Below are 71,153 nucleotides of genomic sequence, written 5' to 3'. Positions count from 1 at the left end.
CTGAGGCCTAAGGCATGGAACGACTTGCCCAAGGCCACCCAGCCAATGAGCAGCTGACCCCAGGCCAGAACTCTGATCTTCTGAAGAAAATAAAACGGGATTCATCCTACATCCCAGTAAGAAGAGGGTGAAGAGACTGGGGAAGAGCACCAGAAAGATGCCATTTCACATCTAATCACTTCTTGTCACGTTGTAACCATTTTCCTCGTATGGAGCCCCACACTGATGGATCAGAAATAACATTTTCAAAGTTATATCTTCAAGGAAATGGCTATTAATGTTCTTCCTCTCCTTTATAGAGTGCTGAGGAATACATATTACTTTTCTCTCTACTTATATTGCCTATTTGCAAATTGTATTCACTACCCAGTGCTCTAATTTGTCCTACCCCTGAAGAGATTATGATGAATAAATGTGTTCCTGGAAATAAAATAAAATACAAAATTTGTCACTGAGATTTATTTTTATAATTATTTACAGGGATTATTTTAGAATATATGGGGGGGCAATAATAATAATGCACACAAGAGGGTTCTGGCATGATTTACCAACATTAGTTCAGAGTCTCTTCCCACTTCTCCAAAAGGAGGCCCAGCTCTCTCTGCAGCTCTGAGCCAGGGGCAAGGCAAGTATCAACTGCACCTTTACCACCAGTACCAGAAAGCTGAGGGTCAGATGAAGTTCTAGGCACGTCTTGAAGTAGTCAGTGCCCTGGCCTACGAGTCCTGGGTTCAAGATCTAGCTTTGCTATTATTAGCCAGGTGCCCGTGGCTGAATCCTTTCACTCCTGAGGTCCTCAGTTTCCTTACATGAAAACTAAATGATCTAAGGAGCAATATACTAGTAAGATAAAAACACAAATAAGTATGTACATCTCCCCAAAATAAGGAGGGAGAATGTGCTCATTAATAAATACTTCTGGACACTACTAGGTGGCAGGCACAGACAATAAGGAACAAGACAGTTACAATCCTTATTCCCCTGGGGCTTATATTCTGGTGGGAGGACACAGGTAACAAGTAAATAAATAATTTCAAGTACATGAAATGCATAATTTCAGGTAGCACTGACACACGCTATGAAGATAAAAGCAGACAATGTGAGGTAGGGGGGTGCTAATTTGGATACAATGTCAAGGTCTCTGCTAGCTGTTCAGAGCATTTCACCTGTGAAATCCTTGATGAGCAGAGCATGAGCCAGACTTTAGCCCCTCTCACAATGCTTCCTGATACACAAACTGCACAGCCTCAGACAGCTACGGAGTGTTCTGGAAAGGCTTCTCTAAGAGGAGCAACAATTGGGCTGAAATCTGAATAATAACCTGGTGCCAACCATGAGAAGACTTGGGAGAAGGATCTTCCAAGCAGATAGAACAGCAAAAGCAAAAGCTCTGAGTGTTGTCTGAGTCTCATGTTGTTGTGTTGCCCCTTTGCTCATGCTTGAATGGTGAACTTGAGCTCAAGTGCTTCTCAGGGCACAGTGTCACTCCAGCCAGAAAGATGAGTATCCCTGGTATAACCACACCAGGCTTTGGACTGCCGCTCAGCTCCAGAGCACAGGTGGGCTGGAGCCTTGAGACGCTGCAGCTTCAAGCAGAGGCATTCACGGGCACACAGAGGTTCTTCAGCCTGATAAAGCATCTATGGTTTTCTTGGAGAAGAAAACCGGGAAGGATCACTGACCTTTGTACATGACCTGGCACAGATTCACAGACTCACAAAAGCACATCAATATATGTATAAGTGTATAGACACACAAAACACAGGCCAATGTTGGATTCATGAGTTCCATCTCATTGCTACAGTCTGAACTCTGACCCCCAATCTGGGACACACTCTGGTCTCCCATCTATTGCACTAGCTACCAGTGGCCAGTAGAGAATGCAGAAATTTTAGACTGTCAGTACTTAGGACCCGGAGGGTTTATAGCTTATGCTAAGGTACTGGAAATTCAGTCATTCGATTCATTTATTCAAAAAATATTTATTGAGTGCCTGCTGTATACTTGACACTAATCTAAATTCTGGAGACAGAGCAGTAGAGAAAAGAAAGTTTCTATTCTTGTGGTGCTTACTTTCAGTGTGGGGAGAGATAATAAGCAAGTAAATACCAAATATGTTAGGTGGTGATAAGTGCTGTGGAGAACAATAGAGCACAGAAAGGCGATAAGAAGTCCCAGGGGGTAGATGGAGTGATCAGGGAAGGCCCCACTAAAAAAGTGATATTTAAGCCAAGTCCTGCAGGAAGCAAGGGAGAGGCAGATGCACATCTAGGGGGAAAATGAACGTTCAAGATAGCCAGAACAGCAAGTGCAAAGGCCCTGAGGCAAGAGAGTGCCTGGCAGGTTTGGGAAACAGCAAGGATGTCAGAGTGGCTAGAGTGGAGTGAACAGGAGGGAGAATAATGTAAGTGAAATCAGGGTACGTGTGAGGAGGAGAAGCAGATCATCTAAGGCCTGATAGACTAAGACTAGGACTTGGGCTTGTATTCCCACATGAGATGGGGAGCTTTGAGCAAAAGACCCATATTTTGTAAAGACTGCTCTGGCCACTGTATTGAGAACGGACCATGGAGAAGGAAGGGCAGAAACGGGGAAAGCAGGCAGCAGACTATCATAGGACTCCTGGAGACAGTGAAGAGTGCCTACATATATTCTGAAGATGACATCAACAGAATTTCCTGTTGGATTGGACATAGAGAGCATGGGAAACACAGGAGACAAGAATAACTCCAACTCTTTGACCTGAGCAAATAGAAAAATGAAGTTGTCGTACTGAAATGGATAAGCAAGTTAGGGGATGGGGGGTGAGGGAGGGGGGTACCGGGGATCACTTTTGGACCTAAGAAGTTTGGGATGACTTTGAGATATACAAGCAGAAAGGTCAAGGAGGCAGTCCGTATATGAATGTAGACTTAAGGAAGCAAATATGAACTAGAGCTGGAAATTTGAGGGTCCTCAGTTTTTAGATGGCACTTAAAGCCACAAGACAGGATCTGAAGATTGGGTCCTAAGCACTGACAGAGAGAGGTCAAGGAGAAGGGGAGGAACAACAGAGACTGAGAATGAGCAGCTGCAGAGGTAAGGAAGAACCAAAAGCAAGTTAGACTCTGGAAGCCAAGAAAAAAGATGATTTAAAAAAAAAAAAAGATGGGGTTCTAACATAATGATCAATTCAGCCAAGGACCACCAGGGATCCTGAAAGCATTGGGTGAACAAGAAATTCCCATGGAAATGCACAGATTATCTATAAATTACAAAGGGGAAAATCTACCTTTAGAGTGGAGCAATCTGGTGATCACAACCCTACCCAAGAGCCCAAACAGCATCTCCAAGGGTAAGACAACCTGATGATATGGGCCTCTGATGTGATGCAATGGGAAGTACACACCACGTACATGCTATTCTTGCCAAAATGTTTAACCAGAATCTCCTCATGAGGAAAGAGACAAATCTAGAAAGTGAAACATTCTTCAAGACAGCTGAGCTACACTGTCCAAAATGTCAATGTCACAGGGAGAAAAAAAAAAAAAACAGGAAGGAATGTGTAGATAAAAATGGACTGAAGAAACATGACAACCAAGAGCAATGCTTGATCTTTCATTGGACACTGAAACTAGGGAAAAGAAAAACAGCTAAAAGACATTTTAGGAACAATCAGAAATGTTTACATTTGAACCATCTGATGATGTTACTGATGATATTAAATGAATATTACTTTTCGTAGGTGCACTAATTGTATTGTGGTTTCATAAGAGAATGTTCTTTTCCTTAGGAGATGCAAGCTGAAGAAATTGGGGTAAACATCAAGTTGCTTTCAAATGGTTCAGAAAAAAATAATGTGTGTGTGTAAGAGAGAGCATGCCAAAGTGGTAAGATGTTAAGAGCTGATAAGTCTAAGTGAAAGGAAAGAGCATTCATTATCTTGTTCTTTAATTTTTTTCATAAGTTTGAAAAATGTTACAAATAAAATATTAATGAATAAGAGGAAAAAAGAGTGATCAATTTGTCCAGTGCTATTCAAGGTCAAGTAAATTGAGGACAAAGAATTAACCATTGGATTTAACAGCAGGGAAGTCACTGGTGACATTGAAGACAGGAAGAGAGCAAAAGAGGCAGGCCAGGACAAGACCATAAAGACCTACATAGGCTTCACTTCAAGCACAATGGGAGTAAAGTGGTTACATTCGTATTTTAGGGCAAGAGGACTGACAACTGAAGGAAGATCCATCAGAAGAGGAGAGTAGGGTCAGGAAAATGTCCTCACATACTCTGAGAGCACACCTGACCGCCTTCATGGCCTGAAGGGAGAGACTACAAAGAGATTGCAGCCCAACTGCCAGGACTTGATGTCTGTTTGTAAGACAAGGATGGAGGAGCCAAGATGGTACCACTCACCAAAATACCACATTGCAGGGAGGGAGACCTGATGCCGTTAAAAAGTCCACATGCACTGTGCCCTCCTTTAGAAGAAGCAGCAGATAGGACACTCTAGGACCAACAGTAGCATGTGACAATGTAAATGCAGCACATTTGAAGACCTGCTGAGTCATTCTATCACTTCACTCAGGGTATCTGACATCTGAGCCAAGTTCAGTGTGCTGGGAGCCATGACTTTGGGGTGTGACAGTGATCTGGTGATGCCTTTGTTCATAAAGTCTCATTCTGGGTATCCCTCTCCCCATAAGCCCTTCCAACTCTTGCTTGCCCTTGTTGACAAGCTTTCTCCAATGCTCCAGCCCTCAGTGACTGCTCCAGGGTCTGAAACATCATTGTAAAGACTGGTACAAGTGCCTGGCAAGGATTCCTGCAATATGGTGTTGTTATATACATTTATATCTGTCCTAAATAGGTGGACAACTCCTTGAATGTAGAGAACCCAGTTCACATCTCAGAATATTCTCAGCTTTGCCCAGAATAGGTGATCTATAAACTGAAGAAGAGGTGGAGAGAGGGAGGAGGAAGATGAAGGCCACAGCTTAACACTCCCCCTAAATGCCCACCATGCTAACTCCAAGCCATGGGATCACTTCTCACTTCTATAGGTTTCAGTGGAGTTACTTAGAGGCCATTGCTTTCAAGCCCCCAAATTCCTGGGTTAGAACCCCTGGTAAGAAGCCTCCCTGAAACAGCCTACAGTGCTCTCTCCTGAAGCTGTTTGCAGTAAGTGACTCACCCAATTAAGAGCATCTACATAACAAAGACTCACCGGGCTGCAGAGGTCACAGAGACTGTGAAGTGTGTCTTTAGTGTGTGCAGCAGAGAAGGTTCACTAATTACCAGTCATTTCCACCCCTCAAGAGCCTGTCAGCCTTTGAGATGCAGGGGATAAAAGAATCCCCAAATTCCCACCCCACACCAATCATTTCTCCCTCCCCAACCCTCCCCTGCATTTCAAACCTGTGACTAATAAGTGCCAGGGATGGGCCTCTGCCCACCTGGCTCAGAGGAGGAAGGAGAAAAAAGAAGTTGCTTTGATTGGGAGCATTTTTCAGTAAAAGAGAACTGGGAGGAGCAAGGAAGCAAGGAGAGTTCTGGAGGCACTGCATCGTTGTCTCCATTAAACAAGCAAACAAACAAAAGTGTTGTCTTTTCCCTATTGATAAAGGCAACAAATGTTTGCCGTAGAAACTATAGGTGAGCAAGAAGAAAGTTAAAATCACTCACAATCTCATTCCTCAAGTGGCCAGTGGTTGGTTACATAGACATCCTTGTAGCCTGCATTCTAGGTGACATGCATTAACTGTGGGTGTGGTGCATGTCCCTATTCTTTCATAACCAGTTTTATGCATTTAATGATATTTCTCCAATATCTCTCCCCATGGACACATGGAAAGAATGTTAGAGCTGGCAGGGATGCTGAACTGGGCTGACAGAAAAGGTGAGTTTGGACATGAGAGCATGAAAGGGAGGCATTGCCAGAATTTCTGAAACCAGAAGGAGGCCATTTTGAGGCAGGAAAGAGCACTGACCTTTGGAACTTGGGCAAATGACTTCCTCTCTACGAACCTCAGTTTCCTCATCTGTAAAATGGGAACAACATTACATGCCTTCTAGGACTGTTGGGAGGATTAAAAGAAATCATGGAAAGGACTATACATCCTTGGAGGCACTGGATGTTTTATTACTCATTTTAATAAGTTCATTCATGCCTACTTTAGCTTAGCCCTCCGCTAGTCTGAGTTAGGAATATAAAGAAAGCATCTGGTTAGGCCTGGAGGATCTTAAAATCTAACTGGGAACTTGAACACACACACACAAAGTTAAACAATATGAATTTAAATATGAATTTAAATAGCTAATGAAAGATATCATCAATTAGTAAATAATTGTCAGATGAGTGGCACCAACAACACCCCAGGGGTTCAGAGGTAAGAAAGAACACAGGGGGATCATCATCATCATCACTCTGAGCACTTTCTATGTGCCAGGCACATGCATTGTCTCATTTAATTTACCCATTGACCTGAGAGAGAAGTACCATTACTATATCCATTTTGCACAGGAGGAAACTGAGACTTCAGACGGGTTAAGAACCTCGCCCCAAGTCACACATCTAGGAAATGTGGCAGTACTGCTCTTTGGAACCAAGCAGTTGGACCCCAGAGCTCACCACATGCTGATAGCACTGTGATCTACTCAAATGGAGATAAGGGAGGGGAAGCTGAGGCCTGAGCTGATGGTAGAAGAGGGAGGATGTTGCCCCTTCAGCTTTTGTGGTTGGAAGCAGGCCCTGCACTACAACAAAGAGGAAGGAGATTCAGATGATAGGCAGGCAGAGGAGGTAAAACAAAACAAACAAACAAACAAACAAAAGCATTACATGCCCACGATACAATAGTTTACAGTGACACTGAGGGTTAAAGGTATGACTGGCTACTTGACTATTCTAAAATACTATCCTTCAAAAATGTTTGAAGGCGAGTCTCTAATAGCTTTCTCTACCTTTTTTGAACCCCTCTGGTACTATCCCAATAATGATAACACCAGTGGAAATAAGATTTGCCAAAGGGGACAGGTAAAAGATATGCTTGACTGCAAATATAAAACTCCTCAATGTCACTGACATGAACAAATAGGAATTTAATTTTTCTACTATCACAAAAATTTTGGGGGTGGATCATTACTGGAGATGGCTCAGTGTCCCAGTGATGTCAAGATTAAGTGTCTCTCTGCCAGTCTCCTGGACTTTTCCTTATGATCACAAGGTGGCTGCCACAGCTGTAGATATTATATCCAAGTTCATAGAAGGAATAAAAGAGAAAGAGGGGAAGGGAAAGTGTCAAAACATCTGCATCACCTCCTTTGATCAGGAAAACAAGAGTGTTTCCCAATGCTTCCCCTCCATACTTCTACTGGTGTCTCATTTGCAAAACTGGGTCACTTGACCATCCCTAGCTCTGAGAATTAGGAGAAATGAAAATAGGATTGTCATGATTGGTGTAGACACTGGGCCCAGCACATTGCTACAGTGGTAAGCTTAGGAAAAAGGAGGAAGGTGGATATTGAGCCACAAATCTAAATTCTGGTATCAGACTTGGGGATTGCAGGATTGGAAGTTAGATGCGCAAGCATGGGGGACAAGGGACTTCCAGGGAGAGGTGACACAAGGAATGGGACAATACAGGGCATGTGGTGAGAACAAAGAAATTAGATCTGGCTGGGGTATAGGTAGCTGCACTTTTGTAATCTATCCTATGGAAATAAAATCACTGACCACAAGAATAGAGACTCAAGAAATTTTGTTAGTGAAAAAAAAAAAACAAAACCCTGATAACAACCTTCATGACCATCAACAGGGGAATGGTTGAATAAGTGGGTATCTTCATTCTAAGGAATACTATGCAGCTAAATATAAATTACCTCTATACCTATAGACCCATTTGTTATCAAGAAAGAATGAGGAACAGATAGCTCTAATATATTCATTGTTTGTATAAACAAGCAATAACATAATAGTCCCATATATGTGGGCATAGTTTATCTGAGCATGGTGAGTGTGGAGAAAGGGATAGAAGTTACATCCCAGCTGTACATCCTGGATATCTCAGGAAACTGGGTGGGAAATGGGGAGGAGATGGGTGAGATCATAAAGTTTGTCTTTATATATCTTTGAGTGCTTTGCTGGTTGAAGTGAACATGTTTCGTTCATAATTTTGTAACGCACCTTAAAACTTTTTAGAAGTAGTTTAGAACCAGATTATGAAGAGTCAAGAGTTTCATGTGGATGATGCAGAGCCACTGAAGGTTTCATAAAGATGGAGGCAAGGGAATGATGTGATCAAGAAAAGGAACCTAGCAAGAGTATGTATAATGGATTAGAGGCAAGAGAGGCTGAGAACAAACAATTAGAAGGTTCTTGTAGCAGCAGCTCAGTCAAGAGCTAATAGGGTACTGAACTATGATAGCTATAATATGAGAAGTGAGAAAGATAAAAAAGAGCCCTAGCTGCAGCCTTGGGACATACATGCCTGAATAGTGGGAGGGGTGGTCATGGGTTGGGGGGGGGGCAGTGTTTTCCTTTCACCTGTGTCAGCTAGCACATATTGCACTTTGAAAATCTGAATAAATGGCTGGAAAACCGTAGATATTTCTCTTCTCCAACCCCCTCGAGCATTCACTTAGTTGATATTTACAACATATAGGTTCAAAATAACATTTTCACGAGAACTTTTCTATCCCCCTTATTAAATTGAAAACATCTTAGGATTTGAGACCATAGAGAATACTTACTGGTGGCCCTGCAAAGTGCAACGAACCCCAAAAGTTATTATTCATCCATTTAGCACAGTTGATGGTACATACAAATGCTCTTTTCTTTATTCATTCCTTGAAGAAATAGGCCCTGTCCATGCCCCCTTAGAGTTACCATCCAGTGAAGGGGACAGCCTCTCAATAGGAAATCCCCAGTGTGGTAAGTGCTCTGAGAGAGAGTGACAGGAGCCCTAACTCAGTACCAAGTGGGAGGGTGCAGGGAAGTGGTGTGTAAGCTGAGACATGAAAAAAAAGGTAGTAAGCCAGGTGAAGAGAAGGACAGAGGACTTTCCAGATAGAAGGAAAGGCATTAGCAAAGTCCTGAGGGAGGGAGTAACAGGGCACATTTGAGTAACCAGAAGGTAGCCATTGATTCCAGCAGCTCAGGTTGAAGGGAAGTAGGAGACACACAAAGGCAGAAAGGCAAGCTGAAGCAAATCAAGTCTCAGAGACCTGCCAGCCACGGGCTCAACTTGATCCTAAGAACAATGAGAACGCAGGCTTTTGAGCAGAAGAGAAACATGGAGTGATATATATATATATATATATATATTTTTTTTTTTTAAAGATCATTCCCCAAGTAGCAAGAGGATTTGCATTATAGAAACAGATATTACTTCCCCCAAATCCTCAGTTAATTTCACCTTAATTACAATTCTAGGAAAGTTCCTCAAACATTGGTTATAGTCAGAAATTTTTTCCAGAGTTATAAAAATCATGGAAATTTGAAAAGAAGTGGTTTTGGCAGGGACTACAGGAAAACAAGGGGGTATGCTCACTGGTCCCATTTCCCCATCAGGCTGGGAGCTGCTGGGGGCTGAGTTGAACCCATCACATTTATACTTTTCGCCACCTCTGTGCAGGTCCAGTTCAGCAAGGCCTCAGCTGCTCAGTAATTGAAATCTCTCCTGGCAGCCGCCAGGGTAAGGAAAGGTGCGTAGGGGAGCGAGGATCTTAAAATCTAATTGGGAACTCCCCTCCATAGGTTAGTAAAAGCCCAGCAAGATTCCCCCAGAGGGATAGATTGGAGACGCTGAAGATCTAAAGAAAAGAAGGGATAAGGATATGGATGAAATGGGAGTGAGACAAGACCCATCTCTTCTCTACGTACCTCAATCTCTTTATCTATAAAACAGGGCATTCATGGTACTCACCTCAGAGACTTAAAGTGAGGATATAATTCATACACAGTTTTAGATAGTATCTGGCATAAAGCAAACACTCAGAAAGTGTTAACCTTTGTTCTTGTACTTCCTGAAAGAACATGATCACGGATATGCATTCCCTACTGCCTCAGGAGGACGACTGGCCGGTTCCAGAAAATGTTTGAGAGCCCCTGGGCCAGGCAGGTCTCGGGAGTACCAAGAGATCAAAGTTTGACAAAGTCTTAACGTGCGAGTTTGGGCCGAGATTGTTAGTGTGCATGTGTTTGTGTGCCTGTGACTTAAAAGACATAAGACAGGACACCCAGGTGTGGAAGAGGAGCCGCCATTGCCCTCCCGCGAGGGCGCCGGCCTGAGATCAAGCTGCCCGGCCAGCGGGGGCGGAGCCTGACGAGCTGGGGGCGGGCCGGCGCCGCGGAGGGGCGGGGCCGGCGCCCCAGCCCGCGGCCCCGCCCCCAGCGGAAGTGCCGCCCGGCCCACCGCTCCCTCGTGATGCCGGTTCCACTGGCCGGTTCTACCCCTCGCGATTCCGCTCCTAGAGGGAGTTCAGTCAGGGCCCCAACGCCTGGTCCGAGGAGGAGGACCCGGGTCTGCGTATCTGGCTGTCTCGGGCAGTGCTCTGTCCCTCCCACTCCCCGGTCCTCCTTTTCATTCCTCTGTTACCAGCGTGGCGGCAGGCGCCGCGGGGAACCGCACAGGTAAAGACTCGGTTACTGAGGACGCAGGTGTGGGTGCCTCCCAGGCTGGACGGGCAAGGGAGAGGCTTACGGCACGTGCCCAGCGTTTTTCCAAAGCGACTGTATTCACAGTGGGGTTCGGGGTGGGCGGACGCGGACCCCAAGAGCGCTGTATTGCATTGGGGAAGCAGAGGGGGCGGGACTGAAGCCCCCAGAGCTTGAGAGCCGGATCATTTGTGTCCCCGCGTCTTGCGCAGGCTCTGTTGTGCCTGGGAGGTGGTGAGCTGGTTGGGTCCCGGCTGCTGCTCCAGAGGGTTATCCCCCACCCACTCCCCGCGGTGACTGGGCTCTGACAGTAGCTCCTCTCGGGCGCGCACAGTCTGAGGTTTGCAGAATGAAAATCAATAAAATCAATGCAAATGCAAAGAACACGAAACATGTTGGATTGTTATTATTTGCGTTTGTTAAATTCTTTTATTAAAAAAAACCATTTTCTTCTTGGAAAAGGTGGCTTTGGCTCGGATTAGGGCCTCGGAGAGGGACGCAAAAGGCCCCCCGGGTCTCCCCGCAGGGGGCGGAGGCCTGTCCCTCGGTCCAAGCCGCTCAAACTTCCCGGAGCGGCAGTGATCGGTCCAGAGGGGAGCCCCCGGTGCGCTCGGCTTCCGGATAAGGCTTTACCCCGCGCCTCATTGTCCGCACTTTAGGGAGATGCACGCCCCCCCTCCCTCCGCATTTCCCCGGTTCACCACCCCCACGCCACGGGGGCCGTGCCTCCTCCCCTCCCCCCTGAGCTCTCCCTGGCGCTTTAAATAATGATATTTGCATGCAGGGAGCGATTCATAAATATGTCAGGGCCGGTGAAATATAGGCAACATTTCAAACTTTCTATTTAAAAAACATGAATTATGGCCGCGGAAAATGTGTTCCCATTTAAAGGCGATACGAAGTATTTGGTGTCTCGTCCCCGGGCCCATCCATCACGCAGACAATAAAGAGAGTTTTTCGCCCTGACACCCGCGATTTATGGGCGCCCTTCTCTGCCCTCATCACTCACCCGCCGCGGCCGGCCCGGCGACAGGCCCTGCGGAGCGACCGGCAGCCGCCCCTCACCCCCGCGCCGGCCCGCGCGCGCACTTTGCGCCCTCGCCAGCCCCCCAAGACTGCCGCTCCCAGGGGGGCAGTGCCCACTCCAGGGAGTTGGGAGGTCGGCGGTGATGGTCTAGGCAGCCGAGCAGGAGCTGAAACCACACTCGTCCTCTCATCTCGGTGCAAGCCTCCCTTAGGGCTGGGGCTGAGCGCGCCAAGGAGCGGCCTTGCGGGCCAGCTCAGCGTCCGGACCTCGCCAGCCAACCACCGCGCCGCGCTTGTGAGTTTCCAGCGCGGACTGCCGGAGGTTATTTACGCGCGGGTTCGACGGGAGGGGAGGGGACTGGGCTGGGGGTTCCCCAAGCCGATTTCTAGGCATTCCGCCCTGGGGAAGGCGAGCTGGTCCCCAGCTTTCTTGAGCCCTGCTCGCGGACGCTTCTGGGCAAAGCTCTTTCTGCAACTTTTACAAAGCTTCCTTCTTCCTGGTGCTATCCCCACAAACACATCCTGGGCGTCCGCTACACATTGGAAACTATTTTTACGGACTGGGACCGAGGAGTTGGCGAGAAATAAGGAAGGGGAGGCGCCTTCCCTAGCGTTTCGCCTAGGGCCAGGCTCGGCCTCCGCAAGCCTTCTTCGCCCACCGCCCCCACCTTGCGCACGCACACACCCGCGCGCCATCCTAAGTCGCCACCGAATCATTGTGGCAAAGTTGCGTCGAAGAAAGTTCGGGCTTCATTTGCCGCGGAATTTGCTTTCAGTTTTCGCGGCGGGCGGACTCAGCCGGGCAGGTTCCCGAAGCACCGCGGGGGGGACGGCGGGGGGGGCGGGGGGAGGGGGTGCTCGGCACTGCGGGGCAGCAAGGGGCCGCTCCCGGCCTGAGGGCGCTGATAGTCTAGCCTCCTTCGGAGGCCGGACCTACAGCCGCACGATCACCAGGAGCCACCTCGCGTCCCGTGCTGGGCCGATGCGTCTGCGTACACTCGAACCGGGAGCCGTTTCCTGCCGGATGCCTGCGAGCTGAATTTATTCGGATACAGGCAGCGAAAACCGCAGAGAAATCCCGTCGATTCTAAAAATGACAAGGTTGAATTTATTAGATCAAGATTCATGTCTAAGTGCAGGGAGATGAACATTATACAAACAGCTCCACGTCCAGTGTAAACGGAAGATCGCTTCCGGTTTCAAGGGCATGTAACATAACATTTGAATATTTAGATCTATAGAGGGATATAAAATGTTATTAAATTATTGTGTGTACATAGTTAAGTTGGAAAAATTCTAGAGCAAGTGCTTTTTTTTTTTTTTTTTATACAGCTCCTGCTTGAGTGCAATTCGGGCTGAGATAGCCTTATGTCCAAATAACCACCCAGCGAATATTTCCTATAACCAGAGTGAGTTTTGCTACGTTGAAGGATGCACTATGTGTACCTCTTTAGATATCTGCGGCGTGGCAGAGGTGAAATAAATACATTTAAGAAGAGCAGTCACAGATAATTGAACTGCATCGCTACAATATTTCCGGGTATGGAAATAAATATTACTATCAGGTCGGCTGTGGAAGGTGTGCACAAATAGGGGGGCTTTCGAGAACCCGGGGTGGGAGCCACGGGTCCTGCAGCTCTGGACACCGAACACGCTGAGACAGGCTCTATTCGATACCCTCGACCTCGGACCACGCCGTGACAGCTGGGAGAGGCTCGGCCCAGACGGCCAACACTGCCTTCCCTCGGGGTTCTCCCGGATACACGCTCGGAGAGGGAGACTTCATCGGGCGCTGAACCCGGCATTTGGGGTAATATAGGACCTGGGGTCATGCCGGCAGACCTTTCCCCCTTAGCTACTTCAACGACCCCACAATCCTAGCTCCACCGGGCTCGGGCAGTGGCCATTTGGGCCTATCAATCTGGACCAAGAGTGCGGAAAAGGACGGGTCGCGCTTGGTTCCCAGTGTCTCAAAGCGCAAAGCTAGAGGACACCGGAGGAGGCCACGATTTCGAGTCCGTGCGGAATCTGCCCCCCCCCCCCCCCGCCCCGGCCCGGTTTGAAGCCATAGAAGTGATTATCTGACTGCATTTACTTATTAAGTGTTAGGCAGCCCCCCAAATCCTCAGTGTTGAAGCCCAGATGCCCCGAGGGTCTCCTCCACGTATTTGCAAAGCTCAGGCAACACCGAGAGCGAGGTCCGCGACGTTGCAGTTGTGAAACTCCAAGGCCAAATACTTATTCCAGAATAGGGCGCTTGCAACCGTCCAACCATCACACTGCCCTGGTCCTTTCTTCTCACCCCTCCAAACGCACCCAACCCTGGCACAGTCGCAGAGCTTCTGAGAGCCCCTGCTTGGGAGAAATTAGGCAGGAATTTGTCAGGAGTTCCTGGGAATTGCACACACTCCTGAGGCAGCCCTGCCGCAGAGAAATAACCCGGGCCCTGAGAATGCCCTGCTTCAGAGAGTGTGACTGGGCCGAAGTGGTATATACGGTATACCGAGAGGACAGAGAGAGAGAATACGAAATATTCCCCGTCGAATAGGAAAAGGGGGAAAGAAAGAGGAGGAAAAAAGAATAAAATGGTTAGGGAGTCTAGAAAGAAGCGGGTGAGGAAACAAAAAAGAGAAGCGGGGGGAGAGAAAAAGCCAGGAGAGGCGAGCCGAAAAGAGTACAGGCCATGGCGAGGCCCTGGGACCAGGCCAGACCGTGGCTCTGGCAGGCCCGGTGCCACCGCAGGCCAGAGAAGAGGTGAGGGCCGCCCGAGACCGTCCCCCACCAACCCTGCGAATCTGGGCCCCGCTCCCAGTCCGGAGGGGCGGGCCTGCGTCCAGCGGCCTCCGCTCCTACTCTCCCCCCACCCGGGGGACCACAAGGCGGGACCGTGGTGGGGAGGCCCCCAGGGGCGCGCGCCAGTCCCGGACTGTTTGGGCGCTCTGGGCCAGGCTTTCCAGCTCGCCGGGCCTGACCTGTCAGGCGGATTATCTTCGAGGGAGATTAATAGGGGAGGCGGGCTGCAATAATAATCGTTTTGTTTGATGTGACAACTCTGATAGGCGTTGATTTACTTACAAACTGATAGGCTTTTAATTGAGCGCCTCCGCCGAGCCCGAGATGAAAGGGAAGCGACGGTGAAAGGCGGCCCGCCTGCCCTCCGGCCTCAATACTGATTAGCCATCTCGACAGTGAATAGTTCAAGGCATTTTCAAACTTTTTTCCTCAGCTCTCTCGCCTTCCTTCTCCTCCCACCCCCTCCTCAAATATCTGCCATGCCCACTCCTTTTTTAGAGAAAACAAATCATTTACACTGTGTGCAAATAAAATCCGCGGGACATCCACGCCAACCGCCGCTGGGGTTGGAGGCTTTAGGCCTAGTGCTGAGTAATTAATAATTCCCCCACCCCCAAGGCCTGCAAGGCCTTCAGGGATTTGGCCTCCCCGGAGAGGGGCGCAGGCTCGGATGCTGCGCCTCCCGAAAGCCCGGGACGCGCAGGCCCCCAGGCGCCCCCGTGCGCTCGGACCTTCGGAATTGGGGTTTGCGAAGAGCGAACGCATGCGGACCACGACCCGCGCGCGCGCGCCGCAAGGCGCAGGCCTGCGAGCGTGTGCCGCCACACCGAGGCACGCCCATTCTGGGGCACGCGGGGCCCACACTCTGATTCCCCCAGGCTTTAGGTGCTGGGGTTGCCGCCCCTGAGCTGCCCGGTGTAAAGAGAAAGCTGCTGGAATTCCAGGAGAGAGAACTGAGTCTGTCGGGGGGCGGGGGGCCGAGAGAAGACACCCGCTGTCCCCTCCAGCTCTGGCCCCCGCCCGCAGCACTCAGTGTCCAGGCCTCGCGAGGAGGCTGTGGCGACGGGCGACCCACGGCTGGGCTCGCGGAGCTGGGAGCTCCACAGATGATTCCGGCCGGCACCTCGACAGCCGAGCACTCAATGACACAGACGCTAACACACCCGCAGGATACAAGCGGCCTCCCCCACATGCTGCCCTGCAGAGACAGCTTAGGACTGTCCTGCCCTCAGAAACGGGCATCTGGGACTCGCTCCCCAAAGATTCACACAACCTTCACAACCTCGCGTGTGGCCTCACCACCGTGTCACGGACTCACCTTCCTCACCTCCGCACAGGCAGACACCAAATCCCCTTGAACGCAGGTGTGTTCTTACACCTATACGCACGCACACACGCACACCGACAAACAGCAGCCCAAAATACACACTTCGCTCTTCTCCAAATTATCTTTGGTCAAGTTAAATCTCATCAAGTTTACCAACCTAAAGAATCAAGGGATACGATTAAAACGCAGGAAAAGAATGCCTACGAGAAAATTCTAAAACTCACCCCCAGAAAGTTCTCGGTACCTGTGTGGAGTGGAAGAGAGACCAAAAAAAGGGGGCGGGGGAGGGAAGGGAGTGGTGAGAGAGGAGAGCGCGAGCCTGCGGAGGGCAGGTCCCAGACTCGCCCCCGCGGTAGGGGCTCAGCACCGAAGGAAACCGGGTCGCCAGAGCCAGCCCCTGGCCCCCGCGCGGGTACAGACTGGCTCCTGGCTCCCCGCGCTCCCTGCCCTACCATTTATCAAAGGACTTGACAACAAAAGAAGAGCCCGGGCGGAAAAGTGGGGGAGGGGAGATTCAAAGTCGTCCAAGTCCTTCTGAGGAAGGGGTTGTGTCCTCCTCTTGCCCCCTTCCAGTTTCTGCGAGTTTCTGGAGGCGACCTCCGAACTCGCTCCGGACGCTACCAAAGCCCTGACAACTCACACAGCTGCACGGACGTCCGTACACACTTGTGCACCCAGCTCCAGGTACACAGAGGCAGGCACAGCGCCTCCCCTCTGCCTTCCAAACCGCCCGAGTGACGGTGCAAATCGAGGGGAACACGGCAGTCCCGCTCCGCTTCCCTGGAAGACCCAAGTTCCTACCGGCAGCCGCCCCCTCCCGCTCTCGCTCCTTCCCTCTGCTTTCCCAACGCAGGTCAGTCCTGGCATGGCGTTCCTATAAATTCGAGCGAGGAGCCCAGAGTAACCCCGGCTACCAAGCCTGTGGGGATACTGCAGGGTGGGAGAGGTTTGGAGAGGGGACCTGAGTCAGCCTGAGACATCTCCACCGCACACCCATGGCCAGGCCTCTTCGCAGCCTCTCAGCCCTAGCCACGATCCGAAGGGAGGTCAGAGACTTAAGTCGGGGAGGAGGTACCCCAGCATTGACCTCCAGGACTCAAAATTACGTTGCGGTGTGGTTCTTAGAAAGAAGTATAAGTTTGGGGTCGGGGCACTACGAAGGGTGGGGTCCGCGGAAGGCTGGCAGCCTGACATCCTTATGCTCCCAAGGGACTATCCTAGGGACAAAAATATCTCCCATCTTAGACATCGCCGTCGCCCGTCTCGGGTACCCAGGGCAGGTCCTCCCGCCGCGGCCCCAACAGACCGAAGTCCCAGAGGTGGAAAGGTGTATCTTTCTTCCACACCGAGAAGGGCGAGGCGCACACCTCAGGCCTGTGCAGCCCTCTCAGCGCCCTGGGCACACCTGCGCACTTTACTCTCACTATTCATTTTCCTGACACAGAGAGCCTCTTTTCCTCTCTTTCATTCTTTTTCTTAGAGCTACCCCCACACCATCCCAGGAGACTGCTCCTCTTTCCCCCTCCGCTGGTTCCCCCTTGGTCTCTTCCTTACTCTCCATCTCTCTCTCCCTCTCTCTTTTTCCCTTCAAGTCGCACCCGCCTTGTAATCAGCAACAAAAGCTGACATAAATCACGGGCGGATTGACAAGAGCTGACAAATAACTGATTGATTGCGGTCGAGGAACATTGACAATTGATGGAGGGGTGGAGATGCCCAAAGAACTGAAGAGAGGGGGAGAGAGGGGAAGAGAGGGTAGCAGGGGAGAGTAAGAATGGGGGGGGGGGGAAGAAGCCTGAGTGTGAAACAGAGGAAACATGTGACCCCCGCTCCAGCCCCAATCTGCGCGTCCCCGGGAGTCACGTGGCTGGGAAGGGCTGGGAGCCCCGCGCACAGCCGGGAGTAGAGCCGCCGCCGCCTCCGCGGCCCACCTAGCTTCTGGTTTCTCTGCTGCCGAATCTCGGGGAATCAAAGCGGGCGGGCGGACTTCCCCCGTCACCCGCTCCGCAGCTTTCCTTACCCTGGCGGCCGCGCCGCGAGAGATTTCAATTACAGAGAGAGACAGAATATTTGGTGTTTGGGTCCCCTGTGCAGCCCCTGGAGTTGAAAGTCCGGCCGTTGTCCAGACTCCCGCCGTTGCTCCTTCTGGTCACCCCCTCAATCTGTTCCTCATACGCACCCTCCTGCAAAAAAAGGTTTCAGTTTATTTTCGAGCTAGGGAAAGGAAGGACGACGAGGAAGAAAAAAGAGGGAGGCGGCAGATAGCAAACGCAGAATAAATGTCCAGCTCGTCCTCGGAGCGAAATCGAGGGAGGGGACACGCGGGAGGGGGGCGGTGAAGAAGGAGCTGCCCATTAAAACCAGCGCTGAGAGTCCTGGCGGCGGCGGCGGCGGCGGCGGCGCGGGACGCGTCACATCCCCTTGACCCTCCAATCACCTCGGGCTCCCATTTGATTGGAAGGCGGCAAAGGCTTTAATCTCCCCCTCGGTGCAGCTGCTTTTGAAGTGAGTTTCCTCGCCAGAGCCCCGGCTGGACAGGCAGCGGCTCACATCGCCAAGCGCAGCGCCAGCGCCGGGTCTCGAGTGCGCAGCGTAGGGGCACAGCCCGAGGAGGACACGGCGAGCCACCCGGCACTCCCACAGTCCGGCAGGCTCCTCCCGCTCGGCCACGGCACCGCTGCGGGCCACCCAGGATTATTCGCTTCTGGCTCCAGGCGCCGAGAAGGCGCGCTGGGTGCCCGTGGCCGCCGCGCCAGCTGCTCCTCCTCCTACTGCTTCTGCTCCCCGGGCGAGCGCGCAGCCCGGAGCCCGCCCCGCGCCTCCCGGAGCCCTCCCCCCGCTGCTCCCATGCGTGCGGGTGGGTCATGAGCACAGCGCCCTCGCTTTCTGCCCTAAGAAGCAGTAAGCACAGCGGCGGCGGCGGCGGCGGCGGCAGCAGTGCGGACCCTGCCTGGACCAGCGCGCTCTCTGGAAATAGCTCCGGCCCCGGCCAAGGCTCGTCCCCGGCCGGCAGCACCAAGCCTTTTGTGCACGCTGTGCCCCCCTCTGACCCTCTCCGCCAGGCTAACCGCCTGCCCATCAAGGTGCTGAAGATGCTGACGGCACGGACTGGCCACATTTTGCACCCCGAGTACCTGCAGCCCCTGCCTTCCACTCCCGTCAGCCCCATCGAGGTAAGGACCCTCTTCCGGGATCGCGCTGGGACCACTACCCTGGCTGCCGCTCCACGGGATTTCTTTCTCTCGGGATCTGGGGGTGGAAGTGGGGGGGGTCAGAGTGATTCAGCTCCGGTATGGGGGAGAGCATAGTGCTCTCGAATCGCAAAACTAGGGCGGAAAGGGGGGAGGAGGTATTTGGGGTGTGAATGCTAGGAGACAAAGCAGCCAAAACTTATATCTCCCTTTGGTATTAAAGCCCCAACCCCGACTCAGGCCCCCTCACTTTTGGCCCGGAAGACGGGCGTAAGTCCGAAATGCGGTTGCGAAGTCGCAGTCTTAAGATTCCCCAGAAGCTGGTATTTGTACACAGCCTCTAAGGCGCCAACTGCCCAAGCCCTTACTCTGAAGAATTGGGAATGTGGGGGGGGGGGGGGGGGGGAGGGGTATTTTTGGGGGTATAAGAGCCAGAAACCAAAACATTAGGTTTTTTTAAATATACAGTTGGCGCTTAGAAACGGCAGGAAATATCCTGGTTTGGTGGGGTGGGGGGGAGGCTGCCGCCTTTCTCAAGGGCGAGTGTGTGTGTGTGTGTGTGTCTGTCTGTCTGTCTGTCTGTCCGTTTGGGGGGAGGTGAAGTGGTGCTGCCTAGAACTGCGCCTAGAGCTGGGAGGATCTTCACTGGCGGTTGCGGAAGGGCGTTTGAACCCTAGAAGCCAGGATTCTAAAGGGTTTCCCCTTCTTTCTCTTTGTGCCACCCCTCAACCCCACGTCTGACCCCGCAGCTTGATGCCAAGAAGAGCCCGCTGGCGCTGTTGGCGCAAACATGCTCACAGATCGGGAAGCCCGACCCCTCGCCCTCTTCCAAGCTCTCCTCTGTCGCTTCCAATGGGGGCGGCGCGGGCGGTGCCGGCAGCGGCGCCGGGGGCGACAAGGACGCAAAGTCGGGCCCCCTCAAGCTGAGCGACATCGGCGTGGAGGACAAGTCGAGTTTCAAGCCGTACTCCAAACCCGGCTCGGATAAGAAGGAGCCGGGAGGCGGCGGCGGCGGAGGCGGTGGTGGCGGGGGCGGCGGCGGGGGGGTTTCAGCAGAGAAGTCCGGATTCCGGGTACCGAGCGCCACCTGCCAGCCATTCACGCCCAGGACAGGCAGCCCAAGCTCCAGCGCCTCGGCCTGCTCGCCAGGAGGCATGCTGCCTTCGGCCGGGGGCGGCCCGGAGGGCAAGGACGACAAGAAGGACCCCGACGTGGGCGGCGGCGGTGGCAGCAGCAAGGGTTCCGGGGGCACCTCGGCCGAAGGGGGACCCACGGGGTTGGCGCACGGCCGGATTAGCTGCGGCGGAGGGATTAATGTGGACGTTAACCAGCACCCAGATGGGGGCCCCGGGGGCAAGGCTCTAGGCTCAGACTGCGGCGGCTCATCCGGCTCCAGCTCCAGTTCAGGCCCCAGCGCGCCCACCTCCTCCTCGGTACTGGGCTCTGGGCTGGTGGCTCCGGTATCACCCTACAAGCCGGGCCAGACAGTGTTCCCTCTGCCTCCTGCGGGCATGACCTATCCAGGCAGCCTGGCTGGGGCCTACGCTGGCTACCCGCCCCAATTCCTGCCACACGGCGTGGCACTTGACCCCACCAAGCCAGGCAGCCTGGTGGGGGCGCAACTGGCGGCGGCCGCGGCGGGCTCTCTGGGCTGCAGTAAGCCGGCCGGCTCCAGCCCCTTGGCCGGGGCGTCGCCGCCATCCGTGATGACAGCCAGTTTGTGCCGGGACCCGTACTGCCTCAGCTACCATTGCGCCAGCCACCTGGCAGGGGCGGCGGCAGCCAGCGCTTCGTGCGCTCACGATCCGGCCGCGGCGGCCGCGGCGCTCAAGTCAGGATACCCGCTGGTGTACCCCACGCACCCGCTGCACGGCGTGCACTCATCGCTAACAGCTGCCGCCGCTGCCGGAGCCACACCGCCCTCCCTGGCCGGCCACCCCCTCTACCCCTACGGCTTCATGCTCCCTAACGACCCGCTCCCCCACATCTGCAACTGGGTGTCGGCCAACGGGCCCTGCGACAAGCGCTTCGCCACGTCCGAAGAGCTGCTGAGCCACTTGCGGACCCATACGGCCTTCCCCGGGACAGACAAACTGCTGTCGGGCTACCCTAGCTCATCGTCTCTGGCCAGCGCTGCCGCGGCCGCCATGGCTTGCCACATGCACATCCCCACGTCGGGCGCTCCGGGCAGTCCCGGGACGCTGGCGCTGCGCAGCCCCCACCATGCGCTGGGACTCAGCAGCCGCTACCACCCCTACTCCAAGAGCCCGCTCCCCACACCCGGCGCTCCTGTGCCGGTGCCCGCCGCCACCGGACCCTACTACTCCCCCTACGCCCTCTACGGACAGAGACTGACCACGGCCTCGGCGCTGGGGTATCAGTGAGGGCGGTGGGGAGGGTTAGCGAGGGAGAGAAAGGAGCAGGGGGGGAGGGAGGAGCCGAGGGAAGGGTGGGAACAGGGGAGAGGCTACTGTCAGCCGCGCGTGGGGATGACCCGGGCCAGGAAAGGAAGAATATATATACCGTATCTATCTACCCAAAACAGCGACCGAGACCCGGTGGGAAATTCCCCTTTCCCCCCACCTCTCACCTCCCCACCCACCCAAACTTTATAAAAGTTGAAAAAATATCATTTGACTTTTTATAGAAAAAGAAGGAAAAATTAATTGAGAAAGTGTTCATCTGAGGACTGCATCGGTGGACACTGGTATTTATTTATGTTAGCTCCAAGCGGACCCGTGGTTCAAAAGTGCATTATTTAGTTTGAGCTCCGTAGGTAAAAAGGAGGAGGGGTAAAAAAAAAAAAAAAAAAAATTAAATCTTGAGGGTAAAAATGTGGAAAACAAACCCTCCCGTCCCTTGTAGATTATAAATAAATACAAAACCGCCACAGAACTAGAGGTCTTCTCTTTAATGTTACTTTAAAATTGCTATTATTGTATTGTACGTTCTTATTTAATGTCTGATTGAAACACAAATTTACATGCATGTTTGTTACAAAAAATGAAAAAACAAAACAAGTCACAATTTGTCAGCTCTGATTTCAAATTGCAATTATTTTTAAGGTGTATACCATCGAAAGAGAATGGGTATTTTTTTGTATGTATTCTGGAAGAAAACAAAAAAAAAGGAAAAAACAATTCTATTCCAAAACCTCATTTGCCTTATTTTGTTCTTTAAAAGGAACACAACTATTTTTAATTTTTAAGTCCACCCGCTGAGAAGGGGACAAGTAAGGTTTACGTCATGTACTAAAATAATAGACAATGTATCGCTTTAAAGATTAAAATTCCGTATATTTGATGTATTAAAAGGTTTTACTTCTTCTTCTTATCTTTTTTATTTTTTGGTTAAAGAGAAAGGAAGAGCACGGCAGTTTCGGCCGCAGTGGGTTCCTTGGGCCTCACGGCTACTCCTACTTACCAGGACCGTGGCTGCATTTCCTATTGTTTTTGTTGTGATTTTCAGGAAGAAGCAAAGGGCTGGCCAGTCGTGGGGTTGGCCTTGGGGAAAATATTTTTAAACAGGGGATTTCACAATTTGTGGACAGTGTCCTGAGCACTCACTCATTTAGTTTTTAATTTTTCTCCCACACACGGTTTGTTAAAAGTGAAAGAAAAAAATGATTTTTAAAAATCATTATTTCCCTCTCAAATTTTTGAGAATTTGGCTTTTGTTTTGTACAGAGAACGGCGAAGTCCCAGACTCTCCCCGTGGCCTTAGCCCCAGGGAGGTGCCACTGCCCGCTGTCCCTGTCTTTGCTTCCCAAGCATCTCCTGTCCCCGGCGGGCAGCCGGGATAGATCCGGGGACGGTGAGCGCTTGGGAACCTGTTTCCCAGGCCTGGGCCGAGTGCGCTGGAACCTTCTTGCCCCTCGGGGGAAAAGTAAGTTCGCTCTCCTTTTCTCCCTCTGGCTGCCCGATCCCACCCCTCACCACTCCACGCCTGGGCTCCTTCCTCTCTCCGGAGTCCCGGCTCGCGGCTGGCCCGCGCCGCGGCTGCTTTTCCGCGTCCAGGTTTCTCTGCAGCCCGAGCTCCAACCGAGTCTGCGCCGCAGGAGAGCGCGCCGGGGCACCAGACCTGCAAGCCCCTTCAGATTCGGCCCCGAGAGGGTCCCGGAGCCCATGCTCGGTCTCGCCGGGGCAACCAGGTGGGCGCTGAGCGCTTGTCCTGGGCTGCAAGCTCCGATCCAACAGGCGCCGCGGGACCCTCCGTCCGGACGCGCATCCCCGCAGTGCGCACGGCTCCCTTCTCCCCAACTTGAGCGGCGGGACTGAGCTGCAAGAAGCTCCGAAGGAACCACGCAAAGAGCCCTAATCTTTTTGGGGGGGAGGGGGCCGAGGCCCCCTCGTCCACCCCCACCCCCACCCCCCCAACACACAGATACTTCTGCTCGGGCCCTGGGCGCCCGCTCTGGTCTTCTGGCTCTTTGCGCGCTCGCCCTCCCGGGTCCACGGGAGCTCTGGGCCCACGGCGCCACTTGCCTGGGATCCCGGGACCGCGGGGTCGCGGCGCTGTGCGCGCACCCCGAACTCCCCTCTCCCTGGGGTCAGGCGGTTCTGGGTTCGCCAAACCGCCGGCCTCCCTCGGCTTCAAGCTCCCCCTGCTGCCTCGGGAGGCTCACGGCCGCGCAGAGGCCGCCCTCAGCCTCGGGCCTCGGTCGGTCAACCGCGCCGTTCCCGCCGCCATTCGCTGGGGGGCTGGCGACTTTGAGATTTTCCACTCTCCTCCCAGCGTCAGCCTCACGGCTGCTGGGCCTTTTCCCGGGTGGCACGCAACGGAGCCCCGGCGACCAACGGGACGCTGCGGGAGCTCTCAGGCCTCCCCCCTGGAGACAACTTTGTGGAGACTCAGGCTCGGTCGCCTCCGACCCTCAGGCCTGCACTCCCCGACTCCGGGAACGGGAGTTGGCGCCGGAGGAGGACCCCAGCGGGCTGTGTCCTGGGACGCCGCAGCGCCGCTCTCCCTCTGTTGCGGCTAAAAAGAGAAGCTGGGCTGGGCCTGGCTGGGCCTGGCTCCTCGAGAACCCCGGCCGACGGGGGCTTGTCATCCCCAGGCTCTGGGGCAGACCCCCGCCACAGGGCACCCCCGCAAGTGGGAGGGGCGGACGTTCCAGGAGGTGGTGCGGCCCGAGTCCCCACCGCTCCAGGGCCCACGGCTTGGGATGTGAGAGCCAGGCCCGTGCTCACCCTCTCACCTGCACTAGCCACACGCCCCTGGCCACTCCGAGCCGCACGCTTCTCCCTCTTAGCCTCGTGGCTTCGGACAGGGGTCCTTGCGCCACCACGTCTCGCCCGCCAGGACCCGCCTGGGCGGGGAAGGACCTAGAAGTTACCCCGCCCTGGAATTTCAGGTCTGAGACCCGCAGGGAGACAAATTGGGCAAGTTCGTGCCTTCACGCCCACTTTTGGTATTTTATTAACAAAAATCAAAACCAAACGCCTTGAAATTTTAATGAGACCTCCTTCCCGGAGAAGGTGCTCAGAGGCGGCAAAATGCCGGAGCTGGGCGCCTGGAGGTTAGAGGGAGAAAGGGTTCCCCGACGTGTTGGATGAAACAGTCAGCCGGGCGCGGAGTTAGTGAAGAGAGGGTGCCAGTCTGTGCTACGCATCCAGGCCCGGGTGCGAGTCCGCCTCACGGAACAAATGGCCAACCCTACGGCGCGCTCCGCCGCTGTCTCCGGCTTTCTCCGGATCCGCGGCAGGATCCCGGAGCCCCGGCCGGCTGCCGGGGAAGCCGGAGCAAAGAGCGGCGTGTCCGCCAGGCGGCGCTGCGGTGCCCAGCAGACCGCGAAGGAGAAAGGGAACCCAGGCCCTGGCGCAGGCCGCGGACTGGGTGGTCATCCCGCCACCCCGCGCCTCCACTTTCGCAGGCGGAGCGATGTCTGGGAGTCCCCTCTTTGTACTTCCTCGCTCAGCTCCTGCTGTGAACCATGTCCTCTGCGGCTCTCCACCTGCTCTAGCTTCTGCTGTTGTGTTCCTCTTGCTCTGTTTCTCTGTCCCAGAGGAGTTGGCCCAGTTGTCATGGGCTCCTCCCCAACTACAGGCTCCCACCGCCACCCCCAAGGCTGACAGGTCACCTTGTCTGTCATCCTAAAGTGGTCCCCTAGGGCCTACCCCTTGTCAAGGGCTGTCCATCTCTTTACTCGACCCTGACAGACATGGAGAAACTGAGGCTAAGTCCTGGAAGTCAGTGGCAAGACCTGCAGAGAAAGTGCAAGACTCCCTCCATTCAGCTCCTGACCTCATCTGTACCTCTGGTGGTGACACAGTGATCCTGGTGTCTTTGTGCCGGGTGGTCTGTAAGCAGTACGGACAGGCAGATGAAAAAAGCCCCTCTAGTTGATGAACTCTCTGTGCTTGGGAAAACCTGTACAAGGTGCCGAGGTGAGACTTGTCCCTGGGAGACCATCCATGTCCTCTTCTGCACGTATGGGCTTAGGGTTCCTAACCCACGAAGGCTAGAGGCCTGGCCCTGTTCAGAGTGACTATAAAGTTCAGGCTGACCTGCTCTCCCTCGGGATGTTACAAAGCATGACGATGACTGGGAACCAGAGAGTCTGATTTAGCTGGGAGACAGTGTGGTGGACATATTTGTTGTTTGTGGGTTTGGTTTTTTTTTTAAGTTCTCAGTGTTGTTATTATTGTTACTATTATTTTACTTTTTACTATGGATTTGCATACGAACACAGAGGTAGAAAGAATGGTATAATAGACCCCATAATCCCATCACCCAGCCTGAGTTATGAATTTATGGCCAATCTTGTTTCCCCTCTGCCCTCTCCAACTCACCTCCCCCCACCAAACTCCGTTATTCTGAAGTGAACACATATATCATATCATTTCACCTCTTCAGGTATTTGTCACTTCCAGCTGGGGGTTGAACCTGTGCCAAGGCAGGCTCCTAATCCAGGGCTCATCCTGCTGCCCTGTCTCAGCTGAGGCTCAGCGAGATTTAAGGACATTGCTCAAGTTCAAGCAATGGATCCCCCATTTCTATGAAGCCCAGAGCCCAAGTACTTCACCCTACCCTGTGCTGGGGATTCCCCAAAGTCCTAAGGACACTGAGCCCTTTCTGCCTTGTGTGACCTCAGGTTTTGCCCTGGGGCTGTCTGGCCTGCAAAAAAGACTCTCCAACCCCTGGCAAGGCAGCAATGCCTTGTGGGAAACCTACAGCACAAGGGGCCCTCTGAGAGTGAGAACAACTGAAAGCCACATGATACAGTATAAAGAGCACAGATTTGGGGTCAGGCTGATCTAAATCAAACTTTCAACTCCACCGCTGGCTCAACTCTGTGACTCGGTTTCTCTGGACCTCAGTTTTCTCATCTGTAAAATGGGGACATTAATACTAACCCAATGGGGTTGTCATGAGGCTCAAATAAAATAATGTGAAAATGCTTAACCTACTTTCTGGCCCATACTGACTCTTAGTAAAGGCAGATTTCTTTCCTTCTTCCCAAAGTTTTGTTTTATTATGACCAGCCCTCTTGCTCAAGAACTAACTGGGGCTTCCTGTGGCCCACCAACTCAAATTCTCATTCCATCACTTGGCCATCAGAGTGCCTGTCATCATGGTTCATCTTCTAATCTGGCCCCTCTTTGCCTGTCCCAATTCGTGTCTCAACACTCCTCACAATTCAGACCCTCTGCCAGCCAGCTAGTCCCCAACACCTTGGTCTGTTGTGCTCATCATACACTCCTTCCTTGAAATGCCTTCCAAGCTCCCCTTCCTTCAAGACTAATCTCTTTCAAAGGAAAAAAAAAAAAGTACTCATCTCTTCCAGGAAGCCCTCCAGGTTTCCCCCCCACCACACAATGATCCTTCCTTCCAGCTGCAGTCCCTCCACACTTACTGCAAAGGCAGAAGGTAGAAGTATAAAGGCCACTGGACTAGGGATGAGGATACTTGGGTTTGAATGGTGCCTCTTCATAGTTGTGTGACCATGGACAAGCCACTTATAACCTCTGTGAGACTTGTCTCCAAAACTGATATCAGACTGTGCGTACCTTGGGTGAGCAGCACACTTACCAACAATAGTAATGTTAATAAGGAGCGTGTATGGCTCACTTACTTTCCAGGCACTCATCTAGTCCTATTACCATTACTAGTCTCATTTTACAAGTAGAAAGCTGAAGGGAGCTGAAGCCTAGAGAGAAGTAACTCTGTGCTCCAGAGCTTAAATCCTTAATCAATGCACTATACTGTGCTACCCTATGCCTGGAATCTTTGTCCTCTGTATTCTTTTCCTAATTACCAGCAACTCCAAACTCCTGCTTTAAATCTCAGGCCTGTGTCACCTCCTGGAAGCCCACAGATCCTTCCCATTGGAATCAGTGTCCTTCTCTTTGCTCCTGTAGCACCTCTCCATCCCCCCATCATTTCTCTTTACATTTTCCTGACAGCCTGGACTCTGAGGCACTGGGGAGGAGGGGCTGTCTTCTGTACCTATTTCTAGTCCTGGCAACTAGCATGGTACTTAGAACACAGTAGATGTTCAATAATTGTTAGAGGGAAGGAGAGAAAGGGAAGGAAAGAAGAGTGCAAGGGAGAGAGGGGAAGACAGGGGAAAACAAAATAACAAAAGACAGAAGGGGAGAAAGATGCAAAAGAATTGGGCCACCTTGGGTGACGTGGTTCTTTCAAAAAGAGTAGGAGGAAAAGTAACAGTGGCCTTAGAAGAACCATGAATGTCTTTGTCCACAGCACAGAACTCAGGGCTGAGTAAGCTTCTATGAATCAGTTACACCCTTAAATAGTGGCTTGAAGAAGATAAATGTTCTCCCCTTCTGGAGGTGGGCAGTCCGGGCTAAGAATGGCCCTCTGTCATCAGGGACCCAGATGGGTCTGTCTTGGGCTGTGCCACCCCAACCTAGAAGCTTTCATCCTCACATCATCTCTGAGTTCAAGATGGCTGCTTGAGCTCAGCTCCCATTACCTCATCCCGAGCAACAGGAAGGAGGAGTGAAACAAGGAAGGTAAAAGGGTCCCCTCTGCTTTAATGAGTCTTCTACTTTATTGGGTAGAACTTAGTCACATGGCATGCTTAGCTGCAGGGGAGGCTGGGAATTGTAATGTTTAGCTGGGCATGCTGCTGCCTCAAATAAATTCAGGGTTCTATTACTTAGGGGAGTTGGAGGGGTGGGAGCTGGGATAGAACATTAGCAGACTCCCCTGCAATCCACAAGGGGTCAACCAGAACCAGGGCCCTAAGAGAGCTCTTCTGTCGGTGGCCTTTCAGGGGGTCACTGGATGGTGACTTCTACCTCTAAGCCACGGATTCTTGTTGATAGAGTGGGCAGGTGTGGTACTTCATAAGCCCTCAGAAGTTGTAGTTCAAGGTTGGTGGGTTTTGTTCCTTTTAGGTACTCCTGGAGTTGTATGCTGCATTGATTTAGGGTGAAATCTGTCAAGAGTAATTTTGTAATTATAAAAAACTTTGCTTAGAGACCTCTTCACTTTGGCCCTGAACTCCATGCACAACAAGAAGCCAGGAAGAGGAAGGGATGGTCTTTTTAATTTAACACAAAAACAAAGACAAAAAACAAGTGGGTGGAAAAGAAGCATTGTAAACTTACCCGCCACCCCCTTCCATGTTATTTTTTTTTTTTTAAGATTATTTATTTATTTTTTTGACACAGAGAGAGACAGAGACAGAGAGAGCACAAGCAGGGGGAGCAGCAGAGGGAAAGAGAGAAGCAGGCTCTCCACTGAGCAGGGAGCCCGACGCGGGGCTCGATCCCAGGATCCTGAGATCATGACCTGAGCTGAAGGCAGACGCCTAACCGGCTGAGCCACCCAGGCGCCCCCCCTTCCATGTTATTAATAAAAAACTGAATACAGCCTCCAACTCAAAACAGAGGCAGACCGATGCTAAATCAACTTTGCGCTAACCATATCTTAAATAATTATAGTGTAACTCCAGAAACCTAAAAGAAACAAAACACAATCAAGAAGAACACAAATGGCATCAGCGAATCAGAGCAAAAGTTGAGGGATTTTGAATCATGCCTCCTGCAAAGCAGTAACTCCCAGGGCATGCCTCTGCTGGATCCAGGAGGGCATGGGCTGCAGTGGGGACGCTGGAGAAGGGAGGAGGACACTCTTGGAACTGGAAGGGTAAGGAGAAATCAGGAACGGATGCATGAATGTGAGCTTTTACGTTGCCCTGTTGCTGGAAGCTTTCTCAGCCTTAGGTCTCCCCGAAGGAGTTCTCGCCAACCTCTTTGCGGATCTCTCTGTGACTCTGCCATTTTCCTTCCACACACTCTATGAACATCTCCTCTCCCCCACAACCTCCAGGGGCAGTTCCTGTGGTGTGGGAATTCTACACCCTCCACATCACTAGTTCTTAAGCCTTTTGTGGGTTGAGGGAAGGATGCAGAAACCACAGCCTTTTTTTTTTTTTTTTTTTTTTGAGAAGCCGATAAAAGCTACGGCCCCTCCTTATAGAAATAAGCACACATACTCAACATTCGGAAAATAATTTCAGGCACTTCATGGACCTGTGGATTTAAAATCCTCCATCTTGAAGGAAATCCAAGATTAAATATAAAAAGACCATGCCTTTGGGAAATGCCATGAGGGATTCTGCGTTTTCAGTTCTAAACTATTCTGACTAACACAACACTCCAACGACTCTGTGTGATTAACTGTAATAAATAACATTTATGTCAATCTACCACAAACCAGTATGGAGCCTTCAGAAGAACTCTATGAAGTGGGCACTATAATTAGTCCCACTTTATTGATGAGGAAACTGAGGCACAGAGAGGTAGAGTGACTTGCCCAAGGTCACACAGCCAGCAAATGGCAGAACTGGGATTCCGTTACAGGCTGTTAGACTCCAGAGACATTATTTTTGTGCTTTTTACCACCGCGCAGTGACCTCTACCTCTCTGTACATGGAAGACACACACACATCTGCCTTTCTCCCCTAGCACAGGGGTCAGACCCCACCCAGTGGTGTGCTGGAATCAGTTCATACTGGCTCACAAAATTGGGCACACCTCTTCCCAGCTTCTCATTCTGTGGCCTTATGTTGATAGCTTCAAATCAGCCATGGTGGCAGTATTTACACAAAAACAATTGGCAAAACTCTACAAATGAAAGCTTCCTCCCCCAGAGAGCTGTTTGTTAAATACCAGCACACAACTGGACCCGCCTATTCTCGTCCCACTTAGCTGGCTGAAACCCACAGATCCAGCAGCTCAGGCCCTGAATCGGTGGGAAGCAAGGAGCTTCCTCGCTGACAGTGCCAGTGAGGAGGATGTGGATAAGCTCTGCTGCCCTCATACTTATTGTGTGGGGTATTTAGGGAGAGGACAGCCTCCCTCTCTGTCCTCACTGTATGCAGGCCATCTTTCAACTGCCCTCAGTACCTTCCATTTGCTAGAACCAAAGCCTGGTTATCTGGGGGCTTGGGTCCCTTCTACTGGGCAGGTCCATATCCTTTACACCAAAGCAGATCCACCACTGTGGAATGATGTTGGCAGTCCACCTGATGTGGGGAGCCTTGGCTGCCTAGCACCTTCTACAGCCTGCTCAGTTCTATACTCCTGACTTTGGGACTGTGGCTATTGATGTTGGCCAGGCAAATCTCATTTAACTCTGTCCCTTTGGGGTTAGCCACAGGCAGCTGGCCCCTGCCCCCAGCTCCACCGGGCACTACCTCCTACAAGTACCCAGCAAACTACCCAGCTGGGGCCACGCCAGTCACAACAATGCACATTCTCTAACTTCTGTCCATAGGGAAACCCCATCTGACAGCAAGGATTCCAGTGGGCCAGACCTAGAGTGGAGGCTGCCCTGGTGCTCTCTCACCAGGCAGAGTCTCAGCCATAGGAAAGAAATTGGATGATGATGATTATTATTACTATTACCATTTTGTAAGCATTTTCCTTATGCCAAGAGCTTTATATTTCTTTATATTATGTTTTTTCACCCCTATAAGATCTTTAGGAGATAAGGCACTATATTCATCTTATGTTAATAAAAGAAAAACTGAGATTCAGAGAGGTTAGTATCATGCCTGAAGTCACACAGCAAGTAAGTGGTGGGCTGAAATTCAAGGCCAGAGCTGTTTCACTCCAGAGCCCATGTCTGTATTTCAATTCACAGGTACTACTCTCAGAGCTGCTCCTTCCCCAGTCCCCAGGAAAGTGTGTGAAGGGCAGCCCCTCTTGCCTCCCTTAGAGCTCCCTGGGGAGGTCCCTCAGGCAAGAACGAAGACAACCTTGGTCACCTATGGCAAGACCACTGCCCGGTCAGAGCTGTGATCCTCCAGACAGGGAAAGTGAGTGTTTTCACTGGCAAGCATGGTAATGAGCTCTTGCTGCACACACAGCATTCCCTTTGGCATGAAGGTAGTGGAAAGATGACCAGGAAATGGCATCTGCCTTCAAAGCACTTACTGTCCAGTCTAGTGGGTCATGGAAACAAGTGTTGCCTTAGGGTGGGTTGTGATAAGAGCTATCACAGTGGGGGCACAGGATTAATTCCCATAAAAGGATGTGGAAATCACTGAGGAGGAGGGAACACTTGATCTGGGGTTGGCAATAAATACACACTTGGTGGGTGAAAAATGGGGAATTTGGAAATAAGGAGGAAGACCAGCAGGATCAAAGGCACAGAGGGGCCTATAGTATTTTCCAAAGATGATGGCACCAATATATCCCATCCCATGTGCTCCTCTTATGTTATGAAGTTGACGGTCGTCCCTCAACAGGTGGGGTCTACATTTCCTCCCCTTGAATCTGGGCAGGCCTGTGATCAGAGTAGAAGTGATGCCATGTGACTTCCAAGACTGTCAGGACAGGCAATACTGCCTCCCCTAGGATTGCTCAACCTTGAATCCCCATGCTCTGAGGAAGCCAAGTGGTCACACAGGCCACGCGTAGATATTCCAGCGACAGTGCCAACTGAAGTCCCAGCCAACTGTGGCATCAACTGCAGCATGGAGTGACAAGACTCAGAAGATTCCAGGCTCCAGCCTTTGGGCTGCACCAGCTGACGGTGAGTGGATCAGAGAAAAGCCCTCCCCACAAAGCCCCACCCAAATCGCTGACACATGAACAAAATAAATGTCATTATTGTTTTAAGCCAGTGAATTTTAGACTCTTTTTTTTTTCATAACAATAGGTGACTGATACAGGCCAGACTGATACTTCACCATCCCAGGAGAATGCTCCAAACCAACCAGAACATGATCCTTTATCTGTGTTCCTAGCCCCTAGCTCACAGTTTTGACCAAGCTTTGGACACCCCAGGATGGTCGCCTCTCTGATCCCCTCAGGCTGGGCCCTTGGCTTGGCCTCCACCCCACAAAGGACCCTTGGCTTGGCCTCCACCCCACAAAGGACATTCCCAGGCTGCACTCCTTCTCTGTCTCCGTCCCCAGAAGGCCAAGAGGGCAGCGTGGCCACAGAGACGCTGAGGAGAGGAAGGAGTCTCCAAACACAAGGGGTAGAAAAGTCTATGTTCCCTTTTATATATTCATTTCCCCCTAATTATATCTGCACAAGGAACAAATGTCAAACCTGGAGAGACAAAGAGTTGAGGGTCACAGTCTCTGTGGCCAAGAGGCAGACATAGGAGACCAAGATGGGGAGGTGGTCAGAGGTACCACATCTTGGGTGGACAAGATACCTCAGAGGGGGCACGGCTCCAGTGCCAGGAGCCCCCAAAGAGGCATCAGGGAATGGTCTTTGGTAGAGTGTGGGCATGGCTACACAGCGAGAGCATTATTGGGATACATTGTGAAATGCTCAACATAATCAAGTTAATTAATGCATCCTTCACCTCACTTGGTTACCTTATACGTGTGTGTATGGTGAAAACAAGAATAGAAGATCTATTCTTGGGACAAATTTCAAGTATACAATACAGTATTATTAACCATAATCATCATGCTGTACATTAGAACCCCGGAACTTACTTATCTTATAACCTTATTCCCTTTGTCACCAACATCTCCCCATTTCCTCTATTCCCCAGGCAACCACCATAACCACCATTCCACTCTTTGCCTCTATGAGTTTAACTATTTTAAACTCATTATATATGTCATATAATATAGTATTTGTTCTTCTGTGTCTGACTTATTTCACTTAGCATAATGTCCTCCAGTTTCACCCATATTGTTGCAAATGGCAGGGTGGCAGGATTTCCCTCTTCTTTATGGCTGAATGATATTCCTCTGTGTGTGCGTGTGTTTCTTTATCCCTTCATCCATCCATAGACACATGGATCCATGTAGACTGATTTCATACCTTGGCTATCACGAATAATGCTGCAATGAACATGGGAGTATAGATATCTTTTAGAAATAGTGATTACATTTCCTTCACCCCAGAAGTAAGATTGCTGGATCATATGGTGGTTCCATTTTTAATTTTTTGAGGAACCTCTACACTGTTTTCCCTAATGACGGTACCAGTTTACATTCCCAGCTAGAGTATACAAGGGTTCTCCTTTCCCCACAGCCTCGCTAACAACTATAATCTCATCTTTTTGATGATAGCCATTCTAACAGGTGGGAGGTGGTATCTTACTGTGGTTTTGACTTGCATTTCCCTGATGATTAGTGATGTTGAGCACTTTTCATGTACCTGTTGCTCATTTGTATGTCTTCTTTGGAAAAATGTCTATTCAGGTCCTTTGCCCGTTTTTAAATAGGTTATTTGTGTTTTTTGCTATTTAGTTGTATGAGTTCCTTATATATTTTGCATATTAACCTCTTATCAGATAGATGGTGTGCAAATATTTTCTCCCATTCTGTAAGTTGCCTTTTCATTTTGCTGACTGTTTCCTTTGCTGTACAGAAGCTTTCTCATTTGATGTAATCCCACTTGTCTATTTTTTGCATTTCTTCCCTTTTTGTTGCTTTTGGTGTCATATCCAAAAAAAATCATTGCCGATACCAATGTCAAGGAGATTTTTCCTTATGTTTTCTTCTAGGAGTTTTATGATGTCAGGCCTTATGTTTAAGTCTTTAGTTAATTTTTGTGTATGCTGTAAGATAAGAGTATGCACATTTCTTGGGGGTTTATCCCTATGCCTGGCATCAGATTCTACCTGCCTGGGACTGTGGCCAAAGTGTCCCCATCTATGCTCCCTGAGAGTTCAGTACTAGGACCAATGCCTACAGGGCAAGTGTCTGGCCATTGATGAAATAGCCAGCGTGCTGATTGACCGACCGATAGATCAATTCACACCTGACAGATTGCCAGATCAGTGACTGAAGGACAGAACAGCAGCTTGGCTGGCTAAGGACATTGTTTGCATCTTATGTGTCTTTATCCCAACCAACACTTAGCGCAGGGCCTGGCTCAGAGTTGAAGCTCAATAAATGGTTCCCATATTAGTCATATGGCTCACCTAGCTTGAAGCGATGCTGGGAAATGTAGTCTTTATTATATTAGAATCAATTGCAAATCAGGGTTCTAGTACAGGAAAAACAGAGGAATGGAGATTGGAGGGCCACTAGTGATCTCTGCTATAAGGACACAATAATGAGTCTGGTTAAGACACTTGAGGACCCCATTTCCATCCAGTTCAGAAGTGAAACTGCATGCAGTTTGGGAATTCTGGAGTTACCTCTTCTGCAGAGCTTTTTAGAAGGCCACAATTTCTCGCCTTTATTTTTTGGTGTCCTAGGGAGATTCTGAGCTGAGAAGCAGAGAAAGGCTACCTTTGCCTTTTATATTCTTACTATTTCCAAAGGCCTGCCCTTGAGGAAGTATATGTAGTCTTATATCTTCTCTGATTATGCTCATCACAAAATCTTACTAAAGTTCCCGTTTGAGACCTGGCCTCTGTGCTCCTGGTTACTGTTCATCCTAAATTCTTTGCAGGAAACTCCTATTCACAGTCGCAGGCTTCAGTTCAGGAGTAAGAATAAGAATTGGCTAAGGTCTGAAAATTCTCCCTCCTTGCCTCTTTGCTGAAATGGCCTCACCCTGAGCCAAATGGCAAGCTCGTTGTATAGGTCCTGTGCCAAATTCCGGGCCCCATTGCCTGGGTTCAAATTCTAGCTCTGTCACTGGTTGGCTCTGTGACCTCGGGCACATTGCTAAACACCCCTGCCCCCAGCCTTGGTCTCCTCATCTGTAACACGGGGTGAGAATACTAATGCCAATCTCCTAGGGTTGTGTCAGTGGTGAGACCAGGATCTGGCAGGAGTTAAGAACTCAAAATCTCTTAGGTGTTATTAGAAATGTAAGTAATCATTTCAGGCCTGTGTTTTCTGCCTCCCCAGCTTTTTGAGGGGTAAACAGCCCTGTCTTTTCCGCTTCCTCTCTCTCCCCCAGGCACAGGGTAGAGAATCACACTGCCGGCTCAGTCCGGCACGGAGTTGGCATGGAGTGAACAGGTCTGTAGTTTACATACTTCTCCTCTGACCCAGATGCCAGGCATTCTCCTCTCTCCCCTCCCCTTCAGCCGCATCCCACCCAGAGGTGCTGAGGTGGCCGGCGCGATGTTGTGGGTATGTGGTGCACACCTCCTCTCACTCCACGTTGGAAAAGCATGGCAGGGTGGAGGACCTCCCACACAGGTCCCCTACACACCTTGCATTCCGATCGCCCCTCTCCCAGAGCAAAGGATGACGGGGTGAAAATGAAATTGGCTTCCAAGCTTCCCTCCTGGTTTCTGAGTGTCACTTTTCTGCATATTTATGGTAATCATCCTTGCAACAAAAACAGTGACTTCACTGTCTAAATAATAAGGCAATTTGTTACAGCTAATTACTCAAGGACTTCCTTAATCTCAGTTAAAAGATCCGAGAGGATTCCTGCCCCCTCTCATTCCGGTGTTCCTGAAGATCCCCCTAATGTATTCTGGATCACAGATTAGTGGGGAGCCAAGAATGGTCCTTGCTGGGCAGGACTGCTAAAATCCATCCCAGCAACGTGAAGCAGTGATTTATTGTGACATGGAATGTGGGACATTTCCCCAGCTTTTGTGATTGTGGTAATGAAGCTGTAAACCAAATAGCATGAAATGAGGCAAGGCCTTACAATTTAATCAGCTCGTAAACAGATCTACTGCATCAAGCAAATGACATTATTATCCATCCGAAGTAAATCATGCTAATCTCGGGAGATAAAATCAACATCGTTAATGGTCACATGTCATATTCATCAACACTAAACCATCCCCTTTGACAGATTAATCCTAACTACAGCTCCCAGGATGTATGGTAATAGGGCTTGTAGCGTGCATTTCACTCCGTGCCAGGCTAACCAGCACTCTTAGGCTGCTATTACAAATAATTTTTTTATTGATTTACATATTTTAAAATGCATTTAAGGTGAGGCACCATTAAAAACCCTGTCACCCACCCATATTTCTTCCCTACATTCCCAGACTTTATTAATAGGAATGGGAAGACAAACTCAGTAAGCCTTATAAATACTTTGTTTAGGGCACTGTTAGGGGTAATTAAGATGGGGACTAGGGGTTTTTTTGTGGGGAGGAGGGACAGGTGAGGAGCAGAAGGGGTGACAGAAAGAAAGTACCCTCTTGCGGTTTGGGGACAATGGAAATTGCAGCATCATTTGCTTCCTGTTTTCCCTAGAGGTGCCAGGCAGAGGAGGAATAAAGTCTCCCCCAAATCTACTCACGGAGCCTTCCCTCTCCCCCTTTCCCTCACAGCCTACCTCCACCCCGTCAAGTCAGCCTTATGGAACATGCATCTGGGCTTGCATTTCGGTCGTTGTATCCTGCCTGCTGACTTCAGACGCCAAATGTATTTATTTATCATGAGGCTGACCTAGGATGAATGCTCCTGGAAAAGTGTCCACTATTCAAAATGTCACTTCCCCTCAACAGGCCGTGCATTATACTGACAGGCATACTTTCAGAGGCCCCTGAATGACGAGGATGGATGGAGGGCTGCCATAGCAGCGCTGCCTGGGCCAAGTGGGTGAGTGAGTGAGCGAGTGGGTGCCCGAAGTATCTCCAGCCTCGATGAGGAGCCCAGACGCAGCGGGAGCCAGGACTGTGACAGGAGATGCAACGTGGAGACTTGTAGGGCTCCACTTCTCAGTGGCTGGTGGATAAGCAACCCGCCTTATCCCAGCCAGCCTTCCAAGGGCACATTTTGAGGGGCTTCCTGTCCGCCTGTAGGGCCAGTAGGGGGTGGCAGGCAGGAAAGAGGGTGTTACCCTCCTCTTCCTCCTGAGTGAAGGTGGGGGGCTCCTGGGACCACCACTTTGGGCCATGCAGACCTTGCATTGCTCAATTCCATTCCACTATGAGGCCACCACTGAGGCATGCCCACATCACCCTGGATGAGAAATCCAAAAAACAGATGGATTTGGGAAGAACATATACTCAAATCAAGCTATTAAACTCAATTAAAGCACTTCTTTTGATGCACTGAAAGGACCCCACCTCGACTTAAGTGGACTGAGGTAAGACTCTGACATTTCCAGATCCCCCCATGTATCATATAGGTCTCCTCCTGCTGGGATTTATTTCAGAGGTGGGGTATTTGAGAGGTAAAACAGGAGCCTGAAAAACTGCCCAGCCCAGGTCTGTTTTATAAAATTGCATCTATCGATTAGGCCAACTAATGAAATGATACAGTGTAAATTAACTTCAGGGTTTAGGTGGCACCAAGTTCAAGTGATTGGAACCCGCTGAGCTGTAAGAATCTCTGAAGATTTTGTGTCTGGAGTTTTCCAGGATCCTTACCGAGGTCCTTGGAGGTTGTGCTCTGCTCTCTGGGGACCAGGGAAGGCAAGGAAAGGCCTTTCCCTACCTCGGCTTGGTCTGAGTTAGTATGGTTTAGGGCAGTGGTTCATAAACTTTAGCATGAGTCAGAAGCACCTGGGGGCTTGTTAAAACACAGATTGCTGCCCTCCACCCCGAGTCTTATTCAGTAGGTCTGAGGTGAGGCCAGCGAATTTGCATTTCTAGCCATTTCTCATGTTGTACTGATATTGCTGGTCCCGGGACCCAGGGCTTTGGGGCAGGAACCCTATGCTAGGGAAGGGTGGAGGGGGCAGGGGTGGAGGTGGAGATGGGGAGCATCGGGCTCCCAGGTGCAGGTTACATGCCCAGAGTTGGGTCATGGCAGGCAGCTGGGGCCAGAAACAGGAGGTGAGGTCAGGAGTGGAACGTTCACGTCTCTGCGGGGTTTCCTGTTCTAAGTTTCTGTGACTCTGAGAATACAGTGAGCAAACTGGGCCTGACAAGTCAGAGTTCAAAACCCCAGAGATCATGGGCACCTGGGTGGCTCAGTCGGTTAAGCGACTGCCTTCGGCTCAGGTCATGATCCTGGAGTCCCGGGATCGAGTCCCGCATCGGGCTCCCTGCTCGGCGGGGGGTCTGCTTCTCCCTCTGACCCTCCCCCCTCTCATGTGCTCTCTCTCATTCTCTCTCTCAAATAAATAAAATCTTTAAAAAAAAAAAAAACCCAGAGATCAAAACTGAAAGCAGCAAGTGCCCTAGAGGCCAGAGATGGCTGGATTCTAGCCAAGCCCCACCTCTGACTTACCGTGTTTCCCTCAGTCAACCCCTTTCCCTCTCTGTTCTTCACCTCTCTTGTCTCTTCTGTGAAGAGAAAATGTTGCACTAGATTTCCTCCCTGATCTTTTCAATTTCTGATAGGTGTGAGGTTATGCCAGTGTTTCCCAAACAGCAGTCTGTGAAATCCTTGTTCTCCTTGAAAAATGAGCTCCATGATCAGGTAAGTTTGGAAAAGCTTTCAAAACATAAGCCCCCTCTTGGATTTTTAATTTATATTTGCATATTAAAGATTCTTCAGGAAGTCAGGAAACCTGTTTAGCTTTATTTAATCCAGGATTTCCCAAATGTGTTTGACAACAGGGCCCTTCTTCTACCTAACACCTATTAGCACCGAGGTTCTGGAGAACATACTTTGGGAAACACTGGCCGATGACAAGGGCTGAATTAAGAGGCAAATGAATATGTCATCATCTAAAGATGCCTTTTCCCCAAAGGTGCCCGGAGGTACAGACCACTTCCCCTCGGCCACCAGCACCTTGGTGCATTGGTACATTCAGCAAACATCGATTGAGTACCTGCCACGTGCCAGGGACTGAGCTGGACACTTAGCTAATAGACAGCCCCTGTCCTCAAGGAGCTGCCTGGGTGGGTGGCAGGGGAGAGCCTAGACATTTCTTAGGCCTGGCAGGGAACTTCAGCGATTCTAGCCATGCTCGGGACCTTTTGTCCCTCCGTTCCCGTGGCTGGCATCAATTCGTCATTGGTCTCACTAGTGGATTTTCTCTGTTTAGTCTCACCTGCTTGTAAAGCATACAAACACGTTCACTCATTCATTTAACAAAAATATATCGAGCATATATTTCATGCTAGATACTGTTGTGGGATATAGTTGAGAATAAAACAGGCAAAAATCCCTGTCCTCTATATTTCAATAGAGTAAGAGAAGCAGTGAATTCATGAAATTCATGTCAGATAATAACAAGTTCTAAAGTGGAGAGGGGCTAGGCAGTGTTGACGGAGTTTTGCTATTTTAAATGGGGATGGGGCTGTCTCACCGATCTTTGTGTAAGAACCTGAAGATGTGAGAGAGTGAGTCAGGTGGAAGAATGTCTTGGAAGAGGGCACAACAAGTGCAAAGGCCCTGGGGTAGGAGTATGCCTAGGGTGTTTAACACACAGCTAGGAGACCAACGTGGCTGAAGAAAATGAGAGAGATGAGTAGCAGAAAAGGTCCAAAAAAGATAATAGGGGCCATGATGTTAGATACTGAGTGGGACGGGAAACCTTTTGAACAGAAAACAAAATTTAATATGACTTATCTTTTAATAGACCTTAATGTGACTTACATTTCAGCATCTACAAAATCCCTGTGGAGAGTCTAAGAAGGTAATAATCAGTTCAGGAAGCTGGTTTCCTGGTGGGGGTCGTGTGGCCCTTCTGCTCATGGCCTCACCCAGTCTGGTATGAAAGGGTAGACAGGGTGTGGGGATAGAGGGAGGCCGGTAGATGACCAGGGGCAGGAAGCTCTGAAAGCCAAACTGTTCTACATACGTATAATATTTCTACTCTGTGCCAAGCACTGTTTGAGGCCCATTGACTTAGATCCTTTTTGTGAACTTTGAATTAACCCTGTGGGGTGGGATTCCTTGATCTGCATTTGAGATCCTGTGAGTCAGACCAGTTAAGAGGCTTGCCGAGGCACCCAGCTCACCAGTGGCAGAACCCAGGGCTTTCTAAGTTTCATTCCAGTGCGAAGTTCCAGTGCTAAGTTTCTTTCCAGGAAAGCCTCAGCCTCACACTGTCTGGTGTTGGGAATGGTGTCTGGAGCTCCATCGCTCTCCAGGGCCTCACTTTCCAGACAGGTGAGCGCCACAGCCCTTAGTGCTGACTCCAGATATTCTGTAGGTACCCAGAGTCTGCAAGGTGAGTGTCTTAAATTGGAAATAGACACTGAAGTGATGGAAAGTTACATGCAGAAGGTTTATTGGGCAGTGTTCTCAGGAGGAAAACGGAGTGGGGTGAGGGGAAAAGTGGCCCCAAATGTGGTTGCAACAGAGACCTCAGCCTCCAAGAACAGCAGATTGGTGCGGAGATGCTGGGGCGGGGGGGGGGGTGCAGAGAACTGGATGGGCACGTGATCCAAGCTGGGCCAATCACAGACGGCCTCAGAAACAAGGGATGGAGACCTGAGAAAGAAGTCACTCTGGTTCTGGGTGTCAAATCAAGGACAATTAATCGTGTTCAACCATCCAGACAGGAGTTGGGAAAGATATTTGGTGATGCTGAGATAAAAGACCAAAGCAGGTGCAGAGAGAAAGTAGAGGGAGGTAGCCCCCTCCTGAAGCCCTCCAGAGTTCCAGGCCTTTCTTGATCTGCATCCCAGCCCTTAAATGGACACTGTGGACCTGAGCTGCTGATTCAGCTTCTCCAAGTAGAAGCTCAGAGTTCTCTGGATGCTGCTTCTGTTCCTCCAAGGCTGGCCCCCATCCTCACACCATACACAGCTCTGATCCTCCCACTTGCCCATTTTCTAATCTCGGGAGTGAGATATTCTCTCTGATGGTTATTTTTTCTCTCCCTGGGTCCCTTTCCCTAAGCTTTTCAAAGTCAAAAGCCAGGATGAGCCTTTGTTGCTTTCCCTGTCCCATCTCTTCCCGGAGGCACCCAGCAGAGAACAGGCTAGCTCCGAGGGCGAGGGCATTGGTGACAGACAAAGGGAAGGAAATAGCCAGAATTGTGAAAAATTAATAGTTCAAACGTATTATCCTACTATGAAACAACAGCGATTTTTAAGTGCCCTTTCTTTTTTCAAAAGCACAACAGCCTCTGGATTGTGCTATAAGCACCTTCCCAGGCGAGCATCAGTGCTCTGTGAGGCCAGAATGTTAATGTCAAGATCATTCATTCATTTGTGTGCCAGAATAGACAGCCAACTGCTTCCTTAGGAAAAATGCTTGTCTTATTTGCAGATTCTTTTCTGGCCCACTGCCCGACAGAGGTAGGGTGGCCATTCATTTGGATAAGTCTTGATTAGGCCTCTTAATTTTCATAAAAGGCAGTCAACCTGACAGTCCCCTAGATTGACATAAAATGTTGTTTTTTATTTTATTATAAAAGAAATAGCTACTTATTACAAAAATGTTGCAGAAATGATTCACTTGAAAGTGAAAGTCTGCTATAATCTTACCTCCCCAAGTCAGCCCCTTTTAGACATTAAATCTATATTTATCCAGACTTTCTCTTCCCATCTTACTTTTCCAGTAAAACTGATCTGCTTCACTCCTCTTAACATAACTGTATTGTTTTCTTGATTCACCTTTTTTTAAAAAAAAAGATTTTATTTATTTGAGAGAGAGAGAGCTAGAGAGAGAGAGAGAGCAGAAGCAGGGGGAGCCACAGAGGAAGACAGAGAAGCAGACTCCACTCTGACCAGGAAGCCCAACGCGGGGCTCAATCCCAGGACTCTGGGATCATGACCTGAGCCGAAGGCAGACGCTTAACTGACTGAGCCACCCAGATGCCCTTGATTCACCTTTTTAAAATAACTTTTTAAATCCAAAGTAAATACATAATTATCGTAAGGAAGGTGTAGCTAAACTATAAAATTCCCTCTCCCCTAAGGTTACATACTGTCACCAATTTCTTATGTATCCTTCCGGAAATTTTCTATGCCCATATGTTGTTTTATTATTTAATTTTTTTTTAAAGATTTTATTTATTTATATGACAGAGAGACACAGCGAGAGAGGGAACACAAGTAGGGGGAGTGGGAGAGGGAGAAGCAGGCTCCCCACGGAGCAGGGAGCCCAGTGCGGGGCTCGATCCCAGGACCCTGGGACCACGACCTGAGCCGAAGGCAGACGCGTAACGACTGAGCCACCCAGGCGCCCCTTATTTAATTTTTAATACGAGCAGAATCACACAATACCACAATGCCTACTGTTGTGCAACCCGCTTTTTTCACCTAATAACGCACCTTACACAACTTTTTCCAGCAGCACGTGTCATCTCCTTGTTCCTGTTGATGGCCGCACAGTGTTCCACTATACAGACATGCTATGATTTATATATCTAGATCTACTTCTCGGGCACAGGCAAAACCTGCATTCCAGGTCTTTGTTGGAAACCAGAGCCTCAAGCTGCGTGCTGAAAGAAACCCTGTGCATGGAGAATAATTTGGAGATGAGGTTGGAGTTGGTCCTTGCATTCTTCCAGTATCTGGGTGTTGTTTCTGAATGAAGCCAGTCACTGGTGGATTGCACATTTGATCCACACCTTCTGGATCTCCCAGAGAGGTGCCTTCACCAGGTCAAGGCCCCGATTTCCAATGCAGGAGCCTTCACAAGCCTCACCCCTGCCTTAACAATGAGGATGTTGTGGAGGATGTTGACCACTGCATGATCCACATGAGATCCATGCAAAAAAAAAAAACAAAAAAACAAAAAACAGCATTATTTCTTCTAAGGAGCTGGTCTGCTTTTTCTTTAAGGACCATGTGATATTTGTAGTTAATCACTTTTCCTATTTTCCTTTCTTGCTTTGGACTCCAGGAAGCCCAGAACCAAATTTTAGTGATCACATAAAATTTCTGTGCCTACCTGCCTGCTATTTCTTCCCCTTTCACCTCCCTGTGTAGTCTTTTATATTTCTCCTGGACCTTTAGAGACTTTGATTTTTAATTTTTGAATTAAAATTTTCTGTTTTGCTGAGGTATCTTATTTTTGTTGATAACTTTAAAGTCGCCTCTTGTTCTTACTTGCAGGAAAAAACCCAGAGCATTAGAAACAATAATTTTGCAAGATGCTTTTCTGACATACCCCTTTCTGTTCAAATGCCTGACCCTCCCCTGCCCTGTTGATGCGGAGAGATTTGGAGGGTGATGCAGAGACCACAGAAGTGAGCTGGGGCAGCAGGTGGCGTGACAAGAGAGGTTTGTAGCTCAAGGACGTAGGGCCAAAATGTACTCAGCTGCCTGGGCGCCCTTGAAGTGAGGTATGGGGGCTGCTAGGCTGCTTCACAGGGCTTGTGACCTCAACTCCCAGTTTACTGGGCCTCGCCCAAGCCTGAGAAGGGCCTCTTGTCCTAATTGGACTGCCACTCCTGGGATGTACTTGGAAACTGGCAGCACCAACTTGGGATTTGCCATGTCACCAGAGTCAGAGTCAGGAAAGCCCTAGGTCTTCCACTAAATAAGGAGGAGGGGTGGTAGTCCCTAGAACCCAGGGGGTTAGATGCTGTCCTGTCACCTGACATGAGGAATGGCTGTGATAAAATAATAACCGGCAACAGTAGGGGACCCAGTTTGAACAAAGAAGCTGAGGATCAATGCTCCACAGCCACTGCCTGCTTTGTGGGTCCTTCTCCTACAACATTATATATTATATGCAAATCACAGCACAAACTTAAGGCTGCTTTTCATGTCAAGTGGCTTCTTTGAGTCTATATGTTATATTTTACAGATCCTGGACAGTAACATTTTTCTTTTTAGTGCAAAGTTGCTCAAGGTTCATCTGAGACTCTTTTAAATTGCTGCTTTCAGAGAAATAACAATGTAAAATGACATGATGATGTATGGCCCCGTCCGGCCGACTAGGGCTGCGGCAGCCACAAACGCCACCAAACCTTTGGGAATGAAGCGGTCTCTGGAGCGCCATTGTGCAATTGTCCTAACCGGATCATTTTTAATTAGTTGCAATTAATTTCAAGTGACAGCGTCCTGCAATATCAAGTCAGAGAGGCTTGGGTGCGTGGGTGGGGTTATTAGGAACAGACGGCTGGTGAGAGAGAAGCCAGAGGGGGTCTCGTTACAGGGCTTTTACTTCCGATAAGATTCCCGGGGAGAGAGATGGAGCGATGATCATTTCCTGAGCTGGTGGAGGGAGCTTCTTCCTAATGATGCAAATGTTCTGATTCTTTCTGGGGCATGTGCAAGCCTGCGAGATGGGCGTGTGCAAGCCTGCGAGATGGGCACTTATGTACACGTGGGCAAGTGTGTTATGACAGTTGTCTTGCTTAGGTAACACCAAGTGGTTCACCAGATAACCTCCACCTTAGTGTGGCAGAAGCAATCCCTGAGATGAGGCTTTGGGCAGGTAGTTTATTTGGGAAGTGACCCCAGGAGTGGGGAAGTGAATCAGCAAAGGGAAGGAGACCAACAAGGGGTGTGATTAAGCAAGTTAGCTCTGTGTATATCTGGAGCTCACTCCCACTGGGGAACCCTGGAAGACAACCTAGGACATATAGCTCAGAGCTATCCTATCCATTGGACCAAGGACCTCGGTTATTTACACAATGATCCTGTTGGTCACTAGTGGAGGACTGCTTCCCAGTTGTTGTGTAAAGGCACAGTAGTGACTCGGACAAAGCACCGCGGATACCGGCAGCTGGAAGTCAGGCTTGGAGCACAGACATGGTAAGGGCAAGGGGATCGGGTGGACACTGACAGCATCTGCCATAACCTCCAGGATCCTTTGCAGGTCTAAAGTCCTACAATCCTCTCCCACCAACCCTTGGATATCCCTCTAAGACATTTACATGGGGAGAAACAGGCAGAGAGGGTAAGCAGGGTGACACTCCTGGGGAACCCAGGCTCTCTCAGGCCAGGCTTTTGTGAACCACTGGGTTTCATTTCCTGCCACCATCTTGGCACCCTTTCCCCTGCTTCCAGGATCAGAGTCCTCGATAGGGTTGCTACAGAGCAATGGTTCGTGCATAAGAGCTAAAACTAGAGAAAGTATCCCTCCCGAGCACCATGCTCTCTAATCTAAAGATTTTGGGGGGGGCACCAATCTCATAGTGACACAGTCACTTCTTGTCCCCTACCTAGCTGACTCTTTGGGGCCAAGGGGCTACTCTGTGCTTCTAATGCACTTACTAGTCTGAGCAGTGGATTTAGAACCGGGACTAAGTCACTTGACCTCCATGCCCTGGCTTCTCTGAAAAGGTGAGGGGGCATGTCTACACCCCTTCCAGCTCCTTGTTTATGTTCCCAAACCTTCCTTCATGGGTTCATCAGTAGGGAGGGGATGGGGGCTAATAAAACTTGGCCCTTTTCTCAAGAGCAAGAATAACAACTATTATACACATATATTGAGCACTTACATATGCCCTACACTGTTCTAAGAACCTTCCAACACCATATTAACTCCTTTAATTTTCACAATCCAGTGAAGTAATATCATTATGCCCATTTTAGAGGGGAGGAAACTGAAGAACACAGAGGCTAAATAACTTGCCCAAGGTCACCCAGCTACACAGTGATGGAGCTAGGATGTGAACTCGGGCGTCTGAGACCCTGAAACCATTGATAATGTCAACTACCTGAGGAATTTTGATACCCACTATACCGCCATTGGGTTTTGTTTCATGCTTCCCCTGAACTGAAATACACACAATACTAAAAAGCCTTCTTTCCGCAAGTGCTGAGTATGTCTGACTTAAACACTTCTCTTTTGGGCTTTCTTTAAATTTTTTAAAGAAGTGGATTATTGCATCCATGTGAGGGGCCTCTAGAAATAATGGGAGACCCCAGCATTGCCTCCTTCCTTCCAGGGCCTGAGCCCATTGTCTGCTTTGGGTAAGGACACAAGGACCTGCAGTGGGAATGTGTGGTTGTCCTCCAGATATGGCTAGTATGGCACTTACTACTGGAGGAGCCAAGCCCCCCTGAATCATCCTCTATGGCGCTAACATCCATTAACTTCTCTAAACCCCGTCTCCACACTTGGCCAGGCTTCCCATTTACAAAGATGCCTCTCTGCCCACAGAGGTCAGTTTGAAACCACCATCTCTTCACACTGGAGGTTCGTTTTTGTTTGTTTGTTTGTTTTTTCAGTCTTCAACATGTCTTTCTTTTTTTTATAAGATTTTATTTTTTTATTGGGGGGGAGAGAGAGAGCATGAGCGGGGTGAGGGGGAGAGGGAAAAGCAGGCTCCCCATGGATCAGGAAGCCCAATGCAGGACTCGATCCTAGGATCCTAGGATCATGACCTGAGCTGAAGGCAGACGCTTAACTGACTGAGCCACCCAGGTGCCCCCATTCCTCAACATGTCTTATCTTTGGACTTCCAATAAGTTATTTTTCAGTGGTCCCAGAATTTGTGCAGCTGATTTGATTTTTCAGTGATTCCCCACCTTTTTTTTTTTTTTTTTCCTGAATCGGTCTTTACTTTGACGAGACTTATTGTGAAATCTCGGTTCTAGAGTCTGGAGTCTCCATTTTGCCCCGGCTCTGTCACACTGAGGGATGCGATTTTCTGGATTCTGCATTACTCTGCTGGGATGCCCTTCTCTTGTGTTTACCTGCAGGAGCCTCCTCACCACCCGACTTGTGCCTTTCAGTCAGTGAGCCAAGTTTGTGCGCTTTCCTCCAAAGCCTGCTCAGGGCCATATAAGGCGATCACTTCAAGGCTGTTTTGGGGAGCTTATGTGTTTATTGGGACATAATTGACAAAAATTATCTGTGAGATTATCATAAAAAAAAGTGGAGGGGCGCCTGGGTGGCTCAGTCAGTTAAGCATCTGCCTTCGGCTCAGGTCATGACCCCAGGGTCCTGGGATCAAGCACTGCATCCGGCTCCCTGCTCAGCTGGGAGCCTGCTTCTCCCTCTCCCTCTGCCCCTTGCCCCTGTACACACACTCTCTCTCTCTCTCAAATAAATAAATAAAAATCTTTTTTTAAAAAGTGGAAAAGAGATGTAACAGAGGGCTTCATTTAGGAAGAAAAGAAGTCTTCGGGTGAGGCCATGGGGTTGACATGGCCAGACAAGGCTTCCAGGAGAAGCTGTTGAGGCTGGGATTCTCAAAACCATAGTTCTCGGTCCATCAGACCCAGAGCCTCCTTTTATTACCAGGTTTGTCATGCCCCATTTACTATCCTAGGATGGAAAGCAAAGATAATAATATTACCAACCTATCCACATAATTTCAAAAAAAAAATCAATATATTGACCCAACTGTTACATAAAGGAGAAATCAAAGGAAAGTAAGTTATAATAAAATAATATGTGTTTCAATATGTAAATGCTCAGCAACAATGAAGAAGTCAAATACTGGCACCTAAACATAAAACCACAGAATGGGAGGGCTGTCAGTACCTCCTGCTGCTAGTGTGCTGGGACATAAGGGCCCTGACTGATGCACCCACATGAGGGGTGGTTTCTGGAATGGTGAACCACTCTTGCTCAAGTTCTATACAGAACAGAGGACAACTTCTCCCTCAACATCACAGGAGCTGCATTCCTAGAAAATTCGGTATATATTAAAACCATGCAAAAGTACTCTGTGCTTATATGTGAAACTGAGCGAGGTTTAAACCCAGGTCATCGTAAACAGATTTTGCCACCAGGATCATGGGCAAGCCGAGGCCTTCCCTGACGGTTGTGCAGATGGGCCCTGCACAGCCATATACTTCGTCATGTAAGTGAATGGTGCCCCTTGGGTTGTAAGGTACACAGCAACCTGCTTGCGATTTTCAAAAGCTGCATGGGATGTGGGAGAACCTGCCATTGCATGGGACTGTTCCACACACTGCAGTAGGCAGAGAGCACTCCTGGTCTCCACCGCCCCGCTAACACACACACTAAACGCCAGCCTTGTCACAACAAAATACCCCCATCAATGTCCAAATGCACTGCTCCATGGAGAACCACTCTCTCAGAGCCATGTGTGCTCCAGCCTCGCCCACTGCAGACAGTCCTCAGCTTCTCCTCGACTCCTCTCTCTTGCTTCCTTCATCCATCTTTTCCTTCCCACTCTTGCCCCAGTCCAGGAGGAGTGGGCTCATTCCTGGGCCAGGAGAGGCATCCACCTGGGCTCCCTGCTTCTGACCTCAGCTGCTCCATTTCAGCCAGAGAACCTGCCCAGCACTGTAGTATAAAGACCTTTCTCTCCCCTGCACTCAGAATTCAGTCCCACACTGACAGTGCTATCTTTTCATAGTAATGTTTCCTTCCACTCCCTCCCATTCTTGAAGTATTCCCACACCCATTCATTTGCTCCCACCATTCCCCTTCTTGGCCAACCCATACCCCTCCTTCATCTCTGCCCTTAGGTGCCCCCTCACTCACCAGCCTTCCTGGATGTGTGCAGTCAGAAGCAATGTGCTCCCGTGGTGTTTCGTCTGTACTTCTTGTAGACCCATAACATCTTTGTAGAGTGCTCTTTTCTATATATAAATTAGAATCTCCTCCAGAGCAAGGACCAGGACTTATGGCTCTCAGGGCCCCAGCACTGGAGATCCCCAATCTTGGCTCCAGAACTTGAGATTGGGTATAAAGTAGGGCCAGCCTAGGAGGGGCATGGATTTAATCAATGGGCTGCTGGGAGCCGTGTAGCTTCCTGAGTAGAAACTGACTTAAAGTGATAGCTTTGATGGATTGTGCTAGTGAGGTGGGGCACAGAGAATTGGGGCAAAGAGTGAAGACTGCTGCCATCCTACAGCAAGGAAGGACCATGACTTGGTCTCTCAGGTAGAAGAGGAAATCTGAAGAAGCCCTGAATCCACTCTGTCTAAGGTGAGGGAGGAGAGTGGTCACAAGTTGTGCAGAGGGCACTGGCCTAGAAGTCTCAAGGCCTGGGTTTGAGTCAGCTAGCCTTACTACTGCGCTTACAGTAACATGGTGCCTGGGGCCCGCCATGTGAGGAGGTGCCAGTGAGAAGGAATCTCACTAACTTGTCCTTGCTTAAACTAAAGCCACATGTTTATTGCAGCATTATTTACAATAGCCAGATTAGGAAGCAGACCACTGTCCATTGATAGGTGAATGGATAAAGAAGATGTGGTAGATAGATGATAGATAGATAGATAGATAGATAGATAGATAGACAGATAGATAATGGAATATTATTCAGCCATAAAAAAGAATGAAATCTTGCCATTTGTAACAACATGGATGGAGCTAGAGAATACAATGCTAAGCAAAATAAGTCAGTCGAGAAAGACAAATACCATATGATTTCACTCATATGTGGAATTTAAGAAACAAAACAAATGAACAAAGGGGAAAAAAGAGAGAGAGACAAACCAAGAAAGAAACAGACTCTTAACTACAGAGAACAGACTGGTGGTTCCCAGAGGGGAGATGGGGGGGGCGTTGGATGAAATAGATGAAGGGGATTAAGAGCACACTTATCTTGGTGAGCACTGAGTAATGTATAGAATTGTTGAATCACTGTATTGTATATCTGAAACTAATGTAACAATGTATGTTAACTATACTGGAGGTAAAATAAAACATTATATATAATTTTAAAAAATTGAATCCACATGATTACTGTTTGGTGTCATTTTTTAAGTCATCAATCTCATTAAACATCTTCTGTGCTCCCTCCTAACCTAGATAAGGCTTAGCAATACAGCTCCCTCTGCATTTTGTTATTTGTAAGGTACGTCATTATAGGATAGAGAAGGTACCCCCCTGTTGACCTTGCACTGGCTCCTCAGGCCCCGATTCATTCTAGGGGCCCCCACCTCTCCTATGACCTCAGAGTTTCCAACTAGGCCAAAGATGTGGCCATGAGCAAGGCTGCTTCTAGAGCAGCTTGACCCAGAGAAGAATGAGCAGGTGCACTGGTGACCTGAAATAGGACCAAGAGCTCCCCTGTAGAGTTCACACTGACGGGTATTGTAGTCTGGGACCCCTGAGGGAGACAGGGAGTGGCAGGCTACCTAGGAAAGACAGAGGAGGATTCTGTCATCACACCCTGGTCTTTCTTGCAGGTTCCTCACTGCCTGAGCTGTTCTGTAACCAGTGATCTTTGACCTTTGTCGGCCTTCCCTGTGATGCAGAAGCTGCCAGGATGCAGATCACAAGGCATACTTTCTCTGGTGCCCCCACCAACGTCCAAGCAATACATATCAGCATCACCTAAGAATCAGATTTTTAAAATACAGATGCCCAGGCCCCCATCTGGAGAATTTCATTTGGCAAACATGGGTGGAACTTGGACTTTTGTTGTGGTTGTTGTTTCTTTTTTAATCTCTGAGGTGACTCTACACAGAATCGAGAGAAAGCCTTGGCTACTGAGCAGACAAGACTGTCTCCTGGGCAAGGCCTTTTGCAAAAGAGGTGAGGAGAGGGGCATCTCTGGCCTTATGGCTTGGTCTCTTGAGAGGTATGCCCCACAGAGAATCACAAAACCCACAGACCAATACATCACCCAAGGCCTAGCCCTAACTCTGCTCCAACAGAGCCAGCTGAGGACATAAAGGACCCACAATACCATCCCCACAGGGCCTGAACAGGCCTGCCAGGGGCTGTGACTGGGCCTCACTGTGGACAGAAGGTGGACGTGAGCCTCCTGTGGGCTACTGGGCTGCCACAAGAGACTGAATGGGGCAGGTCTGGCAAATTCCGTGACAGAGAAGAGAGGAGTGGTGTGTGTGTGTGTGCGTGCGCGCACGCACGTGTGTGCGTGTGCACCTGCCGTTCCCATGCACCCTTATTGCTGCTTTGCCTGCTGCTGCGGCTGTCTGGGAAGAAAGCAACCAGCTAACCCCCTGTCACAGCTTCATCATGCCCAGGGGTGGGGAGTTGCCCAAGGCTGGGGGTAGGGGTAGGGGTGGGGAAGGAAGTGGAATGGGGAATGGAAGAGGGAGGACTTTGAGATTTCATCCTGGGCATTTTGAACAAGACCAGGTAGGGGGCAGGGAGCAGGAGCCCCGTCTCCCAGCTGAAGCTGAGCAGTGGTCCCCCACCCCCACACAGGGCCTGACTCTAATGTCTTCTGATGGGACAAATTGGTGAGCATGACTATTAGCTGGGTGACATCAAAAGGCATTAATCTCTGGTTCCCGAGCAAGACCAGCACCACATTAGTGCCTCACACCCAGTCATTATTAAGACTTTAGCCCAAGGGTGTAATAAATGTTTTATGGCATGCAAACCAAGGTAATGGAATGCAAATCCCATAATATAGCCATACATTTATTTTCTAATGGAGCAAATGATGATGTATTTTATCTGAGAAGAGCTGCCGATAGGGTCTGCTTGGGAAATGCAAAGTTAGGGACCCAAATGGTGAGTGGGTGGCCCTGCTCGGGTGGGGGCTTGGTGTGAGCAAGGGTGGGAGACGCATTGGGACTTCCCAGCAACAGTCAAGCTTTCATGCACACAAACCTCCTGGACAAGCCCATCGCTCTTGCTCTCATACCCCCAAATGCCCTCCTTTTGGGGCATATATCGAACATTCTGAGGCTTAATTACATCCCCTTTGCAGAGCTCCCCCCCCTCCCTGGAGCCCCCACCCCCACCTGGAGCTGCATACCAATAAGCTATTCAGCTCATATTGGCTTTCCAAAAATATGGCCACATTAAGGTGTGAAATGTTAATGGGATCGAGGGGCACAGGGCTATTTCTCCCGTGGAGTTAGGACTTGGCATTGGTGCTGTTTTTATTAAGAGGCCAACACTGTTCAGTTGCAGCCCTGGGGCCGGTGGGGAAACCAGGCAGGCTACCCAGGGTGGCTGTGGCCTTGGGAAGGGCTTCAGGTAACCGAGCCCCCCAGGCCTTGCCAATTGTTGCTGCTTCAGGAAGAGCTCTCTGATTATTCTAGTGGCCCCCAAAAGAATATGGGATGCCTCTGCAGTCAGAGGCCCTCTTCGTTCCCAAACACTTCCTTAGGGTCCTCTCTTATCCAGCCCAGGCCCAGGCACACAGTACCCAGCTGGACAGGGCCTCATGAGTCTAATACTGACATCTAAGGACCTGCTCTGTACCTAGATTTATGGGGGCACCAAGAAGCTCAGGACCTGTCCCTGCCTTCAAGGTACTGATGACCTAATGAGGGAAAAGGACACACATCTGAAAAGAAATCACCAGTCAGAAGGTATAAGGTTTAAGGGCCACCTCAGTGGTATATCTGAGGAGTCCAGGTTTCCTTAGAAGATTTCTAAGAAAAAGACAAGGCATCCATTGAGAAAAAGAGAAGGGGAGTGAATACCTCGGTCCCAGAGGAATCCTGATGTGATGTTGCTGTGGCTGGAGGTGGTGAAGACCTCTTAAAATTGAAAAGGCAAGACTTGGCTCTTGCCCCGAGAGAGCTCACAGTAGGTGTTCAGTTCACACTGGCTCTGGAATACCCTGAAAACAATGATGATTCTCCTAGGGCTGGGATGAAATCTGGTATTAGCACTTCGATGCTTGGCAGTACTTTTGATCTTCTAAAATGTCTTCTTGTTTTATAGAATATTAACACCAATAATAATTAATTGAGAAATTATATCAGGCTCTGTGCTAAGCACTTCATTATCTCATTGAACCTTAAAACGAGCCTAAGAGGGAAGTACCTTTATGATTCCCACTGAGGAATAATAATGAGGAAACAAGTCTCAGAGTGGGGCTTGCCCAAGTCAGGGAGAGCTGGGACTGTGGGCAGATTTCTCTACCTCCAGAGCTCATCCTTTATGGTCTGCCCCTCCAAATCGAGGTAGCAGAGGTCAGAGGAGTAAAGAACTGTGCTGAAGGACACACAGCCGGTTGGTGTGATCAAGGGAGGGCCTCTGGCTGCAGGCCATGCTAACTTCTACACCACAGTGAGCTGCTCTTGATCTTCATGTGTGTGTATTATCTCAGGCAGCATCTCCCCATGGCCAAGTGCTTGACCTTCTGTCTACATTCAACTAATCTGTGCTAAGAATGAATATTGTTTCATCCTAAGGTAAGTCAAATCATGGATGAACATAAATAAAATAAAGATAAAAGTAAATCTGGTGTTTCTGATAATTCTGAACCTACTCTAATTTGAAGATTCTCCATTGACTTATTTATGCCAAACATGGAGGGTATAGGTTGATTGCCCTTTTGAAGGAGACTTGGGCTAGAACAAGAGTTGTATTTGGTTCTGCTCTGGTTCGACCTGCTAAAGCCCCATAACAGGACTTTATAGACCATTATCCTTCAAGGCCCAGAAAATGGGCCAAGCCCTTCTCTGGGGGAAGAAAGACAGTAGAAATCTATTCTGAATTCTTCAGGCTGGGTATGGAGACAGATAGGTATGGAGGCCCAGCAACCTGATTAGGGCCAGGACTAGGGTGAGACAAAAGAAGCCTAAGGTACAAATTAAGGAGGCACTCACTCTCAGAATCACACTAGTGCAGACCTTAAAAATGAGTAGCCCCGAAATGATGTGCTCTAGGCACTCTCTTGCCAGAACCTGACCCTGAATTGCCCTGACTCTCTCATAAATGAAAAAGTGGAAAGGAGCCCATGTCTCCTTGGCCCACTGTTGAGCTGGGAAGGGAAAGGGTGACTTCCAATTGGTCCCTATACCTAGAAAGCTTGGGACTCGGGGACTGGATCAGCAAAAGAAATTCTAAGGAAACGGACTTTCGCAAAGGTAAACAGGGAAACCACAAGCAGTTCATTAGCCCACTTAAGTGAAAATTCAGGGGCTCAGGACTTAGACAGGACTGGATCCTGTTACCCAACATCCTCAACAATCTTCTTTCCATCTCTCAGCTCTGCTGTCCTCAACATTCTTCCTAGACACAGACTAGTTGAAGGTAGACAGAGGATCACTTGGATCTGGGATAATACACGCCCATAAAAAGCAAGAGCTGTTCATAGTGGTACAGGAGACCACATAACCTGAAGCCAAAGGAGGGAGTGAAGTGATGGCTTCACTCTACAGCTCAGGAAGCATCTCCAGAGTGAGGGCAAGAGAGCTGCAAACAGACCCAGACCTATTTCCGGCCAACCCCACTGGAAAAAAAGAGCTCCTCTTCCCCAGTAGCTGAAGCTTTAGTGTTCATTAGCCCAGCTTCAATTTCATGCCCATCACTGAACTAATCACTGGGGCGAGAGGGCTGACCTACTCTGATCATGGGCTGATCCCTAAGGACCCCAGACATTCAACCCCATTTGAAACTATGTCAACTTAGGGAAAGAGATATAAATTCCCCCAAGGGGAACCTGGGTGCTCTGGGAGAAGGAATGGATCCTGGGCAGGCAAACTCAAGAGCACTCAACTTGAGAGCTAGAGACTCTTCTAAAACTGTGGCTGCACCCAGGCCTTCTCTGAGGACGCATAGCTCCTGTTGCTCAAATCTGCACAATTTGTGATCATCCTCTGGAAGCTTTGCTCAGGCATGAAATGCTTCTTGCTCACCTTTGGCCACCTAACACTCTCCCCCAAGGGACTAGCCAATGACTTACATTATAGTTTCTCAGTAAGAAATTGCTGACGTTATGAAGAATGAATGAGGAACTGTTTTGGGACCGGGCCCCAAACTTTTATTAACTGTGAGGTTAAAAGCTATCAAGGGTCAGGGGCACTGCAAAGGGGCAGAGGGAGTGAGTCAATTAACACCTGCCTTTTTATTTCCAAATCGAATTGTTACATGAGGTTTGGAGATGATGTAACCACTCGGCGGTGTCGGGGTAGGATTTATGAGCCATGGTATGTGGAGCAATGGTTTGAACAGGCAGCTGGTGAGAGGCATTTACCCTGACTGCCCTCACTTGGAAGTCTCCCTAAAATAATGGTTGCAAGACATGAAGGTACTCTGGCAGTTATAAACCCCTCCCCCTGTGGCCGGGGTGGATCTGAGTTGAGTCACTTTTTCCTGGGCTGGTTTAGAAGGGTGTCCGGTTCAGGCATGGCTTCATGCTAGGAGGGGAAAGGAGTGGGAACGTTCAGGAGTAGAGGGAGGAAGGGATAGACAGAACAGGAGATTAACTCAGCTTGGCTCCCAGGAATGGGGACATGACCCCATTGGAGCCTTCTTGGGTTTGTTTGCATTTGAGTAGGGAATGGTATTAGCCAACACAGAGAGTCTATTTATTAATGTCCACTCACTGCCTCCCGCCTGAGAAGAGCAGGATTAGCCTCTGCTGGAAGTCTCTGGAATGAAGTTGGTGTGGCTGGACTCATCGACCATTCCAGAGCCTGCTGTAGAGAATGGAAGAAGGCAGGCTTCCCCTCTAGCCCTTCCCACCAGTGCCTGGGTCTGAATGATGGATTTTCGACTGGGTCATTAAATGCTGATTAAAGTACTAGAGAAAAGAACAGGAGGGGAAAAAAACCCAACATCGAATGTTGTACATGCATACACACTCCCACCCCAGGCCCTCCCTCTTCCCTTTTCTCAAGCTGCCTCGAAGTTCGTTCCAACCCTCCATTGGAAATGCTATAAAAGGCCAGGTTAATTAAGTCCTATATATTACTAGCACAAACACTTCCAACTTTATTCCGGCAGCTCGGTGAGTGAGGAGGAGGCCAGGCAAGGTCCAGGCAGCTCAGGGTAATAAAACAGAAGACTCAATTACCTTGTACATTTGCAGTTTTTATAAAATCATTTAAAGTTCTCCCAATGAAAAGCACGATGGAGAGGGACTGGAACCCTGAAATCCAGCAGGAGCTTAGGGAACTGGGGATTTTAGAGCAGCTATGGGTAAGAAAATAATCTTGTCCATCCCCCTACTTCTGGGAAGGGAGGTCAAGGCAAATTATGAAGGAAGGAGAGAGGGAAGGGGACTCCCCAAACAGACCGAGCACCCACTGGGTCTGGAGTACTATACTGGTGCTTTACATAACTCGCTCAGGTAGGTATTATTCCCATTTACAGACGAGAAGACTGAGGCAGCAGAATGAGTCTCTGGCACCCAACCAAGAGACACCCAAAACCCAGAGCCTGCTCTACTCTGATTCTTGCCCCTCCCTCTAAGCTACCAGGCCAGTGTCTGCACAGCATAGGCCAATGTTAAGAGAAGAGCCTCCGGAGTCCATTTGAATCTCTGGATTCAAATCCCACTTCCTAGCTGTGTGCCCTTGGGTGAATTATTTAACTTTTCTGAGCCTTAGCAAGTAGTCTCCTCATCTGTGAAAACAATTTTAGTACTCGCTCACAGCACTGTGAAGAGGATTAAATGGGACAGTGTGTAAAATGCTCAGCCCAGAGCCTGGAGTATGATCCCCATACTGGTTAGTACTATGATTCTTATGCTAGCTATAACTCAACTTGTCATGACCAGATCATCACATTTTCCAGGGTGACGGCAAGTGAACCAGTTACACTAGCCACACTCATGAGTTCAAGAAAAGGGGTAGAGGAGCTCTCCCAGCTTCTCCCTCTACACCACAGAGAGCTAATTCACAAATGGATTACCCAGCTTCTGAGTCTCATCGAAGGGCAGGAACCTCTGTCCCGTTGAGGGACCTAGTTCTTTCGTGGGGCAACAAAAATAAGAGCTTTATATAAGTAAAAAACAAATTGGTTTTTTCTTCAAAAAAAAAAAAAAAACAGAAACTGTTCAGTTGTTCAATACACCTGCTCTTTCAGGAATGGGAGTATAAAACTTCAATTTAACAGCAGCCCCCAGAGAAAGAAATTATTCTCTGAACTGTAGCCACAATGACCCAGAGCAATGTTTCCCAGAAGGTTGGAGAGAATTAAGCCCAAAGTTCCCTCATCTTGGTCAAATCTCTCAGGGCCTCCGGGGGTGTCCTTGGGCCTGGCACGTGGAGACACTTTGATCGAGGTGTGTCGACTGAATAAATGACATTGAAACTCTCAAGTCCCCTTGTGTGGAAAGCTTCCTCTCAGCTAGGCCCATGAGGCACGCTGTATTTTCCTAAAATGGCCACAGCAATATTTCCAGCCCCACCTGCTCTTCTAGAACCTTGACACTTGCCCATCGAGAAGTAGAGTCTATTTCTCCTCTTTTGAAATTGGGTAGGACTTTGTGGCTACCTCAACAAATGCTGTGTCACCAATGTGATATTGTACAACCAGCAAAACTACGCCCTAAGAGGCAACATGGCTTTCACCTGGCACTCTCACACAGGAATCTCGCCGCAATATTGTGAGGAAGCCAACGCCGTACGAGAGGCCACATATAGATATTCTGGCCAACAGTCACAGCCAAGAGCCAGCACCAGCTACCAGATATATGAGCAAAGGAGCCCCCAGCAACTGAGTCACCTTCAGCCTTCAGGTCTTCCAGATGATACCATACATCGTGGAGTAGAGACAAGGCATCTCTACTGTACCCTATTCAAACTACTGACCCACAGGGTCTGTAGGCATAATATATGGTCGTTTTACCCCCATTAAGTTTGGGATAATTTTTAACCTAGAAATAGATAAACAGAATAGCCAACCATGCCTTTCAATGCCAGCTTCAGTTCTGGGGGCTGCTAAGCAAGAGGGTCATTGACCAACTGAAGAAATTCCTGAGCATTGTAATCAGGATGGGAGGGACATGGAATTCTGACCTGGATGTTGAAAGCTGGAGATGGGGGCTGGGGGCGGGGAGAGGATTCAGTCATGATCTTCTTTCCTTTGAGGAAGGAACAGGCTTGTCCTGGGCAGCAGTGCCGAACAGCAGGAAAGGAAAAGGCTTTGGAGGCACATGGCCCTGGGCTCCTTCTTTCCTTTCTCCTTTCTAACTCTGTGACTTGGACAAGTCAGTCCACTTCTCTGAACCTCAGACGGGGATAATAATGTCTCTCTTGCATGAAGCTTGTGTACATTAAATAAGATCAATATAAGTGACTTAACACAAGGACCCTTAATAGTCTCATAAAATTTCTCTTGGTTACCCACTCAAAGCATCAAAGAAATAGGAGGTATTTATGAAAAGGATGCTGCATGACATCACTTCTGGGTTAAGGGTGGGGAAAGAGGATTCAAACATAACTCTCCTGATTTCAGGAGAGTGTAGGACATAGGCATAAGAAGGTGAATGTAGATCGAATTCTTGGCTTTCATAGCAGCAAGTGCCCAATAACTGGCAAAGGAAGAACTGAAGTTGGAGCCTGGAATTTTCTCTGTGAGGAGATCTTCAATTATGCGTTCAGACTCTTTAACAGTTATAAGATTATTTGGGCTTTCTATTCTTTTGTCAGTTTTGACACTGTCCATTTTATCTAAATTTTCACACTCGTTGGTATAAAGTTGTTCAACTGCCTTTTTAATGAATCATGAAGTTCCCCCTTTTATCAAACCCTCAAAATTGTGCAATGGGGTCACTCCACGTACACTTGTCTAGTGGTCACAGCAGTAACGTTTTTGCCACCACCCATGCAACGACCTGTGGGTAGCCCCCAGGCACGTTTTCCTGGACCTCCCAGTGCAGCGTGGTGAAGGCACTCGGAGCGTTAGCAAGCTAAAACTGCTTCCGGGAACTCACCCAGAAAGTTCAAGAGAAAGCCAAATTCGTTCCCAGCCTAGGCTCCTAAAGACAGCTCAAATGTGCCCCTGGAGGACTGTGGTTGAGACTGACTGAGCCGTCTCCTCTCCCCACCAATGCCCCCCATTGCCAGTGTATAAGTCCTGCACCTTCTTCTTTCCTCACTGATTTCCCAAGCTGAGCAGGCTTTGTGAACTCACTTTGGCAAGAGTCATGCATGTTCCACTCTCATCCCTATTGCTAGTTTATTTCCCCACTGAGGACAAGCAACATCTAGCCGGCTGGGACCTGAGGATGAGGGAGAAGTTTATGGGGTGGTGAGGAGTTATCTGTTTATCCAGGTGACCTCAGGTGTGCTTACGCTAAGTGAAAAATGGTCAAGGGTGACCTCAGCAATGGCTTCAGTGAGGTGTGTGTCTGGGAAGTACCACCACTGTTCACCTTTCCCAAGGGATCCTCTTCCTTCTTGACAGTTTCAGAGAAATTGTAAAGGATGGTATTGGTGGGTGATGCTCCTAAGCCCTTGCCTTGTGGGGAGTCCCCGGCTCGCAGCCCCGACCCTCCGTCTGCCTCCTCAATTGAGTCCCCCCTTCTCCCCTGCAGCCTCCTCCCCAGAAAAGCAGCCATCCCTGAGCTCTGCGTCTTTCCATGGGTGGCTGCCCTGAGGGTCCTTGGCAGCATTGTCCCACATCTGGCCATCCAGCTGAGGAGAGTAGAAGACATAAACAGCTGCCGGGCCTGTCTCGGGGTCAAAGGTCCCTGCAGACTCAGTCAGAAATTGGCTACTCAGCCAGCACTGGAACCTGATGCTCTGAGGGCTGAGTCAGTGTCCAGCTGGGCACTGAAGGGGTTAAAGGAACATGGTAGAAGATAGGAGAATGGGGGCACGCTGCACTGCTGGAAAAAAGCTAGCCTTGTGCATGGATAATTAGAACTGAACATCAGTAAACAATGCCTTTTCCCCTCATTAAGGACAAATCTGTATGTATAATGTGCCTATTTTCTCTTTCATTAACTTATAAATGGCCACTACTTTAAAGCCATTTAACCAGTAGTTTTGACTTGCCCGTCAGCTCTGGGTCTGACATGTTTTCTCCTCTCCTGCACAGACAGAGGTGCCCACCTCAGCACACAGCTCCCATGAGGGGAGAGGCCACAGACAGGGCTGTGGAGGTTTCCATAAGGGAGCTGAGAGAGTGAGGGTGGGAGGGCAGGCCCCAGGCCCAGGCAACCTCTCACCATCCCCTCCTCTCAACTGTCTTGGATGACTCATTCCCATCTTCTAAATTGCTTTGCCTGTGCCCCTGAGTGGCTTAAGGAGCCCGACTGTTGGGAATCCCTGAAAACGTAGCCAGTCAGCAAGCCTCCTGAGAAACAAGCTGAGACTAGAGGTCCCGAAAGTGAGATATCAATTCTGTCCTCATGAAACTCACAGTCCAGTAACGAAAGCAGCGCACACATATATATGGAAGGAAGAGAAGCTACAAGAGGTTCATGAAAAATGGAAGTCTTCAATGAAAGTTAGCAAGGCTTTCAGAGAGTATGTCTCCTCCATCAGTCTGGAAAATTCCCTGGGAATTGATATCATGTCTCCCTCATCAGGCTAAGCACTTCAGGGGATACTATGTCCCTCCCATCAGATTGGGAGATTCTTTGGAGGCAAAGACCAGGTCTCTTCCATCAGACTAGACACCTCCTGAATTAGAAAATATTGCTTTTATCAGATTGAAAAATCCCATGGGTGAGGTATCTGTCCCAGGGCAGGGCCTTATCTCCCTGTCTTTCTCTGGGTAGTCTCCCAGGACCCTAGACAAAGACAGCCTCCTTACACTCTCTCCTTGCTCCCTCCTGGGACCCTAAGTGTGCCCCAAATCTGTGCTGGACTTGAGAGGGGCAGAGATTGTACAAAAGAGGAGGCAACTCAATCCTGGTCCTTGGGAGCACCCACAGGCTTTTTGATTTTGCCGTGACACTAATCCACACAAAGCAATGAGGAGACAAGGAAAGGGGGACTGAAGTGAACACTTACTGAGCACCCACTTGGTGGCAACAAAGGCTATGCATATTACCTGTTGTGTTTTCCCACATGAGAGCCCACAATCCCAGGAAGTAGATAATATTTTCCCCATTCTACCAATGAAAAGCTGGAGACCCAGAGAAGTAAAGCAATTCACTCAAGATCACACAGTCAGTCAGTGATGGAACTGGGAATTGAACACATTCTGTCCAGCTGTGGAGAACAGGCTATTTCCATGGCATCCAGCTGTCACCTCAGTTGAGTGAAAGAGCCTCATGAACAGTGGAAGGAGGAGAAAGAAGAACAGCAAGCTGGAGGAGTCAGACCTGGGGAGAGGAGCTTAGGGCGGAAAGATCTGGGGGTCAGGGGCATTGGAGTCTTCTGATGGTGAAGCTGGGGAGAGCCCCACTTCTGGACCTCACCTGTACCTTCCCTGGTTAGGGAAAGTGGGGAATCCTCAGGCCTGGAGAGGGACTGTGCTTATAAATTCAGTTATTCCTCAAAAATGCCATCTCCTGAAAATATTTTAACTTTTGACTGACCTCTGATGGATGCTAGGTTGTTTCACCATTGAGACATTATCACCATCACCATGATCTTTAGCATTTTAGTAATTTCGAAGAATTGGAAACAACCCAGATGTCCATTCACAAGAGAATGGAAAAATAAGGTATGGTCATATGTGGAATGCTCTATAGCAGTTAAAAGGAATAAAGCAGACCCATGTGGGCTTGACGTGGCTAAACCTCCAAGACATATAGTGTTGAGTGAAAGAAAAGAAGCAGGCATGTTGTTACATTTAGTGTGATATTGTTTGTGGAAAAAGAGAAGCTCCCAAACAAAGTGCTTTCAGTAGTTTCATATTGTTCTTATAGAGTGTGTAAAACACCCATCAAACTGGTAACAGTGGTTATACCACCACCTGGGAGGTAGCTGTATCCAGGAGGGGAGATGATCAAAGGGAACTTTGGCCTTGGCAGGGTAACCACCTGCTTTCTCTGTTGCTAGTGTGACTAATAACAGCATTGACTTTCACTATCAAAAGTGTTCAGATTGGGGGATAAAGTATATAATTACCTTACTTATCTGTAGTATTTAAGTTTTTGCAGAATGTATTAATTGATCATCTGTGTCATCTCATCTCTAAAAGCACATCAGGTTTAAGGTAAAGTCCTCCTCCCCTAAATCCATGTATAACCACATAACCTCAAAACACAGAGAAAGAGACATATGAAATTATGCAGTACGCATTGTTCTGAAAATTGCTTTTTTCACTTAATTTTATCTATATCAGTATCATCAGGAAAAATTAACAAAGAAATCCTCAGGTCTCACCAACAGAGATGTAGCTTCTGTGAGTTGGCACTGGGGTGCACAGACGTATATTTCTGACGAGCTTTCTGGGGGATTCTGATGCCACTGGTCCATGGACCCCATGCTAATTTTTGTCACTAGAACAAATGTCATTCATTTATCTATTCATTTATTCAACAAAAAATTACAGATTCTTGCCCTGGGTTTGGCCCTGGCTACACGTGGAATTTAGCAAAGAACACAATGCAGCCCCTGCCCTCCAGGACACAGCGTCAGGTCTCCTTCCAAGGGGACCAGTCCTTACCAACAGTGGGTAGAACTGATTGTGAGCATTCTTCTTGAGGGAGGTGTGGTTGCAGTGACAACAGAGCTCTGGGCACCCCGCTCCTGCTCCTGACTCTCCATTGTTCGCTCTCACAGAGGAACAGTTCGGCCAGGGGGTCACGCCGTAGCAGTGGCTTTTAAAGACACTCAGAAGACACCCATGGAACCAGAGATGGTGATTCACCGAATTAAAATTACTCTAACCAGCTGCAATGTAAAATCTTTGGAGAAGGTATGTGCTGACTTGATCAGAGGTGCTAAGGAAAAGAATCTCAAAGTGAAAGGACCAGCTCTGATGCCCACCAAGACTCTGAGAATCACTACAAGAAAAACTCTTCATGATGAAGGTTCTAAGACTTGGGATCATTTTCAGATAAGGATCCACAAGCGACTCATTGATTTATACAGTCCTTCTGAGATTGGTAAGCAGATTACTTCCATCAGTATTGAGCCAGGAGTTGAGGTTGAAGTCACCCATGCTGATGCTTGAATCAACCTTTTTAATAAATTGATTATCAGCTGTTAAAAAAAAAAAGGAACTGATTCTGAGCATGGGCACTGGAGACAGACCAAATCCTGGCACTTCCTCTCTGACTGTGTGACCTTGAGAAAAGTATTTGGTCACTCTATGCTTCAGTTACCTGGTCTGTAAAATGGACACAGTAATTCCCACATCACATGACGGGCACTCAATAAATTGCAGCCACTATTGTTAATAAATTATAAAAAATAAATACATAATTAATAAGAAAACTCATGTAGTTTTCTTGTCAAGAATGTTTAAATTACATTGTCATGAGGAAACAATCAGACAAATTCAAATTCAGAGACATTCTAGAAGACTTGCCTGTACTCTTCAATAATGTCAATGTCATGAAAGACCAAAAGATAGATAGATAGATAAACAAACAAACAAACAAACAAGGAACTGTTCTGGATTAAAGAAAACTAAAGAGACATACAGCTTGGGTGCCTGTGGCTCAGTCGTTAAGCGTCTGCCTTCGGCTCAGGTCATGATGCCAGGGTCCTGGGATCGAGTCCCACATCGGGCTCCCTGCTTGGCGGGAAGCCTGCTTCTCCCTCTCCCACTCCCCCTGCTTGTGTTCCTGCTCTCGCTATCTCTCTCTCTGTCAAATAAATAAAATCTTTAAAAAAAAAAGAGAGAGACATACAGCTAAATGCAAAATGTGTTCCAGGTTTAGATTATAGATTTGAAAATATATACCTATAAAGAACATTATTGGGATAATTGGGGAGATATGGACATCAACTATATATTATATAATAGTCGTGTAGCAATTTAAATCTCTTCAGTGTGACAATTACACTGTAGGAATGTCCTACTTCTTAGGAGATATGTGCTGGAATATTTAGGGATAAAGTGTCAAGATGTCTGCAAATAACCCTCAAATGTTTCTGAAAATTGCATGTGTAGACTTCGGGGACAAAAGACAGAAAAGGAGAGAGACAGAAAGACAGATGAGGCAAAATGTTAATAGTTGATATATGTAGGTAAGTATATGCGTGTTCCTGTTCTATTTTTTCAATTTATTTTGTAGATTGGGAATTTCTCAAAAAAAAAAAAATCCCCAAAGTGAAATGTAATGGTTTTAGAAACTGCTATGCAGGGAAGCTGCCTAGCTGACTAGGGAAGGAGGGAGTGACTAGGAAGGGGGTTTCTGGACTTCCAGGGATGTCCTGTTTCTTGAACTGAGTATATTCACTTCAAAGAGGATCCACTGAGCTGGGCACTTAAGATTTCTCCTCTTTTTGTGTATATGTTACATGTCAATAGGTAAGTATATTTAGAATAATCATCCTAATAAAGCTCCCCCTCCCCAACCTTGTATCCTCTAAGCTGGTCCTGTAAATGCAAGGATGGATCCCAGGCTGGAGGGAAGGCTGTGTGTCACATCTGAGAGGACAGGAAATGGGCCTGAGGTGATGACAGCCTGCCCTGCAGCCTGATCCCGTGGGGCGATGGCAGTCTCCTCCCCGAAGGTGCCCCAGCCTGCCGCTCCGAGCCGTGCCCAACCTCTGCAGCCAGCCCCTGCAGTGGGAGGTTGGCCTTGACTCCCTGCTTCTCAGACCTCAGCATCCTCTCTCCTGTCAGCCCTGAGGACCCAGATGGATGTGGGCTTGATAAGGCATCTCATCTTGTGTGAGAAGTAAATCCAGGGTCACATTTTCCTCTCCTGCATTGTTTCACCACGTGCTTGATCTGATATGGTCCACAAGCTGGACACACAAATGTGCTCACATCTCTGCATTTTGCAGATTAATTCCCAGAGCCTGCATCTGCCTAAATTAATAGGAACAAAAACAGTGGCTAACACACAGAGCTTACTACAAAGCCAGATTCTGTTCTAAATACTTTATGTTATATAATTCACTTAAGGGACGCCTGGGTGCCTCAGTCAGTCAAGCATCTGCCTTTGGCTCAGGTCATGATCCCAGGGCCCTGGGATCAAGTCCTGCACCGGGCTCCTTGCTCTGTGGGGAGCCTGCTTCTCACTCTGCCTGCCACTCCCCCTCCTTGTGCTAGTGCTCTCTCTCTCTCTGACAAATAAATAAATAAAATCTTAAAAAAGAAACCAAAAAGATGTGAAGTGCTGATTGTGGTTTAAAAAAAACTCAATGCTCACAACAGCTCACTGAGGCAGATAGGTTTTTTTTACCCGTTTTACAGATGGGGGAACTGAGGCAGAGGGAAGTAATAAAATAATTTGCCCAAGCAGGTCTGGCTACATAATTGCAGGACCCAGTGCAAAATGGCAGAGGGGGGCAGGGAGGCTTATCCAAAATTATTAAGGCTTTCAAGGCATCAAGCATGACATCACATGTGGGGCTGGTTTGAGGCAGGCTCCTGCGAGACTGCACAGGTCTGCAGTACTTGAAACCACACTTGTACCCAAGGGAAGCCGGCAAGAAGCAAAGCAGAAACTTGACCCCCAGCAGTCTGATGCCAGAGTCCATCCTCCTAACCGCTCTACTACCCTACCTCTCTAACTCTCGGGGTCTTCCTCCTCTCACCTTCTCAGAACCGTGGAGAACTGGAGATTCTTAATACATCAGCACCTGTCTCCGAAAGTCAGGCGGAGACAGAACTGAACAGTCATAGCAGTCTGCTGCCACCAGGGGTCACTGTTGAAAACAGGTCCTGTACAGTTTGACACCTGCACGTCCACAGCTCAGTACTGCCCTTGCTCGCACAATCCCTGGGAACGCACAGCACACCTGGGCCCCACACTTGGGCTCCAGGCTGCAACTCTTTTATTTCACACTCATCTGTGCAGCCATCGTTCCCACAGCATGACCACTGCCAGAGTGTCTGGGTCAGAAGGGTTTCTGCCCAGCCACCTATTGGGTGGACACCAGGCCATCCCCCTTCCCCCCACCAAACAAACATCTAATCTCTGATATTAGCTTGGTTCACCTCTTCACACACCCCATTTCCTGATGGTGAGTTTCCCCTCTGGGGTCCTTTCTATCTTTTCAGGTCATCAGAAATTGATCTAATAATCTGAAACCCCAAAAAGGGAAGGGTCAGTCAGAGTCTTTACCCCAGTCCTCCTAGGAGGCTATCTGGCCCTAAAAATACCTCCACCTATGCATACCAAACCCTTCTTAGAATCACAGTATTCCTTGTTGCACCCTTTTCCAAGAGCAATTTTTTAAAATTCATTTATTTAAGTAATCTCTACACCCAACCTGGGCTCGAACTCATGACCCTGAGATTAAGAGCCACGTGGTCTTTGGACTGAGCCAGCCAGGAGCCCCTCCAAAGCAATGTGTTTGCTTCTGTACCTCAGAGTTCCATAACTAAGAAAAGAGGCATTACTTATTTGCCGGAAAATCTAATTTTGCCTTACTAGGAACTCCATTACACAGAGTTAACATGACTGATATATCAACGTCACATCCAGATACTTTCTTAATAACACAGGTGGCTAAAAGGGGTTAGAGAATGAGACTTTAAAGGATGAAGGACTGGAGGAGGGGTGGAGTTAGTGGCCTTGGGTACCATAACCTCACTCATGCCCACTGGCTGCTGAAGCCCAAGAATATCTGGAGTACTCTGGGTACCATGGGCATCTCTGCAATCAGGCTGGTACCATCTAAGTTCCCCTAGTTAGAATTGTGTTCAGCTGCAAGTAACCATACCAACCCAGAGCAGGCTAACTAGAGATTTGTTATTTTCACCTGACAGAAGTCCAGAAGTCAGATGGTTACTGGCATTGGTTTGCCAGCTCATGGCTGATATTATTACAGTTCTCTTAGTCTCTCCCTCATGGAGGCTGATGGCTGCTGCAGCTCCAGCGTTTGAAGTCTACATTCAAGGCAGAAAGGAGAAACAGCAACAAGGGACGCACTAGCGGCATCCGATGCCTTTTTATCAGGAAAGCAACAGCCTTCCTAGAGCCCCCAGGTTTCAGCTTACGAACTGAGTGCGAACTGTGTCATATGCCTTCCCTCACTGCAAACAAGTCTGCGGAAGTGAGCCTCTGGTCTGTCACCTCGAACAAAATTGGAATGTTGAAGCAAAGATGAGAGGGGAGATAGGACACCCACAATCTTCCCAGGCGGCACAGGGCCCCAGCGGCCTTGCCCAATAACCCCAGAACCCTCGCAGAGGAGCCCCGCATCCTTACGGCCCTCTTAGTGCCCCGGGCAAGGAGGGCCCACCCAAGGACCTGGGATTCCCCCCGAGCAGAAGGCCCGCCCGCTGACTCGGCGTTCTCCCGCGGTGATTAATAATGGTGCTCCGCCGAGCGGGGGGTCTAATTAGCTGTGGACAGATTAAGGACAAGGCAGGCAAAGTTCCAGGCCTGATGAACATGAACTTTCCATCTTCCTCCCCCCACCGCCGGGTCCTGCCACCACCAGCACCGGCCAGGCCTATGGCACCCTGCCAGCGTACCTGCCCGGGAGACCGGCAGGTGTCATCCAGCCCACCGCTGACACTGCCGGCCACCCACCAGAGCATCAGGGCAGGGATGCGCATTCCGGACCTTCTCTCAGGGCTTGACTTCTCCGGCCTCTTCGCAACCTCCTCGCTCTCTAGTGCCCAGGGCTTCTAAAACAGTCTCTGCCCTAAAGAATCTACAGCTGAGGGCTGTAGAAATCCACAAAGGGGTGAGCCTAGTATGACCTGGAGTTGCCGGGCAGAGCTCCGGGGAGGGGCCTCGGTGGGTTTCGTGAGTGGAGTGGCGGTCGGGCAGAGGAAGGAGGACGCATGCGCATGCACGGAGGAGAAAGGAGTAGAGCACCGTCCTGGGCAGTGAGGAATCTTCGGGCAGTGAGGAATCTGGAGCTAGGCCCGGGTAGGGGCGAAGGCGGGGGCAGGATAGGGAGAAGGACAAATAGGAAACAGGGGTTTAGATGTGGTATAGCCCAGTTGCTACCGGTCTCGGTGCCTCTACAACACGTGGCGTCCACGTGCGTGACGCCCTGTGGACAATCCAGGCTGGTCGCCACCTCCAGCTGTGACAACTCGCCTGTATCTCGCACTCCAGAGGGCACCTGCCAGGTACAGGCAGATTCATCCCGCTGTGGTTGAGCTGAGGTCTGGTGAAAAAGCTCTCTGACACAAGAATCTTATATGAGATAAGGCTGTGATAAGGACAAAGGATACATTTCCGCAACAGATAACAGCAGAAATTCAGTGAGTGTGACCTCTCAGGTCCTCTGTCTCCACCCAGGAGACCGGCTTAGGAGCAGGCAGAAGAGAATGCCCGTCCAGGGGAGGGCTGGGTCACTCTCACCCATTCCTTGAGTCTCAGCTCAAGTGTCATTTCTTTGGGGGAAGCTTCCCTGACCCCTCCTGGATCAGATTCTCCCTATTTCCCTGTGTCAAGTGTATCACAGATTATATTAATGCATTTGAGTGACGGTTTGTCTTTACTACTATAGATTCAATCAGCAAATATTAATTGAGCCACAAACTGTGTTAAATTCAGAGAATACGGTGAGACAGGGACCTGCCTTCAGGAAGATTATAGTCTAGGCATAAGTATCGGCCGGTAGCTAAGCAGGGGTCTACCTTAACTCCAGAGGTAAGACCCCTCTCAGCCACAGGAGAACAATGGGACAACTCATGCCCATTCAACTCCTGGCCTCAGGCCACTCCCAGACGGGCCTTCAGAGGTTGTGGGGGGGGGCACAAGCTGCCCATACTCCTCCTTCTGAGTAGAGGCACTCATTCCTCCAGCTGCTGGGAGTGTTAAGAGCTGACAGCTGAGTCCCTCTCCAGAACTTGACCTCAGCCAAAGAGAGGCTCGTCATTCCCCAGAGTGATGTGTGACCTGATGTCTGGTCATTTGAAATGACAAAGGCCTGCCCCCCTCCTTGCCTCAATGCAGGACATTTTTGAAGAATCATCCCGGCTTCAGGGCTGCCCATGGGGCTGGTGTTCAACTTCCCCTTCTGCCCAGTCCTACCTCCCTCACTCCCTTGAGGGGCTGTCCCCGAGAGCACTCCCCAATAAGACTACCGCCCACAAATCTCGTCTCAGAGTTTGCTCCTTGGGAACCTAAGCAAGGAACACCTGGGGCTGAAACCCACCCCAGTGTGTGAGTGCATCTGTCTGGAAGAAAGGACTCCTTCTAATCTGCATGAAGTTGCCCTTCTATGACTTAGCGGGAGCCTGACCCACACACCACCAACCCAGCCTGAGCACTGAACCGGGATCGCAAGCCAGTGCCACAGGGGCCCTGGCATGGTCATGGGAAAGGAATCGAGCCTTTCAGCCCAGCTGAGTGATTTAGAAGACTCTAGAAGAGAGTGTATCTGTGGGAAGAAGCCCACCAGCCCCTGGAGTCTGATTCTGACGATTAAGAAGCACCCAGGGCCAGGATTTCAGCAAGACAACTGGGAAGTAAGCTGAGGGAAATGGTTAATCAGGGGATTCCCAACAATGTGGAAGGTATCAGACCAGCCCCTAACACCCTATGCCAGGCCCAGTGTGTGGGAAGTGGGAAGTCGCCTGGGTGGGTGCAGGAGGAGGGTGGGAGAAGCAGTGGAGGAATTAAACTTTAATTTGTGCTAAAAAGCACAAACTTCGTAATTGAAGTCATTAATAGCAGTAAAATAAGTTGTCCATCCCACGTGTAATTTGTAGTAATATTTGGTTACTGAGATTAATTTCTAGTAATGAAATACTAATTAAACCATTTATTGAGTAATGTATTTGCTTGGTGGTGTTTTATGGGTGTTCACTTATAAATATTTTAATTACTTTTGCTAAGTAATTAGAATTTACTAAATAATTTCCAAACTATTTATTAATTTCTAGCAATTCTCAGCCAACCAACAAGTAATTGTTTTACTTTATATCAGTAATTAAAGTCCTTTTTTTTTTAAGCTTTGAGTGAAGAGAAAGACAGTAATACAGTAATAAAGACAATCTGTTCTATCACATGGGGTTGGGTGTATTAAAACAAAAACAGACATAAAAATCACCCCCTTAATCCAACATTACTCAAACACTCTTGCCATTTCTATTTTATGTTTATATCTTAACGGCCTTTTTGTATGGATGCATATACTATTTTTTTTCAAATTGAGATCATAACCATATGCTTTCTGGCCACAGAACTTTGTCAATTTTTATATCATACTTTGTATTCAATGTCAAACCAGGGGCACCTGGGTGGCTAAGTCAGTTAAGCGCCTGCCTTTGGCTCAGGTCATTATCCCGGGGTCCTGGGATCGAGCCCTGCATCCAGCTCCCTGCCCAGCAGGGAGTCTGCTTCTCCCTCTGCCCCTGCCCCCCAACTCATGCTCTCTCTATATAAATCAAATAAATAAATAATATCTTTTTTTTTGAAGATTTTATTTATTTATTTGACAGAGAGAGAGACACAGCGAGAGAGGGAACACAAGCAGGGGGAGTGGGAGAGGGAGAAGCAGGCTTCCCGCAGAGCAGGGAGCCCGATGCGGGGCTTGATCCCAGGACCTGGAATCATGACCTGAGCCGAAGGCAGGCGCTTAACGACTGAGCCACCCAGGCGCCCAATAACATCTTTTAAAAAATGTCAAACCATCCTAGAGGGAGATTTTCTTGAACAGTTTAAGAGACTTTCTACCTCTATGCACCTATTATGTGTCAGACACTATGCAAAGTAACTTACGTACTCTGCCTCTGTTTCAACACCGTGAGGATAAACTACTGTGTGGCAGTGACCTTGTGTAAAACTGGGCCTCCTCACGTTGTAGTCTCAGCATAAAGTCATCTTCAATAAAATAATGGTCTGGGAGAAAAAAACTTACTGAAATAAATGACTATATCTACTTTTATCTATAAAAATAAGATCATAGTGACTTTAGTTCTGGGACCTGCTTTTCTCACTTGAAATATTATAAACACCTTCCCACATCAATAAATATGGAGGAGCAGCAGTGTCTTTTTTCATAGCTGCATAGTATTCCATGAAGATACCCCCATTTAATATCAAATTTCATGATTGCTGAACATTTGGGTTGTTTTCAGTTGTCCACTATTGTGAACAAAACTATAATGAATGTCATTACACATGTACACTTGTCCAGCTTTTCCTTAGAATGTATTCCTGGAAGTAGAATTTCAGGGTCAAGGTCTATGAACATTTTTAAGATTTTTTTTTTATTCTTATGTTAATCCCCATATTAAGATTTTTTTTTTAAAGATTTTATTTATTTACTTGACAGAGACACAGCGAGAGAGGGAACAGAAGCAGGGGGAGTGGGAGAGGGAGAAGCGGGCCTCCCGCAGAGCAGGGAGCCCAATGCAGGGCTCGATCCCAGGACCCTGGGATCATGACCTGAGCCGAAGGCAGATGCTTAATGACTGAGCCACCCAGGCGCCCCCATTTTTAAGATTTTGTATTCATCCTGTCCACGTCTTAAAAAAAGACTGGACAAATTTGTACTCCCACCA

General features: G+C 49.1%; 2 protein-coding genes across 2 annotated transcripts; both read left to right on the top strand.

Moving 5' to 3' along the window:
* The first annotated feature begins 18,438 nt into the window (after positions 1-18,438).
* On the top strand, positions 18,439-21,590 carry ZNF503 (zinc finger protein 503). The gene is made up of 2 exons (XM_021699646.2): positions 18,439-18,955; positions 19,723-21,590. Exons 1-2 carry the CDS (start codon positions 18,647-18,649, stop codon positions 21,355-21,357), a joined length of 1,944 nt encoding a protein of 647 aa, XP_021555321.1. The 5' UTR covers positions 18,439-18,646; the 3' UTR covers positions 21,358-21,590.
* Positions 21,591-35,450: 13,860 nt separating this feature from the next.
* On the top strand, positions 35,451-62,726 carry LOC110589412 (40S ribosomal protein S20-like). The gene is made up of 6 exons (XM_021699944.1): positions 35,451-35,459; positions 36,826-36,899; positions 38,591-38,669; positions 38,944-38,996; positions 39,802-39,834; positions 62,333-62,726. Exons 1-6 carry the CDS (start codon positions 35,451-35,453, stop codon positions 62,724-62,726), a joined length of 642 nt encoding a protein of 213 aa, XP_021555619.1.
* Positions 62,727-71,153: the final 8,427 nt, after the last annotated feature.

Source organism: Neomonachus schauinslandi, chromosome 6, assembly GCF_002201575.2.
Source record: "Neomonachus schauinslandi chromosome 6, ASM220157v2, whole genome shotgun sequence".
Taxonomy (NCBI): Eukaryota; Metazoa; Chordata; class Mammalia; order Carnivora; family Phocidae; genus Neomonachus; species Neomonachus schauinslandi.
The sequence above is the reverse complement of the archived record's forward strand: the minus strand, read 5'-3'. Positions and strand labels throughout refer to the sequence as shown.

What these genes read in the sequence shown, in the direction of transcription:
- ZNF503 (XM_021699646.2), top strand. Translation starts at nt 18,647, where the DNA reads ATGAGCACAGCGCCCTCGCTTTCTGCCCTAAGAAGCAGTAAGCACAGC. An exon ending in CTCCCGTCAGCCCCATCGAG is followed by an intron (nt 18,956 to 19,722) that starts GTAAGGACCCTC and finishes CTGACCCCGCAG; the next exon opens with CTTGATGCCAAGAAGAGCCC.
- LOC110589412 (XM_021699944.1), top strand. An exon ending in AAAATGAGCTCCATGATCAG is followed by an intron (nt 38,670 to 38,943) that starts GTAAGTTTGGAA and finishes TTTTCCCCAAAG; the next exon opens with GTGCCCGGAGGTACAGACCA. An exon ending in CCTGTGGAGAGTCTAAGAAG is followed by an intron (nt 39,835 to 62,332) that starts GTAATAATCAGT and finishes TCGCTCTCACAG; the next exon opens with AGGAACAGTTCGGCCAGGGG.